The sequence below is a fragment of the Pristiophorus japonicus genome, unplaced genomic scaffold (assembly GCF_044704955.1).
Source record: "Pristiophorus japonicus isolate sPriJap1 unplaced genomic scaffold, sPriJap1.hap1 HAP1_SCAFFOLD_91, whole genome shotgun sequence".
NCBI lineage: Eukaryota > Metazoa > Chordata > Chondrichthyes > Pristiophoridae > Pristiophorus > Pristiophorus japonicus.
This window is the reverse complement of record NW_027254835.1, coordinates 38,060-110,148: the sequence shown is the minus strand read 5'-3', so window position 1 is coordinate 110,148 and position 72,089 is coordinate 38,060. Positions and strand designations below refer to the sequence as shown.

Below are 72,089 nucleotides of genomic sequence, written 5' to 3'. Positions count from 1 at the left end.
CCTGCCGTCTGCAGCTTTCTTCTTCATTATCAAACACACAGCCAATTTTAGTATCATCTGCAAACTTCTTAATCATATCTCCTATATTCAAGTCTAGATATTGATATATACCAGAAAAAGCAAGGGTCCTAGTACTGAGCCCTGTGGAACCCTACTGGAAACATCCATCGACCATTCCCGTTTGCTTCCTGCCTAATCTTGGATCCAATTTGCCACTTTGCCTCGGATACCATGGGCTTTTACTTTCGTGACCAGTCTGCCATGTGGGACCTTATCAATAGCTTTGCTAAAACCCATATACACTACATCATACGCACTGCCCTCATCGATCCTCCTGGTTACCTCCTCAAAAAATTCAATCAAGTTAGTCAGATATGATCTCCCTTAACAAATCCCTGCTGACTGTTCTCAATTGTCCTTGATTCATCATGTCCTTCAGGAATTTTTCCAATAATTTTCCCACCACTGAGGTTAGGCTGTCTGGCCTGTAATTACTCAGTAATTATTCGGTCTATCCCTTTCTCCCTTCTTAAACATATTAGCAGTCCTCCAAGGGCAACCTGAATGCTCAGCCTGCACATGGACAGAAAAACATGATTTTATCAAACTTGTATTAAAAGGATTTGAGCACACAATCTAGGTCGACATTCAATGCAGTACTGAAGGAGTCCATTCCTGACCGCACCGTGATTCAGTGTCGCAAATGGCTCAACGACATAATTAGCCTCATAAAAGTAAGTAAGGGTCTCAGCACATTGTTCGAACCACTGCATGCCTTACTGCATGAATGAGACAAATGGGTATGGGGCAAAAGCCAAGAAAATGCCTTTGGAAAAGCTAGAAAATTGTTATGCTCAAACAAATTGCTTGTGTTGTATGATCCATGTAGCGTTTGGGCAGAGCATGTGATGTGTCATCATATGGCGTCGGTTGTGTATTGCAACAAGCGAATGATTTTGGGAAATTGCAACCGGTTGCTTATGCATCCAGGAGTCTGTCTAAGGCTGAGGGAGCCTACAGCATGCTTGAAAAAGAATCGTTAGCATGTGTTTATGGGGTAAAGAAAATGCAATAATATCTGTTTGGGCTCAAATTTGAATTGGAAGCTGACAATAAGCCACTGATAACCTTTTTTTCTGAAAGTAAGGGGATAAATATGAACGCATTGGCCCGCATTCTGAGATGGGCGCTCACATTATCCGCATACAACTATGCCATCCGCCACAGGCTTGGCAGGGAAAACCGTGCCGAGCTCTCAGTAGGCTGCCATTGCCCACCACGGGGGTGGAAATGGTGCAGCCCGCAGATTTAGCCATGGTGATGGAAGCATTTGAGAGTGAGCAATCACCTGTCACAGCCCAACAGATTAGAACCAGGATGAGCCAGGACCCCTTACTGTCCTAGGAAAAAATTGTGTGCTTCACGGGTGCTGGTCTAGTGTCCCATTGTAAATGCAGGAAGAGATAAAGCCGTACCAGCCCCGCAAAGATGAAATGTCTCTACAGGCAGACTGCCTCCTTTTGGGTAATCAGGTAGTGGTCCTTCATCAATGATCTCAACAGTATTCACCCAGGCACTGTAATGATGAAAGCGATAGACTGATCCCACGTGTGGTGGCCCGGTATCGATGTGAACTTAGAGACCTGCGTGCACAAATGTAACACATGCTCACAGTTAAGCAATGCACCCAGGGAGGAGCCACTAAGATTATGATCTTGGCTCTCCAAGCTGTATTCCAGGGTCCATGTCGACTATGCAGGCCCGTTGTTGATAAAATGTTCCTAGTGGTTGTAGATGCATACTCCAAATGGATTGAATGTGAGATAATGTCGGCAAGCATGTCCGCTGCCACCACTGAAAGCCTGTCGGCCATGTTTGCCACGCACGGCCTGCCTGATGTCCTTGTGAGTGACAATTGGCCGTGTTCACCCGTGCCGAGTTCAAAGAGTTCATGATCCATAATGGGATAAAAACATGTAACATCTGCCCCGTTCAAAACAGCAGAGAGAGCAGTGCAAACTATCAAGCAGGGCTTGAAGAGGGTAACTGAAGGCTCACTGCAGACTCGCCTATCCCATATCATGATTAGCTACCACACGAGACCCCATTCGCTCACTGGGATTCCACCCGCTGAAAGGCTCATGAAAAGTGCACTTAACACAAGTCTCTTGTTAGTCTACCCTGGCCTACGTCAATAGGTAGAGAGCAGGCGGCTTCAACAAAGTACATATGATGATAGCGCAAATGTGTCACGCGAAATTGAAATGAATGATCCAGTATTTGTGTTGATCTATGGACAAGGTCCCAAGTGGCTTCCCGGTATTGTCGTGGCCAAAGAGGGGAGCAGGGTGTCTCGCGTCAAACTTTCAAATGGACTCATTCACCGGAAACACTTGGACCAAATGAAACTCAGATTCACGGACAATCCTCAACAACCCATATTGGACCCTACCTTCTGTGACCCCACAACATACACACCAGTGGGAAATGACACCGCGGTTGGCCACGAAGCAGAACCCATCACCCGCAGCAGCCCAGCAGGACTCACCACACCAGGCAACCCAGCAAGGCCAGCTGCACAGTAGCCCAGCGAGGGCCCAACAAATGACGCAACAAAACCAGCATTTACACCGAGTCGATCAACCAGAGAAAGAAAGGCCGCAGATCGAATCAACTTCTAAATAGTTACACTATTAATTTTGGGGGGAGTTTTATTATATCTGCAAATCTTTAAATACCTTGTATAGCCACCAGAGGGCACATCCCATGGAGTCCCAAGGTTCCACAATCCCTTGGGAGCACCTGTACTTAAGGAGGCCTCACAGGCTGGAGAGGCACTCTGGTGACCTGTAATAAAAGACTACGGTCACACTTTACTTTGAGCTCACAGTATCTAGTCAGACCCTGCATTGATGCATAATACCAAGGGCCAAGAGACCGGTTGCCGATGGCCAGGTGACCAGTTGGCAATGGCCAACTCACTGGTTGCTGAGGGCCAAGGGACCGGTTGCTAAGGGCGAAGAGAATGGTTGCTTAGGAACAAAGGAACGGAGGTTGAGCGCCATTGGACCGGTTGCTTCGGGCCAAGGTGCCCGTTGTTAAGGCCAAGTTGATGAGCGGCAAGGTTCCAGTTGCTAACGGTCAATTGTTTATTGCTAACAGCCAACGTACTGGTTGCTAAGGGTTTTGTAACCCATTGCTGATGGCCAAGGTACCAGTTGCTAAGAGCCAACGGTCCCGTTGCTATGGGCCAAGTGTCGATTGCTGTGGGCCAAGCCACCATTTGCGAAGGGCCAAGGTACTGGTTACTTCGCGGAAAGGGCCATTTTTTAAGGGCCAAGACACCGGTTGCTATGGGCCAAGTGTCCGGCTGTTAAGCACCAAGTGACTGGTGGCTGACAGCGAAGGGGCCAGTGGTCGAAGGCGAAGGGGCTGGTGGCGGAGGGCCAAGGGGCTGGTGGCCGGGGCCGAGAGACAGGTTTTCAAGGGCCTTGAGAACAGTAGCTGAGGGCCTTGGAAACAGTTCCCTAGGGACTTGGCAACGGATGTCAAGGGCCACGGGACTGGTGGCTGAGGGCCAAGTTTCTGAGGGCCAAAGGACCTGTGGCTAATGGGCCTGTTGCTGACGGCCAAGGGTCGGGTGCTGGGCTGCAAGGATCCGGTTGCTGAGCGTCAAGGGACCGGTGGCTAAGGATCAAGGGGCCGGTGGCTGAGGGCCAAGGACCCAGTGGCTGAGGGCCAAGGGACTGGTGGCTAAAGGCCAAGGACCCAGTGGCTGAGGGTAAAGGAACTGGTAGCTGAGGATCAAGGGGCCGGTGGCTGAGGGCCATGGACCCTTTGGCTGAGGGTCAAGGGACCGGTGGCTGAGGGCCAAGGGATCGGTGGCTGAGGGCCAAGGACCCAGTGGCTGAGGGCCAAGGGACTGGTGGCTGAAGGCCAAGGGCCCGTTCCTCAGGTCCAAGTGACTGGTTGCTAATGGCCAAATGACCGGTTGCCAATGACCAACTGACTGGTTAATCAGGGCAAAAGGCCGGAGGCTGAGGGCCAAGGGATTGGTGGTTAATGGCCATGTGACCAGTGGCTGAGGGTCAAGGGACTGGTGGCTGAGCTTCAAGGAAGCGGTGGCTGAGTGTCAAGGGACTGGTGGCTGAGGGCCAAGGGAGCGGTGGCTGAGGGCCAAGCGACTGGTTGCTGAGGGCCAAGGGACCGGTGGCTGAGGGCCAAGGGACCGGTGGCTGAGGGTCAAGGGACCGGTGGCTGAGGGCCAAGCGACTGGTTGCTGAGGGCCAAGGGACCGGTGACTAATGGCCAAGGGACCGGTGGCTGAGGGCCAAGCGACTGGTTGCTGAGGGCCAAGGGACCGGTGGCTGATGGCCAAGGGACCGGTGGCTGAGGGCCAAGGGACCGGTGGCTGAGGGCCAAGGGACCGGTGGCTGAGGGCCAAGCGACTGGCTGCTGAGGGCCAAGGGACCGGTGGCTGAGGGCCAAGGGACCGGTGGCTGAGGGCCAAGGGACCGGTGGCTGAGGGCCAAGGGACCGGTGGCTGAGGGCCAAGGGACCGGTGGCTGAGGGCCAAGGGACCGGTGGCTGAGTGTCAAGAGACCGGTGGCTGAGTGTCACGAGACTGGTGGCTGAGTGTCAAGAGACCGGTGGCTGAGGGCCAAGCGACTGGTGGCTGAGGGCCAAGCGACTGGTAGCTGAGAGCCAAGCGACTGGTGGCTGAGGGCCAAGCGACTGGTGGCTGAGGGCCAAGCGACTGGTGGCTGAGGGCCAAGCGACTGGTGGCTGAGGGCCAAGCGACTGGTGGCTGAGAGCCAAGCGACTGGTGGCTGAGGGCCAAGGGACCGGTGGCTGAGGGCCAAGGGACCGGTGGCTGATGGCCAAGGGACCGGTGGCTGATGGCCAAGGGACCGATGGCTGAGGGCCAAGGGACCGGTGGCTGAGGGCCAAGGGACTGGTGGCTGAGTGTCACGAGACTGGTGGCTGAGAGCCAAGCGACTGGTGGCTGAGGGCCAAGGGACTGGTGGCTGAGGGCCAAGCGACTGGTGGCTGAGAGCCAAGGGACCGGTGGCTGAGTGTCAAGAGACCGGTGGCTGAGGGCCAAGGGACCGGTGGCTGAGGGCCAAGGGACCGGTGGCTGAGGGCCAAGGGACCGGTGGCTGAGGGCCAAGCGACTGGTGGCTGAGAGCCAAGGGTCTAGTCACTGATGACCAAGGGACCGGTGGCTGAGGGCCAAGGGACCGGTGGCTGAGGGCCAAGGGACCGGTGGCTGAGTGTCAAGAGACCGGTGGCTGAGTGTCACGAGACTGGTGGCTGAGTATCAAGAGACCGGTGGCTGAGGGCCAAGCGACTGGTGGCTGAGGGCCAAGCGACTGGTGGCTGAGGGCCAAGGGACCGGTGGCTGAGGGCCAAGCGACTGGTGGCTGAGGGCCAAGGGACCGGTGGCTGAGGGCCAAGCGACTGGTGGCTGAGGGCCAAGGGACCGGTGGCTGAGGGCCAAGCGACTGGTGGCTGAGGGCCAAGGGTCTAGTCACTGATGACCAAGGGACCGGTGGCTGAGTGTCACGAGACTGGTGGCTGAGTGTCAAGACACCGGTGGCTGAGGGCCAAGGGACCGGTGACTAATGGCCAAGGGACCAGTGGCTGAGGGCCAAGGGACCGGTGGCTGAGGGCCAAGGGTCTAGTCACTGAGGACCAAGGGACCGGTGGCTGAGGCTGTGCCCCCTAGTTCTAGTCTCTCCGACCAGTGGAAACAACCTCTCTGCCTCTATCTTGTCTATCCCTTTCATTATTTTAAATGTTTCTATAAGATTATCCCTCATCCTTCTGAATTCCAACGAGTAAAGACCCAGTCTACTCAATCAATCATCATAAGGTAACCCCTCATCTCCGGAATCAGCCTAGTGAATCGTCTCTGTACCCCCTCCAAAGCTCGTATATCCTTCCTTCAGTAAGGTGACCAAAACTGCACGCAGTACTCCAGGTGCGGCCTCACCAATACCCTGCACAGTTGCAGGAGGACCTCCCTGCTTTTTTACTCCATCCCTCTCGCAATGAAGGCCAACATTCCATTTGCCTTCCTGATTACCTGCTGCACCTGCAAACTAACCTTTTGGGATTCATAGAAACATAGAAAATAGGTGCAGGAGTAGGCCATTCGGCCCTTCTAGCCTGCACCGCCATTCAATGAGTTCATGGCTGAACATGAAACTTCAGTACCCCATTCCTGCTTTCTCGCCATACCCCTTGATCCCCCTAGCAGTAAGGACCTCATCTAACTCCTTTTTGAATATATTTAGTGAATTGGCCTCAACAACTTTCTGTGGTAGAGAATTCCACAGGTTCACCACTCTCTGGGTGAAGAAGTTCCTCCGCATCTCGGTCCTAAATGGCTTACCCCTTATCCTTAGACTGTGACCCCTGGTTCTGGACTTCCCCAACATTGGGAACATTCTTCCTGCATCTAACCTGTCTAACCCCGTCAGAATTTTATATGTTTCTATGAGGTCCCCTCTCATTCTTCTGAACTCCAGTGAATACAAGCCCAGTTGATCCAGTCTTTCTTGATAGGTCAGTCCCGCCATCCCGGGAATCAGTCTGGTGAACCTTCGCTGCACTCCCTCAATAGCAAGAATGTCCTTCCTCAGGTTAGGAGACCAAAACTGTACACAATACTCCAGGTGTGGCCTCACCAATGCCCTGTACAACTGTAGCAACACCTCCCTGCCCCTGTACTCAAATCCCCTTGCTATGAAGGCCAACATGCCATTTGCTTTCTTAACCGCCTGCTGCACCTGCATGCCAACCTTCAATGACTGATGTACCATGACACCCAGGTCTCATTGCACCTCCCCTTTTCCTAATCTGTCACCATTCAGATAATAGTCTGTCTCTCTGTTTTTACCACCAAAGTGGATAACCTCACATTTATCCACATTATACTTCATCTGCCATGCATTTGCCCACTCACCTAACCTATCCAAGTCGCTCTGCAGCCTCACAGCATCCTCCTCGCAGCTCACACTGCCACCCAACTTAGTGTCATCCGCAAATTTGGAGATACTACATTTAATCCCCTCATCTAAATCATTAATGTACAGTGTAAACAGCTGGGGCCCCAGCACAGAACCTTGCGGTACCCCACTAGTCACTGCCTGCCATTCTGAAAAGTACCCATTTACTCCTACTCTTTTCTTCCTGTCTGACAACCAGTTGTCAATCCATGTCAGTACACTACCCCCAATCCCATGTGCTCTAACTTTGCACATCAATCTCTTGTGTGGGACCTTGTCGAACGCCTTCTGAAAGTCCAAATATACCACATCAACTGGTTCTCCCTTATCCACTCTACTGGAAACATCCTCAAAAAATTCCAGAAGATTTGTCAAGCATGATTTCCCTTTCACAAATCCATGCTGACTTGGACCTATCATGTCACCTCTTTCCAAATGCACTGCTATGACATCCTTAATAATTGATTCCATCATTTTACCCACTACCGATGTCAGGCTGACCGGTCTATAATTCCCTGTTTTCTCTCTCCCTCCTTTTTTAAAAAGTGGGGTTACATTGGCTACCCTTCACTCCATAGGAACTGATCCAGAGTCAATGGAATGTTGGAAAATGACTGTCAACGCATCCACTATTTCCAAGGCCACCTCCTTAAGTACTCTGGGATGCAGTCCATCAGGCCCTGGCGATTTATCGGCCTTCAATCCCATCAATTTCCCCAACACAATTTCCCGGCTAATAAGGATTTCCCTCAGTTCCTCCTCCTTACTAGACCCCCCGACCCCTTTTATAACCGGAAGGTTGTTCGTGTCCTCCTTCGTGAATACCGAACCAAAGTACTTGTTCAATTGGTCCGCCATTTCTTTGTTCCCCGTTATGACTTCCCCTGATTCTGACTGTAGGGGACCTACATTTGTCTTTACTAACCTTTTTCTCTTTACATATCTATAGAAACTTTTGCAATCCGTCTTAATGTTCCCTGCAAGCTTCTTCTCATACTCCATTTTCCCTGCCCTAATCAAACCCTTTGTCCTCCTCTGCTGAGTTCTAAATTTCTCCCAGTCCCAAGGTTCGCTGCTATTTCTGGCCAATTTGTATGCCACTTCCTTGGCTTTAATACTATCCCTGATTTCCCTTGATAGCCACGGTTGAGCCACCTTCCCTTTTTTATTTCTATGCCAGACAGGAATGTACAATTGTTGTAGTTCATCCATGCGGTCTCTAAATGTCTGCCATTGCCCATCCACAGTCAACCCCTTAAGTATCATTCGCCAATCCATCTCAGCCAATTCACGCCTCATACCTTCAAAGTTAGCCTTCTTTAAGTTCTGGACCATGGTCTCTGAATTAACTGTTTCATTCTCCATCCTAATGCAGAATTCCACCATATTATGGTCACTCTTCCCCAAGGGGCCTCGCACAACGAGATTGCTAATTAATCCTTTCTCATTACATAACACCCAGTCTAAGATGGCCTCCCCCCTAGTTGGTTCCTCGACATATTGGTCTAAAAAACCATCCCTTATGCACTCCAGAAAATCCTCCTCCACCGTATTGCTTCCAGTTTGGTTAGCCCAATCTATGTGCATATTAAAGTCACCCATTATAACTGCTGCACCTTTATTGCACGCACCCCTAATTTCCTGTTTGATGCCCTCCCCAACATCACTACTACTGTTTGGAGGTCTGTACACAACTCCCACTAACGTTTTTTGCCCTTTGGTGTTCTGCAGCTCTACCCATATAGATTCCACATCATCCAAGCTAATGTCCTTCCTAACTATTGCCTTAATCTCCTCCTTAACCAGCAATGCTACCCCACCTCCTTTTCCTTTTATTCTATCCTTCCTGAATGTTGAATACCCCTGGATGTTGAGTTCCCAGCCCTGCTCATCCTGGAGCCACGTCTCCGTAATCCCAATGACATCATATTTGTTAACATCTATTTGCACAGTTAATTCATCCACCTTATTGCGGATACTCCTTGCATTCAGACACAAAGCCTTTAGGCTTGTTTTTTTAACACCCTCTGTCCTTTTAGAATTTTGCTGTACAATGGCCCTTTTTGTTCTTTGCCTTGGGTTTCTCTGCCCTCCACTTTTCCTCATCTCCTTTCTGTCTTTTGTTTTTGCCTCCTTTTTGTTTCCCTCTATCTCCCTGCATTGGTTCCCATCCCCCTGCCATATTAGTTTAACTCCTCCCCAACAGCACTAGCAAACACTCCCCCGAGGACATTGGTTCCGATTCTGCCCAGGTGCAGACCATCCGGATTGTACTGGTCCCACCTCCCCCAGAACCGGTTCCAATGCCCCAGGAATTTGAATCCCTCCCTGCTGCACCATTGCTCAAGCCACGTATTCATCTGAGCTATCCTGCGATTCCTACTCTGACTAGCACGTGGCACTGGTAGCAATCCCGAGATTACTACTTAAAGACCCCCAGGTCCCTCTGCACCGCAGCATGTTGTAATTTCTCCCCATTCAAATAATATTCCCTTTTCTGTTTTTTTCCCCAAGGTGGATGACCTCACACTTTTCGACATTGTATTCCATCTGCCAAACCTTAGCCCATTCGCTTAACCTATCTAAATCTCTTTGCAGCCTCTCTGTGTCCTCTACACAACCCGCTTTCCCACTAATCTTTGTGTCATCTGCAAATTTTGTTACACTACACTCTGTCCCTTCTTCCAGGTCATCTATGTATATTGTAAACAGTTGTGGTCCCAGCACCGATCCCTGTGGCACACCACTAACCACCGATTTCCAACCCGAAAAGGACCCATTTATTCCGACACTCTGCTTTCTGTTAGCCAGCCAATTCTCGATCCATGCTAATACATTTCCTCTGATTCCGTGTACCTTTCGCTTCTGCAGTAACCTTTTGTGTGGCACCTTATCGAATGCCTTTTGGAAATCTAAATACACCACATCCATCGGTACACCTCTATCCAACATGCTCATTACATCCTCAAAGAATTCCAGTAAATTAGTTAAACATGATTTCCCCTTCATGAATCCATGCTGAGTCTGCGTGATTGCACTATTCCTATCTAGATGTCCCACTATTTCTTCCTTAATGATAGCTTCAAGCATTTTCCCCACTACAGATGTCACACTAACCAGCTTATAGTTGTCTGACCCCTTTTTTAAACAGAGGCGTTACATTAGCTGCTTTCCAATCCGCTGGTACCTCCCCAAAATCCAGAGAATTTCGGTAGATTATAACGAATGCTTCTGCTATATCTTCCGCCATCTCTTTTAATACCCTGGGATGCATTTCATCAGGACCAGGGGACTTGTCTACCTTGAGTCCCATTCGTCTGTCCAGCACTAGTGATTTTCTCAAGGTCCTCCCGTCCCACATTCCCGTGACCCGCAATTTTTGGCATGGGTTTTGTGTCATCCGCTGTGAAGACCGAAGCAAAATAATTGTTTAAGGTCAGGGCAAAGGGACCAGTGGCTGAGGGCGAAGAGACCGGTTGGTAAGTAGCAAGTGTTGGCTGTTAACGGCAAATGGGCCAGTTGCTAAAGGCCAAGGGACTGGTTGCTATGCACCAATGGACTGATTGCTAAGGGCCAAGGGACCGCCTACTAAGGGCCAAGGGACTGGTTGCTAAGGGCCAAGGGACTGGTTGCTAAGGGCCAAGGGACTGGTTGATAAGGGCAAAACAACCGGTGACTGAGGGCTAAGGATTAGGCGGCTGAGTGTCTCGGGACTTGTCACTGAGGGCCAAAGCACAGGATGGTAAAGACCTAATGTTGGTTGCTGTGGGCCAAGGAACCAGTTGCTAAGGCCGAAAAGACTGGTGGTTCAGGTCGAAGGGACCGGTGGCTGAGGGCCTTGGCACTGGTGACAGAGAGCCAAACAACCGGTTGCCAAGGGCCTACAGACTGGTTGCTAAGGGCCAACAGAACAGTTGCTAAGTGCCAAAAGCCAGGTTGCTAAGGGCCAAGGGACCGGTTGGTAAAGGCCAATGGACCTTTTGTTAAGGGGCAAGTACCTTGCTGCTTAGAGTGAAATGACTGGTGGCTGAGGGCTAAGGATCAGGTGGCTGAGCGTGAAGTGACTGGTGGCTGAGGGCCAAGTGCCTTGCTGCTAAGAACAAAACAACCGGTGGCTGAGAGCTGAGGTCCGGTTGCTCAGGGTGAAGAAACCAGTGGCTTAGGGCGAAGAGACTGGTTGCTAAGTGGCAAATGTTGGCTGCTAATGGCCAACGGACCGGTTGCTTAGCGGCAAGAGACCGGTTGCTAATGGCCAAAGGACCAGTTGGTAATGGCCAAGGGATCGGTTGCTAATGGCCAAAGGACAGGTTGCTTAGAGGCAAGAGACCGGTTGCTAATAGAGAAAGGATCGGTTGCTAATGGCCAAAGGACCAGTTGGTAATGGCCAAGGGATCGGTTGCTAATGGCCAAAGGACCAGTTGGTAATGGCCAAGGGAACGGTTGCTAATGGCCAAAGGACCAGTTGGTAATGGCCAAGGGATCGGTTGCTAATGGCCAAGGGATCGGTTGCTAATGGCCAAGGGATCGGTTGCTTAGCGGCAAGAGACCGGTTGCTAATGGCGAAAGGATCGGTTGCTAATGGCCAAAGGACCAGTTGGTAATGGCCAAGGGAACGGTTGCTAATGGCCAAAGGACAGGTTGCTTAGAGGCAAGGGATCGGTTGCTACTGGCCAAGGGATCGGTTGCTAATGGCCAAGGGATCGGTTGCTTAGCGGCAAGAGACCGGTTGCTAATGGCGAAAGGACCGGTTGCTAATGGCCAAGGGACCGGTTGCTTAGCGGCAAGAGACCGGTTGCTCATGGCCAAAGGACCGGTTGCTTAGTGGCAAGAGACCAGTTGCTCATGGCCAAAGGACCGGTTGCTCATGGCCAAAGGACCGGTTGCTTAGCGGCAAGAGACTGGTTGCTAATGGCCAAAGGACCGGTGCTAATTGCCAAGGGACCGGTTGCTTAGCTGCAAGAGACCGGTTGCTCATGGCCAAAGGACCGGTTGCTTAGTGGCAAGAGACCAGTTGCTCATGGCCAAAGGACTGGTTGCTTAGTGGCAAGAGACCAGTTGCTAATGGCCAAGGGACCGGTTGCTTAGCAGCAAGAGACCGGTTGCTAATGGCGAAAGGACCGGTTGCTAATGGCCAAAGGACCGGTTGCTTAGTGGCAAGAGACCAGTTGCTAATGGCCAAGGGACCGGTTGCTTAGCAGCAAGAGACCGGTTGCTAATGGCGAAAGGACCGGTTGCTAATGGCCAAGGGACCGGTTGCTTAGCGGCAAGAGACTGGTTGCTAATGGCGAAAGGACCGGTGCTAATTGCCAAGGGACCGGTTGCTTAGCGGCAAGAGACTGGTTGCTAATGGCCAAAGGACCGGTGCTAATTGCCAAGGGACCGGTTGCTTAGCGGCAAGAGACTGGTTGCTAATGGCCAAGAGACCGGTTGCTTAGCTGCAAGAGACCGGTTGCTAATGGCCAAGAGACCAGTTGCTAATGGCCAAAGGACCGGTTGCTTAGCTGCAAGAGACCGGTTGCTAATGGCCAAGAGACCGGTTGCTAATGGCCAAGAGACCAGTTGCTAATGGCCAAATGACCGGTTGCTTAGCTGCAAGAGACCGGTTGCTAATGGCCAAGAGACCGGTTGCTAATGGCCAAAGGACCGGTTGCTTAGTGGCAAGAGACCAGTTGCTCATGGCCAAAGGACCGGTTGCTTAGTGGCAAGAGACCAGTTGCTCATGGCCAAAGGACCGGTTGCTTAGTGGCAAGAGACCAGTTGCTAATGGCCAAGAGACCGGTTGCTAATGGCCAAAGGACCGGTTGCTTAGCTGCAAGAGACCGGTTGCTAATGGCCAAGAGACCGGTTGCTAATGGCCAAGAGACCGGTTGCTAATGGCCAAAGGACCGGTTGCTTAGTGGCAAGAGACCAGTTGCTCATGGCCAAAGGACCGGTTGCTTAGTGGCAAGAGACCAGTTGCTCATGGCCAAAGGACCGGTTGCTTAGTGGCAAGAGACCAGTTGCTAATGGCCAAGAGACCGGTTGCTAATGGCCAAAGGACCGGTTGCTTAGCTGCAAGAGACCGGTTGCTAATGGCCAAGAGACCGGTTGCTTAGCTGCAAGAGACCGGTTGCTCATGGCCAAAGGACCGGTTGCTAATGGCCAAGGGACCGGTTGCTCAGCGGCAAGAGACCAGTTGCTAATGGCCAAAGGACCGGTTGCTTAGCAGCAAGAGACCGGTTGCTAATGGCGAAAGGACCGGTTGCTAATGGCCAAGGGACCGGTTGCTAATGGCCATGGGACCGGTTGCTAAGTGCCAATGGACTAGTTACTAAGTGCCAATGGACTAGTTACTAAGTGCCAAGAGACCGGATGCTAAGGGCCAAGGGACTTGTTGCTAAGGGCTAAGGGACTGGTTGCAAAGGGCCAAGGGACTAGTGGCTAAGTGCTAAGGAACTGGTTACTAAGGGCTAAGGGACTCATTGCTCAGGGCGAAGGGACTGGTTGCTAAGGGCCAAAGGACTGGTTGCTAAGGGCCAAAGGACTGGTTGTAAGGGCTAAGGGACTGGTGGCTGAGGGCCAAAGCACCGGTTGCTCAAAGACAAGTGACCGGTTGCTAAGTGCGAAGGGACTGGTTGCTAAGGGCCAAGCAATTGGTTCCCTAGGGCCAAGCTACTTGTTGCTTGGGCAAGGCATCGGTTCATTAGGGCAAGGGACCATTTGATTTGGGCAAGGGACTGGTTCCTTCGGGCCAAAGGACCGGTTCCTTAGGACCAAGGACTGGTTCCTTAGGTCCAAGGTTCCGGTGGCTGAGGGCCAAGCGACTGGTTGCTCAGTACAAAGAGATTTGTTGCTCAGGGCCAAGGGACTCGTTCCTTCGGGCAAAGGGACTGGTTGCTCAGCACCAAGGGACCAGTTGCTAAGGGCAAACGGAAACGTTGCTCAGGGTGAAGTGACCCGTTGCTCAGGGCCAAGGGACTGGTTGCTAAGGGCCAAATGACCAGTTGCTTGTGGCCAAGGGACGAGTGGCTGAGGGCCAAAGGGACCAATGGCTGAGGGTCAAAGGGGCCGGTGGTTGAGAGCCAAAGGACCGGTGGTTGACGGCCAAGTGACTGTTGGCTGAGGGCCAAGGGACCAGTGGCTGAGGGCCAAAGGGACCGGTGGCTGAGGGCCAAAGGGACCAGTGGCTGAGGGCCAAAGGGACCAGTGGCTGAGGGCCAAAGGGACCGGTGGTTGAGAGCCAAAGGGACCGGTGGCTGAGGGCCAAAGGGACCAGTGGCTGAGGGCCAAAGGGACCAATGGCTGAGGGCCAAAGAAGCCGGTGGTTGAGAGCCAAGTGACCGGTGGTTGAGGGCCAAGGGACCGGTGGCTGAGGGCCAAAGTGACCAGTGGCTTAGGGCCAAAGGGACCAGTGGCTGAGGGCCAAAGGGACCAGTGGCTGATTGCCAAAGTCACCAGTGGCTGAGGGCCAAAGCGACCGGTGGTTGAGAGCCAAGGTACTGGTGGCTGAGGGCCAAGGGACTGGTGGCTGAGGGCAAAACTGCTGGTTGCTGAGGGCAAAGCCATGGTGGGTCAGGGGCAAGGGACCGGTTGCTTAGTGCGAATCGTTGGGTGCTATTGGTCAAGTGAATGGTTGCCGAGGGCCTTGGCACTGGTGGCAGAGGGCCAAGAGACCAGTTGCTAAGGGCTGAGAGACAAGTTGCTAAGGGTCAAGGGAGAAGTTGCTAAGGGCCAACGGCCTGGTTGTTAAGGGCCAAGTGACCAGTTGCTAAGTGCAAAGGAGCTATTGGTAAGGGCCAATGGTCCAGTTGGTCAGGGCCAAGGGACCGGTTGGTCCGGGCCAAGCGACTGGTTTGTCAGGGCCAAGATTCTTGCTGCCAAGAGCGAAACGACTGGAGGTTGTGGGCTTAGGATCGTGTGACTGAGCATGAAGGGACTGGTGGCTGATGGCCAACGCACTGCTTGCTACGGGCCAATGTTGGTTGCTGTGGGGCAAGGGACCGGTTGCTATGGGTCAAAGGACTGGTTGCTAAGGGCCAAGTGCTGTGCCATTAAGAGCGAAACGACCAGTGGCTGAGGGCTGAGGAAACGCTGCTCAGGGCGAAGGGACCAGTGGCTGAGGGCGAAGAGATGGGTTGCCAAATGGCAAGTGTTGGCTGCTAATGGCAAATGGGCCAGTTGCTAATGTCCAAGGGACTGGTTGCTTTGCACTAAGAGACTGGTTGTTAAGGGCGAAGGGACCGCCTGCGAAAGGCTGAGGGGCTGGTTGCTAAGGGCCAAGGGACCGGCTGCTGAGTGAAAAACAGCTGGTTGTTGAGGGCAAAGCAATGGTGGTTCAGGGCCAATGGACTGGTTGCTTATAAAAGGGTTGGGTGCTAAGGGCCAAGCGAAGGGTTGCCGAGGGCCTTGGCACTGGTGACAGAGAGCCAAGGGTGTACAAACTGGTTGCTAAGGTCCATCAGAACAGTTGCTAAGGACCATGAGACGAGTTGGTAAGGTACAAGGGACTTTTTGTTAAGGGGCAAGTGCTTTTCTGCTCGGAACGAAATGACCGGTGGCTGAGGGCTAAGGATCGGGTGGCTGAACGTGAAGGGACCAGTGGCTGAGGGCCAAAGGGACCAGTGGCTGAGGGCCAAAGTCACCAGTGGCTGAGGGCCAAAGCGACCGGTGGTTGAGAGCCAAGGTACTGGTGGCTGAGGGCCAAGGGACTGGTGGCTGAGGGCCAAGTGCCTTGCTGCTAAGAGCGAAACAACCGGTGGCTGAGAGCTGAGCTCCGGTTGCTCAGGGCGAAGAGACAGTGGCTTAGGGCGAAGAGACTGGTTGCTAAGTGGCAAGTGTTGCTCATGTCATGCCTCAAATTAATAATATATTCGTCATAAGGATAACATTTGTAGGACTATGGCGAGGGGGACTAATTAGATAGGTCTCTGAGGGACAGCACAAGCACCATGGGTCCAATATCATTTCTCACTACCGCCAGAATCTGAGAGCTGCGCTTTTCACTGCCGGTGGCTCGTTGGTCTAGGGTTATGATTCTCGCTTCGAAATGATCACATTTGAAATGCGAGAGGTCTTGGGCCAAATCCCGTACGAGCCCCAGCCATTTTTTACTCAAAGTTCCGCTTCTCACTGCCGCTCGACATGTGAGAAAACAGACATATTTTACATTAAAACGTCCAAATCCCAGAGCAAAGTGAACCCCGCCAAACTGAGTAAAGTTAAAGTATCTGAGAGGTACTCGGCTCTGTGACTCGTTGGATAACCTAAACCCTTGTTTGGTTCCGGCCAATACTTGATCAGTATATCTTCCTGTCTGTAAGCATAAGTTCACCTCAATTGGGATAAGCATACATTCAGCGGCAATCTCCACCTCTGACCTGAATATGAGTGTGTCCTGTTTCTCTAGATCTGAAAAGATGAGAGAAGCTGCCTTTTGAATTAGTCCCTTGGCTGCCGAATTCAAAGCGGACAGGAAATCAATCCGGGCTGGCCAAGCTGGCTGGTCTGATTAAAAGGCGGTGATACCCTATATTGTAAGCATGTTCTCGTCTTCTGGCCTCAAAATTAGGTTCAACGTATCGGATGATAAGCACCGCTCCCATTGTCTGGTAATGGTTCTGCTATTCCCACTAACACCTCCTCTGGACCATCCTTTGTTACGTTATTGCCCGATTACCACCCACTTTGCCTTTCTCCATTGTGCCATGTATTATTTAATCACTCCTGCGTTCCGCTGTCTCACAGACGTTCCCATTTGACCTTTCTTGCTGCGTATTTTTTTCAGGCGCTATTTTTGTTGAAAAACTCTGTAATCTTTAATATTTCCTAAAATATCAGAATGATCATCCGACAGAACGTGAAACCGGATTCTTTCTCCACAGAATCTGCACGACCTGACAAGTTTTACAGATTTATCTGTTTTTATTCATTCTATTTCCGTGTCCCTTTTAAGGGGATGTGCTGTCTGTCCGAGATCATTCTGTCTATTTAAAATAGTGTGCTATCAGACCCGCATCATTCTGTGTCTGTTTAAAAGGGATGTGTTGTCTGTCCCGGATTTCCAATTTCCAATTTCAAAAACTGCGTTTGGAGGGTGCAGGAATTTTAGATTGTTTGTGTGTTTGTGTAATCCAGAGTGTGTGCAAACGTGCTCTGCGATCTTACTGTCAGGTGAGAAAAATGCATTACATGCAACTTGAAACCATGCTGATTTGATTGAACACTCCTTCGTGGACTCTCTGACGGTAGAAGACTCTTCTGTGGGATTTTGCTATTCCACATCTGCAAGAAGGGAAAATACACAAGTTAGAAATGTAGCGATTCTAGCGAGGTCTGTGTGACATGATGACATCCTCCATCCTCATTTTCTAATTCAAATCAAATCAAATCTAGACAAGACAAGACATGACTGACTGACTGACTTTGTTTATACATGTATATATATGTGTATATTTATATATAATCTCAAATTTTTAAACTTCCAAAATAAATATGCGTTTTCTGTTCTGCCTGTACCGGGCTCTATTACATTTGACCTCTTTCACAGCACAAGCAGCTGCTTTCAGATCCAGCATAAAGACATACGCGACTTTAAAAGATCGCCTTTGCAGCCCACATCTTCCCTCGTGGCTTGTCTTCCACCATGGGCTTACTGTGTTTGGGTATTTATTGACTGCACCCATTTCCAATGAAATTCTTCCAGTCACACAGCCTTCGTTCAATCAAAAAATATATAGAGTATGAATCAATTATTCATTTGTTTAAAACAAATCAAATTAAATTTTTTGAAAATAAAATGTAAATGCATTTATTTTCTTAAAATGTTAAATATATATATATATTTCAGTCTGGGCTAGTTTTACGTCCCTCCCTCCTTCCTGCTTGTCTATCACCTGTGGCTTCAATAACCGTCTCTGCCCCGCGTGGTCCTGAGCCCCACTGCACAATTGCCTTCAGGGATGATAGAAATCTCACTTTATTCTTTTAAAACGGAACTGCTGTCAGTCAAGGGTCATTCTGCATCTGGGTAAAAGGGATGTTATTGTAGTACCGGATCATTCTGTGTCTGTTTAAACGGGCTGGTTGTCAGTTCCGGTTCATAATCTTTCCCTTTAAAATGGATTGTCTCATAAACCCGGGTCATCCTGTATTGTTTGAGAAGGAGTATGATTTCAGCTGCAATGACCGAATTGTTAAACGGTTGTGTTCCAATTTACTTTGGGGTTGCCTGCGCCGGTGCGCACCCAGATCGCAGTGCATCTGTTCATTCACTCGAAATATGCTCATCTTTTCCGAAATCCACTCCTTGATATTGCAGTTGCCGCGAATTTGCGCCCAATATACACAACAACACAATGGCTAATGATGGCGGAGGTCGCGTGGCCTAATGGATAATGCGTCTGACTTCAATCATAACCGCGAAGTTATCAGATAATTCCAGGCTCGAGTCGTGCCGCAGACGACTTCGCTCAATGCGTGAAATTTTATATCCTTTGTTGCGATTTTGCCGAGAAAGCAACCATCTCTTCCAGTCACTCACCTGAAGAAAAGGAAGGCTGTTTGCTGATGGAATCTAATGGAACGTTTTCATCATTGTCCATTTGCATGCACGGACAGAGCAAGCTGTGAAGTGGACTTTCTTGCACGTTATTTATATTTGGAAATAAAAAGCAGGAGATTGAATGGCTGACGATGGGTCACCGAAGAGACGAAGTGGCCGAGAAGTTAAGGCGATGGACGACTAATCCATTGTGCGCTCCACGCATGGGTTCGAATCACATCTTTATTGTCGTTGTCTTCCAGCTTTGACCTCCTTGGTCATTCACATTTAACCTCATCGCCAATTTCCCCTTTTACTTAGAAGGATGTTGTACTTTGCTCATGTCATGTCTTAAATTAATTATATATGCGTCAAAAGGATAACGTTTGCAGGACTATGGCGAGGCGGACTAATTAGATAGGTATCTGAGGGACAGCACAAGCACGATGGGCCTAATATCTTTTCTCACTACCGTCAGAATCTGAGAGCTGCGCTTTTCACTGTCGGCGGCTCGTTGGTCCACGGTTATGATTCTCGCTTAGGAATGATCACATTTGAAATGCGAGAGGTCTCGGGCCAAAACCCCTACGAGCTCCGTCATTTTTTAGTCGAAGATCAGCTTCTCACAGCCGCTCGACATGTGAGAAAACAGACATGTTTCACGTTAAAACGTGTGATTTTACGCCGGTGTCCCCACAGCGTCCAAATCCCAGAGCAAAGTGAAACCCGCCAAACTGAGTAAAGTTAAAGTATCTGAGAGGTACTCGGCTCTGTGACTCGTTGGATAACTTAAACGCGTGTTTAGTTCCGGTCTTTACTTGATCAGTATATCTTCCTGTCTGTACGCATTAGCTCACGTCAATTGGGAAAAGCATACATTCAGTGTCAATCTCCACCTCTGCACTGAATATCAGTGCGTCCTGTTTCTCTAGAGCTGAAAAGATAAGAGAAGATGACTTTTGAATTCGTCCCTTGGCTGCCGAATTCAAAGCATACAGGAAATCAATCCGGGCTGGCCAAGCTGCCTGGTCTGATTAAAAGGCGGTGATTGCCCGATTACCACCCACTTTGCCTTTATCCATTGTGCCATTTATTATTTAATCACTCCTGTCTCACAGACGTTCCCATTTGACCTTTCTCGCTGCGTATTTTACCAGGTGCTATTTTTGTTGAAAACATCTGTAATCTTTAACTTTTTCCTAAAATATCGGAATGATTATCCGACAGAACGTGAAACCGGATTCTTCCTCCACAGAATCTGCACGACCTGCCAAGTTTTAGATATTTATCTGTTTTTATTCATTCTATTTCCGTGTCCCTTTTAAGGGGATGTGCTGTCTGTCCGAGATCATTCTCTGTCTATTTAAAATGGTGTGCTATCAGACCCGCATCATTCTGTGTCTGTTTGAAAGTGATGTGCTGTCTGTCCCGGATTTCCAATTTCAAATTTTAAAAACTGCCTTTGGAGGGTGCAGGAATTTTATTTTGTTTGTGTGTTTGTGTAAGTCAGAGTTTGTGCAAACGTGCTGTGCGATCTTACTGTCATGTGAGAAAAATGCATGTCATGCAACTTGAAACCGTACTGATTTGATTGAACACTCTTCGTGGACTCTCTGACAGTAGAAGATTCTGCTGTGGGATTTTGCTATTCCACATCTGAAAGAAGGGAAAATACACAAGTTAGAAATATAGCTATTTTAGCCAGGGCTGTGTGACATGATGACATCATCCATCCTCATTTTCTAATTCAAATTCAAATCAAATCAAACCAACACAAGAAAAGACATGACTGACTGATGGACTTTGTTTATACATGTATATATATGTGTATATTTATATATAATCTCACATTTTTAACATCCAAAATAAATATGCGTTTTCTGTTCTGCCTGCACCGGGCTCTATTACATTTGACCTCTTTCACAGCACAAGCAGCTGCTGTCAGATCCAACAGAAAGACACACACGACTTTAAAAAATCGCCTTTGTAGCCCACACCTTCCCTCCTGGCTTGTCTTCCACCATGGGCTTACTGTGTTTGGGTATTTATTGACTGCATTCAATGAAATTCTTCTAGTCACAAAGTCTTCGTTCAATCAAAAAATACATAGATTATGAATCAATTATTTATTTATTTAAAACAAATCAAATTCAATTTTTTAAAAACAAAATTTAAACCTATTTGTTTTCTTAAAATGTTAAAAATATATATATATTTCAGTCTGGGCTGGTTTTAGGTCGCTCCCTGCTTCCTGCCTGTCTATCACCTGTGGCTTCAATAACCGTCTGAGCCCCGCGTGGTCCTGAAGATAGAAATCTCACTTAATTCTTTTAAAAGGCAACTGCCGTCAGTCAAGGGTAATTCTGCATCTGGGTAAAAGGGATGTCCCTTGTAGTCGCGGATCATTCTGTGTCTGTTTAAACGGGCCGGTTGTCAGTTCCGGTTCATAATCTTTCCCTTTAAAACAGATTTTCTCCTTGGGGTTGCCTGCGCCGGTGCGCACCCAGATCGCAGTGCGCCTGTTCATTCATTCGAAATATGCTCATCTTTTCCGAAATCCACTCCTTGATATTGCAGTTGCCCCGAATTTGCTCCCAATATACACAACAGCACAACATACGCTAATGTCAGAGGCAGCGTGGCCTAATGGGTAAGGCGTCTGACTTCGATCGCAAACCACGAAATTATCAGAATAGTGCAGGTTCGAGTCCTGCTGCTGTCGTATTCGCTCACTGCCTGAAATTTTATATTCTTTGTTGCGATTCTACTGAGAAACCAACCATCTCTTCCAGTCACTCACCTGAAGTGAAGGAAGTCTGTTTGCTGATGGAATCGAATGGCACATTTTCATCATTGTCGATCTGCATGCACGACAGGGCAAGCTGTGAAGCGGACTTTCTTGCACATTATTATTGTTTGGATACAAAAAGCAGGAGATTGAATCGCTGAAAATGAGCTATGGAGTGGACGAGGTGGCCGAGAGGTTTAGGCGATGGCCTGCTTATTCATTGAGCTCTGCACGCATGGGTTCGAATCCCATCCTCGTCGTCGTTGTCCTACAGCTTTGACCTGCCTGGTCGTTTTGTCATTCACATTTAACCTCATCGGCAAATTCCTCTTTTTCTTAAAAGGATGCTGTACTTTGCTCATGTCATGTCTCAAATTAATAATATATTCGTCAAAAGGATGACATTTGCAGGACAATGGCGAGGGGGACTAATTAGATAGGTCTCTGAGGGACAACACAAGCACGATGGGTCCAATATCTTTTCTCACTACCATCAGAATCTGAGAGCTGCGCTTTTCACTGTCGGCGGCTCGTTGTTCTCGGGCTATGATTCTCGCTTACGAATGATCACATTTGAAACGCGAGAGGTCCCGGGCCAAATCCCGGACGAGCCCCGCCATTTTTTACTCAAAGTTCCGCTTCTCACAACCGCTCGACATGTGAGAAAACAGCCATATTTCATATTAAAACGTGTGATTTTGCGCCGATGTTCCCACAGCATCCAAATCCCAGAATAACGATTTAATCCCCTTCCCACTGAATACTGCGGACAGACATGGTCACCTTGGTATAGGAATGGTCATTCTGACATCATTTTCTAAACAATAGCACACAAGACAATGGGTCATCAATAAATGGGAAATGAATTAAACACTCTGCAATTACATTGTAAATGATCGGTAATAAAATGCTGGATAATAACTGGTGCAGATAATAGCTTATCTCTAGCAAAGATTAAGAATAATGTGTTTTGCTTACACACACACGCACATAGCAAGGACTCAGTGTGCATTTTTTTCAGTTGTTCTTCTTAACCTGATGCAATTGTATTTCTTAGGTCTTTAGGAACCTGCGGGAACCCATCCCGCGGTGTTTGCTGTGTCAGTATCTCAAGAGATAGCGCGCCGTTGCTGCTCCCATCGCCCTGGGGAATGGGGTAGCTATTTAAAGGGACAGGGACTCTCTTTTCTCTGCCTATTTATATCTAAAGGTACAGTCCAGTTTATCTCAGAGTGTCGGCGGACTTCACGTACCGAGCTCCCATTCACATTCACTTCCTTCTGTATTGTGCTGTGATTGTGAAGCTGTCTATTCCAGTGACTTGAACCTTTCTAAAATGGCACATTGTTTTTATAATCCATTTGACTTGCTTGTTTAATTTGGAAAAAATTCAGAATTGTGCAATGTGACGAAGGTTTTGTTTAAAGTAGAAGTAAAATTTGTTTCAATATATTATTTCCAACCCTCCCTCAACCCCCCAAATTTTGGAACACTCTGCAATACTGACTGGGATGTTCCCAAGTTCGATCCTTGATCTGGGCTGTTAGTTGATCTCAGCCAAGGCAGCAGTTCAGGGGTTATAATTGTCCTCAGTACCACTGCGCTAAATATGAGTAAAAATTAGCCACTGACCTTGCTCTTGATACTGATCCAGTGACATCAATTGGGAGGTCTGTGGATGTCATTTGGGTGTAGGATTGGATTCGGCTCTGATGCCTACCACAGTGGAAATCCTGCTGACACTCACTGAGTCGACTGATGGTGAAGCACCAGAGGTTAACACATTTCTGTGGAATTGCACCCAGCCAGATTCAGCACTTCCTGGAGAAAGTAATTCGCAGTTGATTTTGGACAATAAGGATGGAGGGAGAGTGACTAGAATAAGGCTTTTACAGCTTTGGAGGGACAGGAGGGGGACAGAATGTCCGATAGAAACTAGACTTGTCTGTTCTGAATTTCTATCCTGCACTTAAAGTAACAAATTTTGTAATCTACATTTGCAGGATATTAGAAGGGGAGAATCTGCAGCTTGGTAACTCAAACATAACATCACATCAAGATTTCAGAGATTCTCTGGATTCATCAGGATCACGTTATCATCAGCCTTTGGAAAAACACCAATCACAGCGGTGAGAAACAGTACACATGTTCTGTGTGTGGATAGAACTTCAACCATTCATCAACCAGTGAGACTCGTGTGCCCAGCTGACTAAACACTGTAAATGTGGGGACAGTGGGAATGGATGCAGATGGGCGTCGGGTGGAAAAACATCAGGGAGAGGCCATTTACCAGCTGAGTGTGGAAAGAGATTCAGTCTCTCATCTCACCAACTGACAATTGAGGACTTAGATAACAGACTTTCTCCTGTGAATATCGAGCTGTGCTATTGGGCCGCGATGTTTTTACTTGTCCATCTAGTTGACTGTAAAGCTTTGCCAATTAGTTGAAGTGATCGGTTTACTTGTAGATATTTTAAAAAATATATTTACTGAGTGGATTCAAATTTAAATTGAAACCAGCTTTCCAGGGGTGATACTCTATTCACACATTGAAGGTGAGAGAGATGCTGTGGACACACGAAAATTCCAGTATCTGTAAGTGATTTACAGACTGGGTTTTGTGTTTAATGATCCTGGGCGTGTTAGCTACCCCTACCCTGGACATCAAGACACTCTGGACGGTATGGGGAACTGTGACTTGTCCTGAGAGAAACCAAAGGTCTGAGAACTGATACAATCTAGAGTTAGAAAGGAGTAAAGGCACAAAATGAAGCTTTCGATAACAAGACATCAATTTGTCAACTCTTATCATGGAGACATCAAGTATCGACACACTGTGTTATTTGAAATATCAAAATATTGAACTCCAGCCCAGTTTTATGGGTGATTAACATCAGCAGAAACAATTCCCAACTCACAGAATGAACACGATTCAGTCAGGATGTGATTAACAGCAGTAATAACAGTAGAACCCAACCCCTGCAGTCACTTGCGAACTCGCAATTCAAATGACTGAGTAACTCCCTTCCCACACTTCCCCAGTGTGAACTCGCAGGAGTTTCAGCAGATCAGATGACTGAGTGAAACCTTGGCCACACACAGAGCAGGTGAATGGTCTCTCCCCAGTGTGACTGTGATGATGAATTTCTAGATCAGACGGGGAACTGAATCCCTTCCCACAGTCCCCACATTTCCATGATTTCTCCATGGAGCAGGTGTCATTGTGTCTCTCCAGGTTGGATGAGTGTCTGCTGTTTGCGGTGCCTCAGGCCCGTCCGGACTGCTTACAGTGACTGGGCTCTCCTCCACTTGATTCCGAAGTTCGGTTACCTATGGAGGAGTGAACTCTATATCGTGTTCTTCCTCTGCTTCTTCTATGGGGTTGCTGAACCCCCTTTTTGTTTAATCCACGTGTTTGCGGCAGATTTGTCCATTGGTAAGTTTAACTATCAGAATCCTATTCCCCTCTTTGGGCAATTACAGTGCCTGCAAGTTATTTAAGCCCTGCAGCGTAGTTGAGGACAAAGGCAGAGTCATTGACATCAATACATCGCGCCCTCGCATTCCCGTCATGGTAGTCACATTGTGACTGGCGCCTGCTCTCAACAATTTCTTTCATGGTGTGGCGTATAATGGATCACCTGGTTTTGAGTGTCCTTTTCATTAGCAGCTCTGCGGGTGGAACCCCTGTGAGCGAGTGTGGTCGGGATCTATTGGACAACAGGAGGCATGATAAGCGGCTTTGTAGGGAACCCCTTTGGATTCTGAGCATCCACTGTTTGATTATCTGCACTGCTCGTTCCAGCTGACCATTTGAGGCCGGCTTGAACGGTGCCATTCTGACATGGTTGATACCATTTCCTGCCATGAAGTCCTGGAATTCAATGTTTGTAAAGCACGGGCCATTGTCGCTGACCAAGGCGTCCGGTCGACCATGGGCAGCGAACATTGCACGTTGACTTTCTACCTTGGCGGAGGATGAGCTTGAATTGAGAATGTCACATCGTTCCATTTGAAGTAGGCGTCTACTGCAACCAAAAACATTTTTTCTCATGAAAGGACTTGCGTAGTCCACATGGATACATGACCATGGTTGGCGGACCAGGACCAGGGGCTAAGGGGAAACTTCCCTGGGCGCATTGCCCAGCTGGGAATACGTGTTGCATCTGTGAACACAACATTCCAGGTCGGCATCTATCCCTGGCCAGCAAACGTGTGACCTGGCAATTGCCTTCATCATGACAATGCCCGGGTGCTCATTGTGGAGTTCTCTGTTGAATATCTCTCTGCCCATCTGGGGCATGACTAAACGGTTTCCCCATAGTAGGCAATCGGCCTGAATCGAGGGTTCCTCCTTGCATCTGTGAAATGGTTTGAATTCCTCAGGGAATGTCCCGTACTTGGCTGCCCAGTCCCCATTTAGGACACATTTCTTGACTAAAGACAGTAGTGGGTCTCTATATTTCCAGATTTTGATCTGACGGGCTGTCACAGGTGAGCCTTCGCTTTCGAAAACTTCAACAGCCATGACCATCTCAGCAGCATGCTCGGTTGGCCCCTCGATGGTGGCTAGTGGGAGCCTGCTGAGTGCATCGGTGCAGTTTTCAGTGCCCGGTCTGTGATGAATTGTGTAGTCATAGGTGGCTAACGTGAGTGGCCCGTCTGTATGGGGATCAATGCATTTGCATTTATGGCCTTGTTGTCGGCCAAAAGGGAAGTTCGGGGTTTGTGATCTGTCTCCAGCTCACACTTCCTGCGAAACAGGTACTGGTGCATTTTTTTTACAGCATATATCCATGCAAGCGCTTACTTCTCTTCCATCCCGTAGCCCCATTCTGCCTGGGACAGACATCTGGAGGCATAAGCTACCGGGTGAAACTGACCATTGGCATTCACATGCTGCAACACACACCTGGCCACATAGGACGATGCATCGCATGTTAAAACAAGTTTCTTACATGGGTCACATTGCGTTAACAGATTGTTGGAGCAGAACAAATGTTGTGCTCAATCAGAAGCCCTTTCCTGGCTGTCCCCCCCAGAACCATTCACGACCTTTGTGCAGGAACACATGTCGCGGCTCTAACAGCGTGCTCAATTTGGGAAGAAAGTGAGCAAAATAATTCAGGAGCCCCAGGAATGAATGCAACTCCGTCGTGTTACGCGGTCTGGGTGCTCTCTGGATCGCTTCCGTTTTGGACACAGTCTGTTGATCCCGTCTGCTGCTACCCTCATCCGCAGGAATTCTACCTCTGGAGCTATGAAGATGCACTTCACCTTTTTCAGTCGCAGACCAACCCGGCCATCGCAATCGGGGTAAGTTTACCGCCTCGCAGGCCAGAAATGATTTATGGTACCTTACAGCAGGATTTTATAACAGCAAACCTGTTGCACTCTCTGTCAGCAGTGACCAGTTTATAACCGACAATGTCTGAGGGTCATTTCTGATCAGGAAACTAACCGCTTAATTGCAGAGATTCAAAGTTAATTTAGATCTGGGACAATTGTGATCCAGAGAGCATTAACCTGCCCTTACATTGATACTGTGGGTGGCTCGGAAAAGAGCCTTTGGTTTATTAGATTAAATCCTGTCCGCTTTACTTGCTCTTGGACACACTGATGGTTTTCTTGGGCAGCAGCACAGCCTGGATATTAGGCAGCACCCCGCCCTGAGCGATGGTCACCTTTCCCAGCAGCTTGTTGAGCTCCTGGTCTTTGCGGATGGCCAACTGCAGGTGTCTGGGGATGGTGCGGGTCTTCTTGTTGTCGCGGGCAGCGTTGCCGGCCAGCTCCAGGATTTCAGCCGGTCAGATACTCGAGCACAGCAGCCATGTAGACCGGGGCTCCGGCACCCACACGCTCAGCGTAGTTCCCCTTCCGCAGGAGCCTGTGAACACGGCCCAAAGGGAACTGCAGTCCGGCCCGGGAGGAGCGAGACTTGGCCTTGGCCCGATCTTTACCGCCGGTTTTTCATCTTCGAGACAGTTCCACAATCTATCATCTATCATGGAAAGAATCAGAAACTCCTCCCACATCTGCCTTTTACCTTCTGGAGGAATGCAGGGAGCTAACTTGTGATTGGTCGCTCTGTGGTGAATTTCATTGGTCCTTTCGGTTGACCAATCGCAGCCTGCTTAGCCCACCAAAGAAACCTGGGCGGAAATGACTGTTCTGAACAGTCAGTCTTCGAAGGATTTAGAAATTCAAAAATCCCGCCAATAATTGTTAAAATTGCGGATTATATTAGTAAATTCCCCATTTGCCACATATTTCCAAACACTTTTTTGTTTCACTTTGTCTTAATCCACATTTCACTTGTAAATTCCAGGCTGTTACAATCTGGATTAAATTTGGGTTCAGTTTCAAACTATATGTAATGGGAGGGAATCACTCCCCATTTATTCTGTAACGGGACACAATCCACTCAATCTTTGTAAAAGTTGGATTTCATAGATTATCGATCGATCCGCCGCACAGGCAGCAGTGAGACCAGAACTGGGAATCCTTCTGTGAAAAGGGAAGAGGGTCAGAGTGTTCAAACTGCCCCGGTTCTGGTCTCTGTCAGAACTCCCATTCTGGGTTGTTACATTCGGACTCGAAGGTTAATAAACTGATTGACTCCTAAGTAGAATGTTCTTTTGAATTGAAGAAGGCGTGAGAGAGAACGAGGTGGCTAAAGTCTGAGTATCACCCTAAAACAAGTTTCGAATTCTTTGGCAGGCGCTGCAAATGAACGGGTCTGAGAGCAAAGGAAAAGGGCGACCAGGGACCGTGTTTGTAGTTTAAGGCGGGAAAAGGAAGAACCGGACAGTAAAATCAGTTATCTGAGAAATTAAAACTAAATCTACAGCTGGAAGTGCAAAGGTCCCCACCCACTTGTTCAGGAAATAATTACAGTCAATTGAGTCCAAAGGGAGATGGGTTTGTGCAGCTGTTTCAGAGAGGTTGTGGGTGGCGCTTAAAAGAGCCGTTGTGTTTGGGTTTGATCTCTCAGGACAGCGTGTAGTTTGACTTGGAGCTGGTGTACTTGGTCACCACCTTTGTCCCTTCCGACACGGCGTGCTTGGCCAGCTCCCCGGGCAGCAGCAGGCGCACGGCGGTCTGGATCTCCCGGGAGCTGATGGTGCGGCGCTTGTTGTAATGGACCAGGCGGGAAGCCTCACCCGCGCTGTGCTCCAAAATATCGTTCACAACCGAGTTCATGATGTCCATGGCCTTGGAGGAGATGCCGGTGTCAGGGTGAACTTTGTAGATGTAGATGGAGTAACTCTCCTTCCTCCACCTTCTGCGCTCCTTGCCGCCCTTCGGTGATGATTTCTTGATTACTTTCTTGGTGGTAACTTTTTCCCGGGCAGGGAGCGGGCTCAGCGGCCGCCATCTTGGTCAGGGCGGGTCTCACGGCGCATGTGCGGTCCTTTGTGCAGGGACAACGTGTGGGCGGGGCTTCAGGGTGTATGTCAGTTTGATTGATCACATGTTTGTGCCCAGGTCAATGGCCCCAGAAGGAGAGCCGAGCTGTCTGATTGTTGTCTGGTGACCCTGGGCCTGGGCTCATCCTATTGGTCCAACCCTGGCTCACCCTATTGGGCCAGCACAGGCTCATCCTATTGGGTCATCCAAAGCTCACCCTATTCATCATCATCATAGGCAGTCGCTCGAAATCGAGGATGTCTTGATCCAACTCGAAAAGTGAGCTCTCAGGTGACTGAACAGTCCAATACGGGAATTAAAGTCTCTGTCCCAGTTGGGATGGACGGTGGTTGAAGGAAAAGGTCTGTAGACTGGTTTGCTGCACGTTCCTTCCGTTGCCTGTGCTAGATTTCGGTATGCTCTCGGCGATGAGACTCGAGGTGCTCAATGCCCTCCCGGATGCATTTCCTCCACTGAGGGTGGTCTTTGGCCAGGAACTCCCAGGTGCCGGTGGGGATGTTGCACTTTATCAGACAGGCTTTGAGGGTCCTTGAAACGCATCCTCTGCCCACCTTTAGGATCGCATGCCATGTCGGAGTTCCGACTAGAGCATTTGCTTTGGGAGTTTTGTGTCAGGCTTGTGAACAATGCGGCCCGACCTGCGGACATGGTCGAATGTGGTCAGTGCTTCAATACTGGGGATGTTGGCCTGGTCAAGGACGCTAACGTTGGTGCATCTGTCCTCCCAGGAGATTTGCAGGATCTTGTGAAGACATCGTTGATGGTATTTCTCCAGCAATTTAAGTTCAAAGCTTTCAGCAAGCACATGGTCTGCAGGGCTGTGTAATACACCCCCTCTGTATGGCTCAGAGATGTGCACGCTCTGCAGGAGACATCGCACCTAATTGGGCCAACACTGATGCACCCTATTGGGGCAACCCGGCCTCACCCTCTCAGGCAAGCCCAGGCTCACCCCATTGAGCCAGCACAGGCTCACCCTATTGGGCTAGCCCGGCCTCACCCTATCGAGCCAATCCAGGCTCGCACTATCGGGCCAGCACAGATTCATACTATCGGGCCAGCACAGTCTCGCAATATTGGGCCAGCACATGCTCATCCTGTCGGGCCATCACAGGCTCATCCGGTCGGGCCATCACAGGCTCATCCTGTCGGGCCAGCACAGGTTCACACTTTCGGGCCATCACAGTCTCACCCTATCGGGCGAGGACAGGTTCACACTATCGGCCAGCAGAGGCTCACACTGTTGGGCCAGCTCAGACTAACCCTATTGGGCCAGCACAGGCTCACACTATCGGGCCAGCACAGTCTCACACTATCGGGCCAGCACAGTCTCACTCTATCGGGCAAGCACAGTCTCACCCTATTGGCACAGCCCCCAGGCTCACCCTACCGGGCCAGCACAATCTCACCCTATTGGCCCAGCACAGGCTCACCCGATCGGCCCAGCAGAGCTTTACACAATTGGGCCAGCACAGTCTCACCCTCGCGGGCAATACAGGCTCACACTATTGGGCCAGCACAGTCTCACCATATTGGGCCAGCACAGTCTCACCCTATCGGGCAGCACAGGCTCATCCTATTGGGCCAGCACTGTCTCACCCTATCGGGCAGCACAGGCTCATCCTATTGGGCCAGCCCAGGCTCAGCCTATCGGGCAACACAGTCTCACCCTATTGAGCCAGCACAAAAGACCCAGTGGCCAGCAGAGAAAATCAGCATCTCATTGATTTTATTCTCACTTTGCACACAGCTGCTGCAGGTCTGAACCCAACCATGTAAGGTGGAAATGGTCAACATCCTCGGCCTTTGAATGTGGAAGCAGGAATGTTTGTCTCTTCTCTCTGTGGGAAAATATTTCAAACATCTGGGAAAGCACCACGACACACAAACATCTGAGTGAGATTGTTCCAGTGCACTTGAAAGAGCTTCAACCAGTTACACAGCCTGAAAGAACTTCGCACCATTCACAGCAGAGAGAAGCTACTCGTGTTGTGTGTGTGGACAAATCTTCAACTGATCGTCCAAACTGGAGAGACACAAGGACACCCACACCATGGAGAAACCGTGGGAATGTGGAGACTGTGGGGAGAGATTCAGCTCCCCGTCTGATGCAGAAATTCATTGGCACAGTCACACCGGGAAGAGGCCGTTCACCTGCTCCGTGTGTGGGTAGGGTTTCACTCCATCATCTGCTGAAACTCCAGCGAGTTCACACTGGGGAAGTGTGGGAAGAGATTCATTCAGTTATCTGAATTGCGAGTTCACAAGTGACTGCAAGGGTTGGGTTCTACTGTTATTACTGCTGTTAATCACATTCTGACTGAATCGTGTTCGTTCTGTCAGTTGGGATTTGTTTCTGCTGATGTTAATCATTCTGAAAACTGGGCTGGAGTTTAATATTTTGATATTTCAAATTACACAATGTGTCAATATTTGATATCTCTATGATAAGAGGCGACTATTGATGTCCTGTTTCTGACTGCTTCATTTGGGGCCTTTTCTCCTTTATAACTCTCGATTGTTTCAGTTCTCAAGCCTTTGATTACTCTCAGAGACAAGTTCCAGTTCCCCACACCTTCCAGAATGCCTCTCTTTGCCTTGGTGTCCAGGTTAGGGATAGCGAACACGCCCGAGATCACTGAACACAAAATCCAGTCTGTTAATCACTTTCAGTGACAGGACTTAGCATGTGCCTACAGCAGGTGTTGAGATAAGCGACTGCATCTCTTTGCACACTCAGCTGGTAAACGGCCTCTCCCTTATGTGTTTTCACCCGACGCGCATCTGCATCCATTCCCACTGTCCCCACATTCACAGTGTTGAGTCAGCTGGGCACACGACTCTCACAGGCTCGACGACTGGTTGAAGGTACATCCATACACAGAACATATGTCCTGTTTCTCCTCGCTGTGATTGGTGTTTTTCCAAAGACTGATGATAAGGTGATCCTGATGAAACTGATGATTCCCTCAAATACTGACGTGATGATTGGTTTAAGTTTCCAAGCTGCAGATCCTCCCCTTCTAATACCCTGCAAATGGAGGTTACAAAAGTTGTTACTTTAAGAACAAGATATAAATTTCCACTGTGATAGGCATCAGAGCCGAGTTCAATCCTGCCCTCAAGTGACATCCACACACTTCGCAGTTGATGTCACTGGATCTGTATCAAGAGCAAGGGCACTGGATAATTTTTACTTATATTTAACCCAGTGGTAGTGAGGACAATTAGAACCCCTGAATTGCTGCCTTGACTGAGAACAACTAACAGCCCAGATCAAGGACCGAACTTGGGAGCTTCCCAGTCAGTATTGCAGAGTGTTCTAAAATTTGTGGGGTTGGGGGAGGGTTAGAAAGAATATTTTCAAGCAAATTTAAATCCACTTTTAAACAAATCCTTCGTCACAATGCACAATTCTGAAATCCTTTCAAGTTAGAAAAGCAATTCAAATGGATCATCAAAAACAATTGAGACATTATAGAAACGCTCAAGTCACTGAAAATAAACGGCTTTACAATCACGGCCCAATACAGAAGGGAGCAACTGTTAATGGGAGCTCGGCTTGTGAAGTCCTCCGACACTGCGAGATAAACTGGACTGTTCTTTTAAGTATAACTAGGCAGAGAAAAGGGAGTCCATGTCCCTTTAAATATCTGCTCCATTCCCCCAGGCAGCAGGAGGAGCAATAGCGTGCGGTATCTTTATATCCTGACGCAGCAAGACCTAATAAAACATATTGCATCAGCTTAAGCACAACAAGTGAAAAGTGTGCACACAAAGTCTTTGCTATATATATATGTGTATGTGTGTGTGTAAACTAAACACATCATTCTTATTGTTAGCTCGTGAATTTCACAGAGATAAGCTATTATCTTCGCCAGTTATTTTTCAGCGTTTATTTCCTATTATTTACAATGTAATTGCAGAGTGTTTAATCCCTTTACCATTTATTGATGACCCATTGTCCTGTGTGCCCTTGTTTAGAAAGTGATGTCACAATGACCATTCCGTTACCGAGGTGACCATCTGTGCGCAGTATTCAGTGGTAAGGGGATTAAATTACACCGAGGGTAATGAGCAGCCTCCCATCAGTCTCTGCACTTTATTGTCCAGTGATCACCTCACCATCACACAGACGCTGCTCAGATTTACCTCCAGTGTGGATGACTTGTGTAAGTGATGTTGAAAATGAAATTGTCGGGGTGAAAGAGGAGTTGGGGGAGGGATTTGGAGAGAAGGGTGAAAGACGAGTTGGGGTGAGGGTTTGAAAGAAATGTGGTGATAGAGGAGTTGGGTGAGGGGTTTGGAGAGTAGGGGCGAAAGAGTAGTTGGCGAGGCGGAGTTGGAGAGTAGAGGTGAATGAGTTGCATGAGTGAGGGGTATTTACTGCCCAATAATCGCCTTTCTTGAACTATGATGGGTTTCCTTTTTCTTTAAAATGTTTGGTATTGTGTATTCCACCGAAGCTAAATGCGGGGCTGCAGTTCTTTGCAGGCACGGGGCTGTTTCTGGTGAATTAATATGGGTAGTGTTAATTGGGAATAGATTTTAGTGGGATCATTCTGTGCTGAATGCGTTGCTGGTCTGCGGGGTTGTCCACAGTTGCTGTTGACAACAAATCCAGGCTTCCCTTACATAGTGACACCAAATCCAGGGACCAGTTACATTGTGACACCAAATCTGATATGTCCTTACGATACTGTATAAATACACACGAGGCCCATACTTGAGAGAAGGTCACTCTGTGACCAGTTACCTTTTTTACCAATACCTCAAGTGATGAAGGTGGGTGGAGCTCCTCCTTTTATACTTGAAAGTCAAGGTTAGGAGTGTCTCCCACAAGTTCACCCCATTGTGGTCAATGTTCTCAAGGTGTACAACTTCGGTCAGCTTATACATGGGTGACAATGATAGTTGAATACATGACATCACCTCCCCCCAAAGTCTTATTGAGATCACAGGTTAAGTCTCTCTGGTGGTTTACACTCCCTTGTAGAGCGCCTGAGTTGGGGTTCCGGTTGTTGGGCGTTGGCCTGAGTGTCTGCTGTTTGCGATGCCTCAGGCCTGTCCGGACTGCCCAAAGTGACTGGGCTCTCCTCCACTTGGTTCCGATGTTTGGTCACCTGTGGTGGAGTAAACTCTACATCGTGTTCTTCCTCTGCTTCTTCTATGGGGTTGCTGAACCCCCTTTTAGTTTCATCCACGTGTTTGCGGCAGATTTGTCCATTGGTAAGTTTAACTATCAGAATCCTATTTCCCTCTTTGGGCAATCACAGTGCCTGCAAGTTATTTAAGCCCTGCAGCGTAGTTGAGGACAAAGGCAGAGTCATTGACATTAATACATCGCGCCCTCGTATTCCCATCACGGTAGTCACATTGTGACTGGCGCCTGCTCTCAACAATTTCTTTCATGGTGTGGCGTATAATGGATCACCTGGTTTTGAGTGTCCTTTTCATTAGCAGCTCTGCGGGTGGAACCCCTGTGGCGAGTGTGCTCGGGATCTATTGGACAACAGGAGGCATGATAAGCGGCTTTGTAGGGAACCCCTTTGGATTCTGAGCATCCGCTGTTTGATTATCTGCACTGCTCCTTCCACCTGACCATTTGAGGCCGGCTTGAACGGTGCCGTTCTGACATGGTTGATACCATTTCCTGCCATGAAGTCCTGGAAGTCAATGTTTGTAAAGCACGGGCCATTGTCGCTGACCAATGCGTCCGGTCGACCATGGGCAGCGAACATTGCACGTTGACTTTCTACCTTGCCGGAGGATGTGCTTGAATTGAGAATGTCACATCGATCCATTTGAAGTAGGCGTCTACTGCAACCAAAAACATTTTTTCTCATGAAAGGACTTGCGTAGTCCACATGGATACATGACCATGGTTGGCGGACCAGGATAAGGGGCTAAGGGGGGACTTCCCTGGGCTCAATGCCCAGCTGGGAATATGTGTTGCGTCTGTGAACACAAAATTCCAGGTCGGCATCTATCCCTGGCCAGCAAACGTGTGACCTGGCAATTGCCTTCATCATGACAATGCCCGGGTGCTCATTGTGGAGTTCTCTGTTGAACATCTCTCTGCCCATCTGGGGCATGACTACACGGTTTCCCCATAGTAGGCAATCGGCCTGAATCGAGGGTTCATCTTTGCGTCTGTGAAATGGTTTGAATTCCTCAGGGAATGCCCCGTACTTGGCTGCCCAGTCCCCATTTAGGACACATTTCTTGACTAAAGACAGTAGTGGGTCTCGATTTTCCCAGATTTTGATCTGACGGGCTGTCACAGGTGAGCCTTCGCTTTCGAAAACTTCAACAGCCATGACCATCTCAGCAGCATGCTCGGTTGGCCCCTCGGTGGTGGCTAGTGGGAGCCTGCTGAGTGCATCGGTGCAGTTTTCAGTGCCCGGTCTGTGATGAATTGTGTAGTCATAGGCGGCTAACGTGAGTGGCCCGTCTGTATGGGGGTCAATGCATTTGCATTTATGGCCTTGTTGTCGGCCAAAAAGGACGTTCGGGGTTTGTGATCTGTCTCCAGCTCACACTTCCTGCGGAACAGGTACTGGTGCATTTTTTTTACAGCATATATCCATGCAAGCGCTTATTTCTCTACCATCCCGTAGCCCCGTTCTGCCTGCGACAGACATCTGGAGGCATAAGCTACTGGCTGAAACTGACCATTGGCATTCACATGCTGCAACACACACCTGGCCACATAGGACGATGCGTCGTATGTTAAAACAAGTTTCTTACATGGGTCATATAGCGTTAACAGATTGTTGGAGCATAACAAATTTTGTGCTCTATCAGAAGCCCTTTCCCGGCTGTCTCCCCAGAACCATTCACGACCTTTGTGAAGGAGCACGTGTCGCGGCTCTAACAGCGTGTCAACTTGGGAAGAAAGTGAGCAAAATAATTCAGGAGCCCCAGTAATGAATGCAACTCCGTCGTGTTACGCGGTCTGGCTGCTCTCTGGATCGCTTCCGTTTTGGACACAGTCGGTTGATCCCGTCTGCTGCTACCCTCATCCGCAGGAATTCTACCTCTGGAGCTATGAAGATGCACTTCACCTTTTTCAGTCGAAGACCAACCCGGCCATCGCAATCGGGGTAAGTTTACCGCCTCGCAGGCCAGAAATGATTTATGGTACCTTACAGCAGGATTTTACAACAGCAAACCTGTTGCACTGTCTGTCAGCAGTGACCAGTTTATAACCGACAATGTCTGAGGGTCATTTCTGATCAGGAAACTAACCGCTTAATTGCAGAGATTCAAAGTTAATTTAGATCTGGGACAATTGTGATCCAGAGAGCATTAACCTGCCCTTACATTGATACTGTGGGTGGCTCGGAAAAGAGCCTTTGGTTTATTAGATTAAATCCTGTCCGCTTTACTTGCTCTTGGACACACTGGTGGTTTTCTTGGGCAGCAGCACAGCCTGGATATTAGGCAGCACCCCGGCCTAAGCGATGGTCACCTTTCCCTGCAGCTTGTTGAGCTCCTGGTCGTTGCGGATGGCCAGCTGCAGGTGTCTGGGGATGGTGCGGGTCTGCTTGTTGTCGCGGGCCGGTTTGCCGGCCAGCTCCAGGATTTCAGCCGGTCAGATACTCGAGCACAGCAGCCATGTAGACCGGGGCTCCGGCACCCACACGCTCAGCGTAGTTCCACTTCCGCAGGAGCCTGTGAACACGGCCCACAGGGAAATGCAGTCCGGCCTGGGAGGAGCGACACTTGGCCTTGGCCCGATCTTTACCGCCGGTTTTTCATCCTCGAGACAGTTCCACAATCTACACTATCATGGAAAGAATGAGAAACTCCTCCCACATCTGCCTTTTACCTTCTGGAGGAATGCAGGGAGAGAACTTGTGATTGGTCGCTCTGTGGTGAATTTCATTAGTCCTTTCCGATGACCAATCGCAGCCTGCTTAGCCCACCAAAGAAACCTGGGCGGAAATGACTGTTCTGAACAGTCAGTCTTCGAAGGATTTAGAAATTCAAAAATCCCGCCAATAATTGTTAAAATTTCGGATTATATTAGTAACTTCCCCATTAGCCACATATTTCCAAACACTTTTTTGTTTCCCTTTGTCTTAATCCACATTTCACTTGTAAATTCCAGGCTGTTACAATCAGGATTAAATTTGGGTTCAGTTTCAAACTATATGTAATGGGAGGGAATCACTCCCCACTTATTCTGTAACGGGACACAATCCACTCAATCTTTGTAAAAGTTGGATTTCATAGATTATCGATCGATCCCCCGCACAGGCAGCAGTGAGACCAGAACTGGGAGTCCTTCCGTGAAAAGGGAAGAGGGACAGAGTGTTCAAACGGCCCCGGTTCTGGTCTCTGTCAGAACTCCCATTCTGGGTTGTTACATTCGGACTCGAAGGTTAATAAACTGATTGACTCCTAAGTAGAATGTTCTTTTGAATTGAAGAAGGCGTGAGAGAGAACGAGGTGGCTAAAGTCTGAGTATCACCCGAAAACAAGTTTCTAATTCTTTGGCAGGCGCTGCAAATGAACGGGTCTGAGAGCAAAGGAAAAGGGCGACCAGGGACCGTGTTTGTAGTTTAGGGCGGGAAAAGGAAGAACCGGACAGTAAAATCAGTTATCTGAGAAATTAAAACTAAATCTACAGCTGGAACTGCAAAGGTCCCCACCCACTTGTTCAGGAAATAATTACAGTAAATTGAGTCTAAAGGGAGATGGGTTTGTGCAGCTCTTTCAGAGAGGTTGTGGGTGGCGCTTAAAAGAGCCGTTGTGTTTGGGTTTGATCTCTCAGGACAGCGTGCAGTTTTACTTGGAGCTGGTGTACTTGGTCACCACCTTTGTCCCTTCCGACACGGCGTGCTTGGCCAGCTCCCCGGACAGCAGCAGGCGCACGGCGGTCTGGATCTCCCGGGAGCTGATGGTGCGGCGCTTGTTGTAATGGATCAGGCGGGAAGCCTCACTCGCGTTGTGCTCCAAAATATCATTCACAACCGAGTTCATGATGCCCATGGCCTTGGAGGAGATGCCGGTGTCAGGGTGAACTTTGTAGATGTAGATGGAGTAACTCTCCTTCCTCCACCTTCTGCGCTTCTTGCCGCCCTTCGGTGATGATTTCTTGATTACTTTCTTGGTGGTAACTTTTTCCCGGGCAGGGAGCGGGCTCAGCGGCCGCCATCTTGGTCAGGGCGGGTCTCACGGCGCATGTGCGGTCCTTTGTGCAGGGACAACGTGTGGGCGGGGCTTCAGGGTGTATGTCAGTTTGATTGATCACATGTTTGTGCCCAGGTCAATGGCCCCAGAAAGATTGCCTTGCTGTCTGATTGTTGTCTGGTGACCCTGGGCCTGGGCTCATCCTATTGGTCCAACCCTGCCTCACCCTATTGGGCATCCCATGCTCACCCTTTTGGGCCATCCCATGCTCACCCTATTCATCATCATCATAGGCAGTAGCTCGAAATCGAGGATGTCTTGATCCAACCATAAAAGTGAGTTCTCAGGTGACTGACCAGTCCAATACGGGAATTACAGTCCCTGTCCCAGTTGGGATGGACGGTGGTTGAAGGAAAAGTTCTGTAGACTGGTTTGCTGCACGCTCCTTCCATTGCCTGTGCTAGATTTCGGTATGCTTTATGCGATGAGACTCGAGATGCTCAATGCCCTCCCGGATGCACTTCCTCCACTTAGGTTGGTCTTTGGCCAGGAACTCCCAGGTGCCGGTGGGGATGTTGCACTTTATCAGACAGGCTTTGAGGGTCCTTGAAACGCATCCTCTGCCCACCTTTAGGATCGCATGCCATGTCGGAGTTCCGACTAGAGCATTTGCTTTGGGAGTTTTGTGTCAGGCTTGTGAACATTGCGGCCCGCCCTGCGGACCTGGTCGAGTGTGGTCAGTGCTTCAATACTGGGGATGTTGGCCTGGTCAAGGACGCTAACGTTGGTGCATCTGTCCTCCCAGGGGATTTGCAGGATCTTTTGAAGACATCGTTGATGGTATTTCTCCAGCAATTTAAGTTCAAAGCTTTCAGCAAGCACTTGGTCTGCAGGGCTGTGTAATACACCACCTCTGTATGGCTCAGAGATGTGCACGCTATACAGCAGACATCGCACCCTATTGGGCCAGCACTGATGCACCCTATTGGGGCAACCCGGCCTCACCCTCTCGGGCAAGCCCAGGCTCACCCCATTGAGCCAGCACAGGCTCACCCTATTGGGCTAGCCCGGCCTCACCCTATCGAGCCAATCCAGGCTCGCACTATCGGGCCAGCACAGATTCACACTATCGGGCCAGCACAGTCTCGCAATATTGGGCCAGCACAGGCTCATCCTGTCGGGCCATCACAGTCTCACCCTATCGGGCGAGCACAGGTTCACACTATCGGCCAGCAGAGGCTCACACTGTTGGGCCAGCTCAGACTAACCCTATTGGGCCAGCACAGTCTCACACTATCGGGCCAGCACAGTCTCACTCTATCGGGCAATCACAGTCTCACCCTATTGGCCCAGCCCAGGCTCACCCTATTGGCCCAGCCCCCAGGCTCACCCTACCGGGCCAGCACAATCTCACCCTATTGGCCCAGCACAGGCTCACCCGATCGGCCCAGCAGAGCTTTACACTATTGGGCCAGCACAGTCTCACCATATTGGGCCAGCACAGTCTCACCCTATCTGGCAGCACAGGCTCATCCTATTGGGCCAGCCCAGGATCAGCCTATCGGGCAACACAGTCTCACCCTATTGGGCCAGCACAAAAGACCCAGTGGCCAGCAGAGAAAATCAGCCTCTCATTGATTTTATTCTCACTTTGCACACAGCTGCTGCAGGTCTGAACCCAACCATGTAAGGTGGAAATGGTCAACATCCTCGGCCTTTGAATGTGGAAGCAGGAATGTTTGTCTCTTCTCTCTGTGGGAAAATATTTCAAACATCTGGGAAAGCACCACGACACACAAACATCTGAATGAGATTTTTCCAGTGCACTTGAAAGAGCTTCAACCAGTTACACAGCCTGAAAGAACTTCGCACCATTCACAGCAGAGAGAAGCTACTCGTGTTGTGTGTGTGGACAAATCTTCAACTGATCGTCCAAACTGGAGAGACACAAGGCCACCCACACCATGGAGAATCCGTGGGAATGTGGAGACTGTGGGGAGAGATTCAGCTCCCCGTCTGATGTAGAAATTCATTGGCACAGTCACACCGGGAAGAGGCCATTCACCTGCTCCGTGTGTGGGTAGGGTTTCACTCCATCATCTGCTGAATCTCCAGAGAGTTCACACTGGGGAAGTGTGGGAAGAGATTCATTCAATTATCTGAATTGCGAGTTCACAAGTGACTGCAAGGGTTGGGTTCTACTGTTATTACTGCTGTTAATCACATTCTGACTGAATCGTGTTCGTTCTGTCAGTTGGGATTTGTTTCTGCTGATGTTAATCATTCTGAAAACTGGGCTGGAGTTTAATATTTTGATATTTCAAATTACACACTGTGTCAATATTTGATGTCTCTATGATAAGAGGCGACTATTGATGTCCTGTTTCTGACTGCTCCATTTGGGGCCTTTTCTCCTTCTAACTCTCGATTGTTTCAGTTCCCATGCCTTTGATTACTCTCAGAGACAAGTTCCAGTTCCCCACACCTTCCAGAATGCCTCTCTTTGCCTTGGTGTCCAGGTTAGGGATAGCGAACACGCCCGAGATCACTGAACACAAAATCCAGTCTGTTAATCACTTTCAGTGACAGGACTTAGCATGTGCCTACAGCAGATGTTGAGATAAGCGACTGCATCTCTTTCCACACTCAGCTGGTAAACGGCCTCTCCCTGATGTGTTTTCACCCGACGCGCATCTGCATCCATTCCCACTGTCCCCACATTCACAGTGTTGAGTCAGCTGGGCACACGATTCTCACAGGCTAGACGACAGGTTGAAGATACATCCATACACAGAACATATGTCCTGTTTCTCCTCGCTGTGATTGGTGTTTTTCCAAAGACTGATGATAAGGTGATCCTGATGAAACTGATGATTCCCTCAAATACTGACGTGATGATTGGTTTGAGTTTCCAAGCTGCAGATCCTCCCCTTCTAATACCCTGCAAATGGAGGTTACAAAAGTTGTTACTTTAAGAACAAGATATAAATTTCCACTGTGATAGGCATCAGACCCGAGTTCAATCCTGCCCTCAAGTGACATCCACACACTTCGCAGTTGATATCACTGGATCGGTATCAAGAGCAAGGGCACTGGAAAATTTTTACTTATATTTAACCCAGTGGTAGTGAGGACAATTAGAACCCCTGAATTGCTGCCTTGACTGAGAACAACTAATAGCTCAGATCAAGGACCGAACTTGGGAGCTTCCCAGTCAGTATTGCAGAGTGTTCTAAAATTTGTGGGGTTGGGGGAGGGTTAGAAAGAATATTTTCAAACAAATTTAAATCCACCTTTAAACAAATCCTTCGTCACAATGCATAATTCTTAAATCCTTTCAAGTTAGAAAAGCAATTCAAATGGATCATCAAATACAATTGAGACATTATAGAAAGGCTCAAGTCACTGAAAATATACAGCTTTACAATCACTGCACAATACAGAAGGGAGCAACTGTTAATGGGAGCTCGGCTTGTGAAGTCCTCCGACACTGCGAGATAAACTAGACTGTTCTTTGAAGTATAACTAGGCAGAGAAAAGGGAGTCCATGTCCCTTTAAATATCTGCTCCATTCCCCCAGGCAGCAGGAGGAGCAATAGCGTGCGGTATCTTTATATCCTGACGCAGCAAGACCTAATAAAACATATTGCATCAGCTTAAGTACAACAACTGAAAAGTGTGTACACAAAGTCTTTGCTATATATATATGTGTAAGTGTGTGTGTGTGTGTGTAAACTAAACACATCATTCGTATTGTTAGCTCGTGAATTTCACAGAGATAAGCTATTATCTTCGCCAGTTATTTTTCAGCATTTATTTCCTATTATTTACAATGTAATTGCAGAGTGTTTAATCCCTTTACCATTTATTGATGACCCATTGTCCTGTGTGCCCTTGTTTAGAAAGTGATGTCACAATGACCATTCCGTTACCAAGGTGACCATCTGTGTGCAGTATTCAGTGGTAAGGGGATTAAATCTCACCGAGGGTAATGAGCAGCACCCATCAGTCTCTGCACTTTATTGTCCAGTGATCACCTCACCATCACACAGAAGCTCCTCAGATTTACCTCCAGTGTGGATGACTTGTGTAAGTGATGTTGAAAATGAAATTGTCGGGGTGAAAGAGGAGTTGGGGGAGGGATTTGGAGAGAAGGGTGAAAGAGGAGTTGGGGTGAGGGTTTGAAAGAAATGTGGTGATAGAGGAGTTGGGTGAGGGGTTTGGAGAGTAGGGGCGAAAGAGTAGTTGGCGAGGGGGAGTTGGAGAGTAGAGGTGAATGAGTTGTATGAGTGAGGGGTATTTACTGCCCAATAATCGCCTTTCTTGAACTATGATGGGTTTCCTTTTTCTTTAAAATGTTTGGTATTGTGTATTCCACCGAAGCTAAATGCGGGGCTGCAGTTCTTTGCAGGCACGGGGCTGTTTCTGGTGAATTAATATGGGTAGTGTTAATTGGGAATAGATTTTAGTGGGATCATTCTGTGCTGAATGCGTTGCTGGTCTGCGGGGTTGTCCACAGGTGCTGTTGACAACACTCCAGGCTTCCCTTACATAGTGACACCAAATCCAGGGACCACTTACATTGTGACACCAAATCTGATATGTCCTTACGATACTGTATAAATGCACACGAGGCCCATACTTGAGAGAAGGTCACTCTGTGACCAGTTACCTTTTTTACCAATACCTCAAGTGATGAAGGTGGGTGGAGCTCCTCCTTTTATACTTGAAAGTCAAGGTTAGGAGTGTCTCCCACAAGTTCACCCCATTGTGGTCAATGTTCTCAAGGTGTACAACTTCGGTCAGCTTATACATGGGTGACAATGATAGTTGAATACATGACATCACCTCCCCCCAAATTCTTATTGAGATCACAGGTTAAGTCTCTCTGGTGGTTTACACTCCCTTGTAGAGCGCCTGAGTTGGGGTTCCGGTTGTTGGGCGCTGGCCTGAGTGTCTGCTGTTTGCGATGCCTCAGGCCTGTCCGGACTGCCCACAGTTACTGGGCTCTCCTCCACTTGGTTCCGATGTTTGGTCACCTGTGGTGGAGTAAACTCTACGTCGTGTTCTTCCTCTGCTTCTTCTATGCGGTTGCTGATCCTCCTTTTAGTTTGATCCACTAGTTTACGGCAGATTTGTCCATTGGTAAGTTATCTACCAAAACCCCAATTCCCCTCTTTGGCAATCACAGTGCCTGCAAGCCATTTGGGCCCTGCAGCGTAAATAAGGAAAAAACAGTGTATTGACATCAATACATGGCGCCCTCGCATTCCTGTCATAATAGTCACATTGTGACTGACGCCTGCTCTCAACAATTTCTTTCATAGTGGGGTGTATTACGGATAACCGCGTTTTGAGCTTCCTTTTCGTTAGCAGCTCTGCGGGTGGAACCCCTGTGAGTGAGTGTGGCCGGGATCTATTGGCCTACAGGAGGCGTGATAAGCGGCTTTGTAGGGAACCCCCTTGGATTCTGAGCATCCCCTGTTTGATTATCTGCACTGCTCGTTCCGCCTGGCCGTTTGAGGCCGGCTTGAACGGTGCCGTTCTGACATGGTTGATTCCATTGCCTGCCATGAAGTCCTGGAATTCAGTGCTTGTGAAGCACGGGCCATTGTAGCTTACCAAGACATCCGGTACATCATGGGCAGCGAACATTGCCCGTATACTTTCTACGGTTGCAGAGGATGTGCTTGAATTTAAAATGGCACAATCAATCCATTTAGAGTAGGCGTCTACTACATCCAAAAAATGTTTTCCCATGAAAGGACCTGCGTAGTTCACATGGATGCGTGACCATGGCTTGGTGGGCCAGGACCAGGGGCTAATGGCGGCTTCCCTGGGTGCGTTGACCAGCTGAGCACACGTGTTGCACCTGCGAACACAAAGTTCCAGATCTGCATCTATCCCTGTCCACCAAATGTGTGACCTGGCAATTGCCTTCATCATGACAGTGCCCGGATGCCCATTGTGAAGTTCACTGATAAACACCTCTCTGCCCCTCTGGGACATGACTGCTCGCTTTTCCCATAGTCGGCAATCGGCCTGAATCCAGAGTTCATCCTTGTGCCGATGAAACGGTTTAAATTCCTCAGGGCATGCCCTGTACGTGGCTGCCCAGTCCCCATTCACGACACATTTCTTAACTAAAGACAGTAGGGGGTCTTTATTTGTCCAGACTTTAACCTGACGGGCTGTCACAGGTGAACATTCGCTTTCGAAAGCTTCAATAGCCATGACCATCTCAGCATGATGCTCAGTTGCCCCCTCGGTGGTGGCTAGTGGGAGCCTGCTGAGTGCATCGGCGCAGTTTTCAGTGCCCGGTCTGTGCTGAATTGTATATACATAGGCGGCTAACGTAAGTGCCCACCTCTGTATGCGGGCCAACGCATTCGCATTTATGGCCTTTTTGTCGGCCAAAAGGGACGTTAGGCATTTGTGATCTGTCTCCAGCTCAAATTTCCAGCCAAACAGGTACTGGTGCATTTTTGTTTACTGCATATACACATGCTAGCACTTCCTTTTCTACCATCCCGCAGCCCCTTTCTGCCTGGGACAGACTTCTGGAGGCATAAGCTACCGGCTGTAACTGACCATTGGCATTCACATGTTGCAAAACACACCCGACCCCATCGGACGACGCATCGCACGTTAGAACAAGTTTCTTACATGGGTCATGTAATATTAACAGTTTGTTGGAGCATAACAAGTTGCGTGCTCTATCAAAAGCCCTTTCCTGGCTGTTCCCCCAGACCCAATCGCGACCTTTGAATGGGAGCATGTGCAGGCGCTCTAACAGTATGCTCAATTTGGGAAGAAAGTTACCAAAATATTTCAGGAGCCCCAGGAATGAATGCAGCTCCATCGTGTTACGGGGTCTGGGTGCTCTCCGGATCGCTTCCGTTTTGGACACAGCAGGTCTGATCCCGTCAGCTTCTACCCTCATCCCCAGGAATTCTACCTCTTGAGCTCAGAAGATGCACTTTGCCTTTTTCAGTCGCAGACCTACCCGGTCCAGTCTGCGTAGCACCTCATCCAGTTCATGGAGGTGTTCTTCAGCATCGTGATCCATGATGAGGATGTCGTCCTGAAAAACCACCGTCCTTGGAATCGACTTGAGGAGGCTTTCCATATTTTGCTGAAAGATCACGGCGGCTGAACGAATCCCGAACGGACATCTGTTATACTCAAACAACCCCTTGTGTGTCGTGATGGTGGTCAGGCTTTTCGACTCACTCGCCAGTTCCCGGGTCATGGGAGCTGAGGTCAGGTCCAATTTTGAAAAAAGTTTGCCAGCGGATAGTGTCACAAAGAGGTCCTCCACTCTCGGTAGTGGGTACTGGTGTTGGAGTGACACCCGATTGATGGTGGCCTTGTAAGCGCCACATATCCTGACTGACCAATCCGCCTTGTGCACCGGCACGATCGGGCTCGCCCAGTCACTGAATTCAACTGGCAAGATGATGCCTTCCCTCAGCAGGCGGTCCAATTCGCATTCTATTTTTTCCTGCATCACGTACGGCACCGCTCTGGTCTTGTGGTGTACTGGCCTGGCGTCTGGGTTTATGTGAATCACTACCTTGGCCCCCATGAAAGTGCTGTTGCCGGATTGAAATAATGAGTCAAATTTGTCCAGGACCTGTGAGCATGTTACTTGCTCTAAAGAAGAAATGCATTGACATCGCCCCATTTCCAGTTCATGACAGCAAGCCAACTCCTCCCCAGTAGTGTGGGACCGTCCCCCAGGACAATCCAGTGCGGCAACCTGTTCTCCGAATCTAGCACCGGAATTATCTCCTTTGTATATGTCCGTAGCTGTGCATCAATCGGCAATAATTTTGGCCTCCTGGCCTTGGACACCCACAACCTTTCAAACTAGTTGATATTCATCAAGGACTGGCTGGCCCTCGTGTCTAGCTCCATTAATAATGGGATGCCATTGAGGAGCACTTTCATCATTATTGGTAGCGTCCTGGTATATGAACTGTATATGTGCTCCACATGAACTCGCTGAACTTCAGCTTCCAGTGATTTTCCCCAGTATTCATTTGGCCTTGTAGGGCTAACAGCAGGCCCGCCGTCCTCGTACATTAACCTGGCTGCAGGCTTCCTGCACATACGCGCGAAATGACTACTGACGTTGCAATTTCTGCAGGTATATTGCTGATACCTGCAGGCTCTGGCTGGGTGTTTGGCTCCACACCTCTAGCATGAGCTGGAGGACCCGTTGTTGGAAACAAAATGTCCATTACCAGTCGATCGTCTCTGAATGTCTCTGTAACTGTCCTTAAGTGCACCATTAACAGGTGTTGATTGCCCTATTACTGGCCGCATTGTCCATTGCAATGGCATGATTAACCATTCAGCTAGCCATTGTCTCTGTTGAATTCCCCTTTTGGTTTCTACTGCATGCTGGGACATGTCCGATTGCCCTTGTCTGTCGAGAGAACTGTGTGTGCGTTAACAATGTAGACTCCCTGGTCATTTGCCGCATACCGGAGATGAGGGGGTTGGTTACCTTATGATGATAGATTGAGTAGACTGGGTCTTTACTCGTTGGAGTTCAGAAGGATGAGGGGTGATCTTATAGAAACATTTAAAATAATGAAAGGGATAGACAAGATAGATGCAGAGAGGTTGTTTCCATTGGTCGGGGAGACTAGAACTAGGGGGCACAGCCTCAAAATACGGGGGAGCCAATTTAAAACCGAGTTGAGAAGGAATTTCTTCTCCCAGAGGGTTGTGAATCTGTGGAATTATCTGCACAAGGAAGCAGTTGAGGCTAGCTCATTGAATGTATTCAAATCACAGATAGATAGATTTTTAACTAATAAGGGAATTAAGGGTTATGGGGAGCAGGCGGGTAAGTGGAGCTGAGTCCACGGCCAGATCAGCCATGATCGTGTTGAATGGCGGAGCAGGCTCGAGGGGCTAGATGGCCTACTCCTGTTCCTAGTTCTTATGTTCTTATGTACTGCAGTTCTACAGGGCCTTGGTGAGGCTTCACCTGGAATATTGTGTACAGTTTTGGTCTCCTAATCTCAGGAAGGACGTTCTTGCTATTGAGGGAGTGCAGCGAAGGTTCACCAGACTAGTTCCAGGGATGGCTGGACTGTCATATGGGGAGAGATTGGATCAACTGGGCCTTTGTTCACTGGCGATTAGAAGGATCAGAGGGGGTCTCATAGAAACGTATAAGATTCTGACGGGACTGGACAGGTTAGATGCGGGAAGAATGTTCCCCATGTTGAGGAAGTCCAGAAGTCCCGATGTTGGGGAAGTCCAGAACCAGGGGACATAGTCTTAGGATAAGGGGTAGGCCATTTAGGACTGAGACGAGGAGAGTTGTTAACCTGTAGAATTCCCTGTCACAGAGAGTTGTTGATGCCAGTTCATTGGATATATTCAAGAGGGAGATAGATATCGCCCTTACAGCTAAAGAGATCAAGGAGGTATGGAGAGAAAGCAGGAAAGGGGTACTGAGGTGAATGATCAGCCATGATCTTATTGAATGGCGGTGGAGGCTCGACGGGCCGAATGGCCTACTCCTGCACCTATTTTCTACGTTTCTATGTTTCTATGTTTCTATTTGAGCCAAGATTTTTGTCAAACATCATTCTGGTCTCTTCCTCCCCTGAGTTAAAGTCTGGGCTAATCAGAGCCGCCGCTTCCAAGATCAAGTCTTTGGTCTCAATCAGTTTCCTGAAAAACCCAGCACGCCCGATGCCCTCAATAAAAAAGTCTCGCATCATCTCCGCTCTGCCTGCATCTGTGCACTTACATAGGCTCGCTAGTCGTTGGAGATCTGGCATGAAGTCAGGAACGCTTTGCCCTTCTCACCGCCAGTTCATGTAAAACTGGTGTCTCGCTTTGTGCATGCTGCTCGCAGGTTTAAGGTGTTCCCCGATCAACTTACTCAGCTCTTCGAATGTCTTGTCTCCGGCTTCTCTGGTGCTAGAAGGGCCTTCATCAGGGAGTACGTTCTGGATCCACAAACCATCAGGAGATGAGCCCTGCGTTTGTCGGCCGAATCCTGTCCCAACCATTCCTTAGTGACAAAACTTTGCTGTAGTCTCTCAATAAAGTCGTCCCAATCATCACCAACACAGTACCTCTCTTCTCTGCTACTAGTGGCTATGCTCACGTGGTTTAAATCCCAGTTTCTCGTCGCCAATGATATGTACTTACTATACAGTATAAATGGACACGAGGCCCATACTTGAGAGAAGGTCACTCTGTGACCAGTTACCTTTATTACCAAGACCTCAAGCGATGAAGTTGGGTGGAGCTTTCCCTTTTATACCTGTAAGTCCAGGTTAGGAGTGTCTGCCACAAGTTCACCGCCTTGTGCTCAATGTTCTCAAGGTGTACAACTTAGGTCAGCTTATACATGGGTTACAATGATAGTTGAATACGTGACAAAATCCAGGGACCACTTACATTAAGACACCAAATCCAGGAACCTCATGCATTGTGACTCCAAATCCAGGGACCACTTGCACTGAGGCATCAAATCGAGGGACCACTTGCACTGAGGCATGAAATCCATGGACCCCTTACACTGAGGCTCCAAATCCAGGGACCAGTTACAATGAATCATCAAATCCAGGGACCACTTACAATGAGACTACAAAATTATAGAATTACACAGAAATGAGCCATTCGGACGAAACAGTCTGTGCCAGTGATTATGCTCTGCTTGGTAATGAGATAGCCTCAGTATGGAGAATGGTCATGCTGGTGAAAGCAGCTCTATTTAGGGGGAATGGTGGGTAATGAATGAAGAGACGATGGAATAATCAGACGGTGACTGGTGAGGCCTGGTGACAGATTATTGTTAGAAGTATATTTCAGGCAGGTTGATGATTCGATGTAACCAGTGCAACAACTGTATCCATCTGTTATTGTTCCAAAATACCAAAATCTAATGTCACTAATTTATTTTTCCATGAGAAATGTAGAGATTACGATGTGTTGTTGACAGAAAGAAACGAGGCTTGTGCAGGAACGATGGTTCCTTGAATGAACACATTGTGAGGCTGTTTTGTGACTCGGCTCTGTGAGGTTAAAAACATGAAATGGAAAAGAGCATGTCCAATAACACCTATATTGCCAATAGTGCTTTCTAAGTTAATCATTAAATCCTAAGCCGAATCTCCTATTGACGATCCCAATCACTAATCCCAATCTTAATAAATAACCACAAAACACAACCACTAAACTTACATCTAAACCCAGCCCCTAACCAACGCTAAGAATATAAGAAATAGGGGCAGCAGAATCCATCTGGCCCCTTCAGCCCACCCCGCCATTCAATAAGATCTTGGCTGATCTGATCTTGGCCTCAATTTCGCTTCCCTGCCATCTCCTCATAAACCTTGACATCACTCTCTTTCAAAAAGCATGCTATCTGCAACTTAAATATTTTCAATGACCCAGACTCCACTGTTCTTTGGGGTAGAGAATTTCAAAGATTCACGACCCTCTAAGAGAAAAAATTCCTCTTCATTTCCATTTTAAATGGGCGCCCCCTTATGCTCAGGCTTTGCCACCTAGTTGTAGATTCCCCCACAAGAAGAAACAGAGATCAGTGGGGAAGCTAAAGACCTGATAAAGGAAGTATTTAAACAATTATTTTGATGCAAGAAATACTGCAAGGTATGTTAGTAACAAGTAATTGTAATCAACTAACCCATCAAAATTAGCAAAGGCAATTTCAAAGGTCAGAACATTTCAAAGTTGATCACATGCAGTATGTGTGAAGATCTATTAACCGCATTCAACAATCGTTAAATACAGGAAATAACAAATTTACAGTCTTACGCAAGATAGTTCTTTCAAGGGTTGGTTGAAAGGAACGTTAAATGAGTGTAAAGTGAGACACGCCGGTTCAGTCTGAGACATCCACAAGCCGGATACACAAACGAAACAAGTTTGGGATTTGATGTGGGAAAAGATGAATTACGTGAGAAGTGAAATAATCTAGAGTAAGAAAAGGCCCAAAATGGAAGGGACGGGAACATTAATGAGTCTATTTTTATGGAGAAATCCAATATTGGACACAGGGTGTTTGAAACAATCCTGAGACAGAACATTACTGTCCAGCTCAGGGACAGGGTTATACAGAGCAGCAGGAACAATGACTGAGGGCCAGAATGAACATGTTCAGTGCCCAATGGGGGCCCAGGAAATCCTGTCCCAGTCACTGAGGTGGTCTTGGGTATTTACCCAGCATTCCTCGCGATGGAGAATGTGCCGAGCCCAGACTACAGGGGCCCAGAGCGCAGGCGCGGAACCTGGCGGTATTTGGAGCATGCGCGGTGCGTGTAATGGCGGAGCGGCTGTGGTGAAATGTGTTCCGCCAAACAGCTCCTACTCCGCGGGGCGGAGGGGAGTAAAGGACCAGCGGGGAGCCGGGGAGGCTTCATAAACAACCGGTGCCCGCCAGAAGCCCGGAATAACAACCGGAATATCGGCGGCTGCAGCCTCGAGGCTTTCTCCCGGTCACAGGCCCGGGGTAAAGGCGGCCATCTTTGTACAGGAAGGCAGGGTCAGTCCTCCGCCATCTTGGTTCAGTGAGCAGCAAAGCGCATGCGCGGCCATCTTGGTAAAGTAACAGCTGAGTTCCTTTGCTCAGATTCTGATAAAAGGAAATTGGATTTTACAGATTGAATTAATACAGAGAGCTGCGCATGCGCGGTTCAGCCCCGCCCCCTGTGTCATTCCCAGTGAGCAGAATAGCACATGCACCCTCCCCTGCCCCAGCCCTGCCTGGGATCACCATTCACTCAGTGAGCGGAAGAAGATGGTTTAAAACAGCCGGGATTGGAGACACCACGACCCCGGGGTAAGGCTCAGAGATCAGCATTGAGTCCGGGGGGAGTTCAGGGGGAGTCGGGGGCTGTGTGTAAGGGGCAGAGTGGACCAAGAACCAGTGTCAGTGCGTGGTGTGAGTGGGGGAAGGGAGAGGCCATTCTCGGGCTGTGTGTGCACAGTGTGTGTCCAGGGTAAGGGAGACAGAATGGGCAGAATCCGCTATTTACAATCTGCTGCTTTCTCTCTCCAAATCAGGAGTGAACGTTCCTGGTTTAGTTCCCTCGGGGGCTGTGTGTAAGAGGCAGAGTGGAGCAGGAACTAGTTCCGGGACATGGTGTGAGTGGGGGTGGCAAGAGGCCATTCTCGGGCTGTGTGTGGACAGTGTAAGGTAACAGAGAAAGTAAACCACTCGCTCTTTCAAATCATTGCTGCTTTCTTTCCCCACATCAGTAGTGAATGTTCCTGATTCAGTTCCAATCTCACCGTGTCTGTTGTTCTTGGGCAGTGAGCAGTGGAAACACAGTCTGACAGTGAGGATGTGAGGAATTTCACAAAGTGCATCTATTGCAGGTACCAGGAGAGAAGTGTGGGAGAAGATATTTTAAAGACGGGTTATATTGTTTCGGTGAGCTGAGTTCTCCAGAAACGCGTTGCTGATGATCGAGAGATACATTGTCACTCCCTCAGATACATCGTATTGTCCCCCGAATCCATATCTTAGAACTAATTTTGTTCTCGTATTATTATTCTCACAGCAAAATTCTTCAACCAGCCACAACAAATGAGATCTTTCCTCCACCCAGAACACAAGGAACAGTGCAGGCAGCTCCTTCTCACACACAGTAAGTAGATTATCACTCACAGAGCGCAGACACACAGAACTGGCCTCAATCCTATTGTCACAGGCAGCAGAAGCTGTCAGTCCCACAGTGATCCGAAGTGACAGAGTTACATTGTGAATCTTACAGCCACATGGAGCAGTATAATCACATGCTGTTTCATCATTGAAACAGATCACACTGACAGGTACATTAAACACCCACACTCACTTGCCAGAAACTGGCAGGTAGAGAATAAAAGACAATCATCTATCAGAAAAAATGTCAAACAGAAAGTATAAACCACACTCGCATATCAGAAGCTGATGGGTACAGAGCAAAAGCCATATTCATGTTTCAGAATCTGACGGATTCAGTATTTAACCCCCCGAACATACCAGAAGATGACAGGTGCAGAATAAAACCCACATTCCCGTACCACAGACTGACATACAGTATACAACACACACCCACATATATGAAAGTGACAGTAACAGAATAAAATCCCCACTTACATACCAGAGAGTGACAGGTGAAGTGTAAATCCCATGGGCACATATCGGAAAACTGAAAGGCAGTAAGTAAAATTGTTACTTACATCGCAGGAACTGATCGGGGCAGAGTAAAACCCACACCCGCACATCTGAACAATGACACGGAGAACGCTAAATCTTCACTCACATATCAGAGAAATACAGGTAAAAATTAAAATTGATTCTCACGTTCACATACCAGAGACTGGAAAATACAGATTAAACTCAGACCACCGCAGCAGAAACTGAGAGGCACAGATTAAACCTCAACACACACCAAAACCTGACAATTACAGAAAAATACACACACTTGCATATCAGAGACTGAGTGATACAGTATAAAACCCACACTCACATATGAGAGACTGAGAGATACAGTATAAAACCCATACTCACATATCAGAGACTGAGTGATACAGTATAAAACCCACACTCACATATCAGAGACTGAGTGATACAGTATAAAACCCATACTCACATATCAGAGACTGAGAGATATAGTATAAAACCCATACTCACATATCAGAGACTGAGTGATACAGTATAAAACCCATACTCACATATCAGAGACTGAGAGATACAGTATAAAACCCACACTCACATATGAGAGACTGAGAGATACAGTATAAAACTCACACTCACATATCAGAGACTGAGAGATATAGTATAAAACCCATACTCACATATCAGAGACTGAGTGATACAGTATAAAACCCATACTCACATATCAGAGACTGAGTGATACAGTATAAAACCCACACTCACATATGAGAGACTGAGAGATACAGTATAAAACCCATACTCACATATCAGAGACTGAGTGATACAGTATAAAACCCATACTCACATATGAGAGACTGAGAGATACAGTATAAAACCCATACTCACATATCAGAGACTGAGTGATACAGTATAAAACCCATACTCATATATCAGAGACTGAGTGATACAGTATAAAACCCACACTCACATATCAGAGGCTGACATCTTAAAATCCATATTCCCTGAACATAAATTGACATACAGTGACATGCCCAGACTCACGAACCAGTAATTGACAGGTACAGGGTAAAGATCTCTCTTTCATTCCAGAAACTAACAGGTACAAAGGAAAGTCCACTGACAATTAAACAGAAACTGGCAGGTATAGAGTAAGGCCCACAATCACAGATCAGAACTTGACAGGTACAGAATAAAACCCAGGCTCCCATAACAGAAATGGAGAGATACAGATAAAAGCCCACACTCACATACCAGAGACAGATAGATACAGAGTAAAACTCAGACTCATTTACCAGAGACCGACAGATTCAGCAGAAAACTCACCTCCATAACACAAATTGACAGTTCGAAAGTAAAACCAATACTCTATCAGGAATTGGTGGTACACAGTAAAACAATACTAACATACTGGAGAATGACGGGTATGGAGTAGAGCTCACATTCACATAACAGAAATGGACAGATACAGCGCAGAACACACTCACACACCAAGAATGGAAAGAAACATCGAAAATAGGTGCAGGAGTAGGCCATTCGGCCCTTCGAGCCTGCACCACCATTCAATCTGATCATGCAACTTCAGTACCTCACTCCCGCTTTCTCTCTATACCCCCTGATCCCCTTAGCCGTAAGGGCCACATCTAACTCCCTCTTGAATATATCCAACGAACTGGACTCCACAACTTTCTGTGGTAGAGAATTGCACAGGTTTACCACTCTCTGGGTGAAAAAGTTTCTCCTCATTTCAGTCCGATATGGCTTATCCCTTATCCTTAGACTGTGACCCTGATTCTGGACTTCCGCAACATCAGGAACATTCTTCCTGCCTCTAACCTGTCCAGTCCCGTCATTATTTTATATATTTCTATGAGATCCCCTCTCATTCTTCTAAATTCCAGTGAGTGTAAGCCTAGCTGATCCAGTCTTTCTTCATATGTCAGTCCTGCCATCCCGGGAATTAGTCTGGTGAACCTTCGCTGCACTCCCTCAATAGCAAGCAAGTCCTTGCTCAGAATAATAGATCAAGACTGCACACAATACTCAAGATGTGGCCTCACCAAGGCCCTGTACAACTGCAGTAACACCTCCCTGCACCTATACTCAAACCCCCTCGCTATGAAGACCAGCATGCCAGTTGCTTTCTTTACTGCCTGCTGGACCTGCATGCCTACCTTCAGTGACTTGATGTACCATGACACCCAGGTCTATTTGCACCTCCCATTTTACTAATCTCTCACCATTCAGATAATCTGCCTTCCTGTTTTTGCCACCAAAGTGGATAACCTCACAATAATCCACATTTCCTGCATCTGCCATGCCATTGCCCATTCACCTAACCTGTCCAAGTCACTCTGCAGCCTCTTAGCATCCTACTCAGAGCTCACACTGCCACCCAGCTTAGTGTCATCTGCAAACTTGGAGATATTACCTTCAATTCCATCGTCTAAATCATTAATATATATTGTAAATAGTTGGGATCAATGCACTGAACCTTGCAGCACCCCACTAGTCACTGCCTGCCATTCTGAAAAAGACCCGTTTATTCCTACTCTTTGCTTCCTGTCTGCCAACCGGTTCTCTATCCACGTCAATACATTACCCCCAATACCATGTGCTTTAATTTTGCACACTAATCTCTTGTGTGGGACCTTGTCAAAAGTCTTTTGAAATTCCAAATACACCACATCCACTGGTTCTCCCTTATCCACTCTACTAGTTACATCCTCAAAACACTCTCGAAGATTTGTGAAGCATGAATTCCCTTTCATAAATCCATGCTGACTTGGACTAATCCTGTCACTGCTTTCCAAATGATCTGCTATTACATCTTTAATAATTGATTCCAGCATTTTCCCACACCGATGTCAGGCAAACCGGTCTATAATTCAATGTTTTCTCTCCCCCTCCTTTTTTTAAAAAGAGGGGTTACATTTAGCTACCCTCCAATCCATAGGTACTGATCCATAGTCCATGAAATTCAGGAAAATGACCACCAATGCATCTTCTATTTCTAGGGCCATTTCTTTAACTACTCTGGTATGCAGACGATCAGGCCCTGGGGATTTATCGGCCTTCAGTTCCATCAGTTTCCCAACAACCATTTCCTGACTAATAAGGATTTCCCTCAGTTCCTCCTTCCTGTTAGACCCTCGGTCCCCTAGTAATTTTGGGAGATTATTCGTGTCTTCCTTCGTGAAGACAGAACCAAAGAATTTGTTCAATTGGTCTGTCATTTCCTTGTTACCTATTATGAATTCACCTGATTCTGACTGCAAGGGACCATGTTTGTCTTCATCAATCTTTTTCTCTTCACATATCTAGAGAAGCTTTTGCAGTCAGTTTTTATGTTCCCTGCAAGCTTATTCTCATACTCTATTTTCCCTCTCCTCATTTGATCCTTTGTCCTCCTCTGCTGAATTCTAAATTTCTCCCAGTCCTCAGGTTTACTGCTTTTTCTGGCCAATTTATATGCCTCTTCCTTGGATTTAACACTGTCCCTAATTTCTCTTGTGAGCCACGGTTGAGCCACCTTTTCGGTTTTATTTTTATGCCAGACAGGGATGTACAATAGTTGCAATTCATCCATGTGATCTTTAAATGTCTGCCATTGCCTATCCACCGTCAACCCTTTAAGTATCATTCGCCAGTTTATCCCAGCCAAATCACGTCTCATACCATTGAAGTTTCCTTTAAGTTCAGGACCCTAGTCTCTGAGTTAACTGTGTCACTCTCCAGCTTAATGAAGAATTATACCATATTATGGTCACTCTTCCCCAAGGGGCCACGCATGACCAGATTGCTAATTAATCCTCTCTCGTTACACAAGACCCAGTCTAGGATGGCCTGCTCTCCAGTTGGTTCCTCAACATATTGGTCTAGAAAATCATCCCTGAGGCACTCCAGAAAAACCTCCTCCACAGTATTGCGACAAGTTTGGTTAGCCCAATCAATATCGAGGTTAAGGTTACCCATGATAACTGCTGTACCCTTATTGCACGCATCCCTAATTTCCTGTTTGTTGCCATCCCCAACCTCCCTACTACTGTTTAGTGGTCAGTACATAACCCCAACTAACGTTTTCCGCATTTTAGTGTTTCGCAGCTCTACCCATATAGATTCCACATTATCCCAGCTAATGTCCTACCTTACTATTGCATTAACCTCCTCTTTAACCATTAACACTACCCCACCTCCTTTTCCTTTCTGGCTATCCTTCCTGAATATTGAATACCCCTGGATGTTATGTTCCCAGCCTTGGTTACCCTGAAGCCATGTCTCAGTAATCCCAATTACATCATATCCATTAACAGCTATCTGTGCAGTTAATTCGTCCACCTTATTACGAATGCTTCTCGCTTTGAGACTCAGAGCTTTCAGGCTTGTTGTTTTTAAACACTCTTATTGTTGTAATGTGGCCCTTTTTGTTACAGAATGAAACCCACAGACAATTACCAGAAATTGACAGGTACAGGATAAAATCCACCTCTCGTATCAGAAACTAACATACAGAGTAAAACCCTCATCCACATACCAGAGATGGACAGATACAGAATCAAATCCACACTCCCATACCAGACACCTACTATATAAGAAATTAATAACATAAGAAATAGGAGCAGGAGTAGGCCATACGGCCCCTCGAGCCTGCTCCACCATTTAATACGATCATGGCTGATCCGATCATGGACTCAGGACCACTTCCCTGCCCACTCCCCATAACCCCTTATTCCCTTATCAGTTAAAACAATTTCTATCTCTGTCTTAAATATATTCAATGTCCCAGCTTCCACAGGTCTCTGAGGCAGCGAATTCCACAGGTTTATAACCCTCTGAGAGAAGAAATTCCTCCTCATCTCAGTTTTAAATGGGGGCCCCTTATTCTAAGATTATGCCCCCTAGTTGTAGTCTCCCCGATCAGTGAAAACATCCTCTCTGCTACCACCTTATCAAGCCCCCTCATTATCTTATACGTTTTGATAAATCACCTCTCATTCGTTCTTCTGAATTCAATGAGTAGAGGCCCAACCTCCTCAATCTTTTCTCATAAGTCAACCCCCTCATCTCCGGAATCAACCGAGTGAACCTTCTCTCAACTTCCTCCAAAGCAAGTGTATCCTTTTATAAATATGGAAACCAAAACTGCACGCAGTATTCAAGGTGTGGTCTCACCAATAACTTGTATAACTGTAGCAAGACTTCCCTGTTTTTATACTCCAGCCCCTTTGCAATAAAGGCCAAGATTCAGTTGGCCTTCCTGATCACCTGCTGTACCTGCATACTAAACTTTTGTGTTTCATGCACAAGTAGCCCCAAGTCCCGCTGTACTGCAGCACTTTGCAATCTTTCTCAATTTAAATAATAACTTGCTCTTTGATTTTTTTTCTGCCATAATGCATGACCTCACACTTTCCAACATTATACTCCATCTGCCAAATTTTTGCCCACTCACTGAGCCTGTCTGTCTCCTTTTGCAGATTATTTGTGTCCTCCTCACACATTGCTTTTCCTCCCATCTTTATATCGCCAGCAAACTTGGCTACGTTACAGTCGGTCCCTTCTTCCAAGTCGTTAATATAGATTGTAAATAGTTGGGGTCCCGGCACTGATCCCTGCGGCACCCCACTAGTTACTGATTGCCAACCCAAGAATGAACTATTCACCCAACCTCTCTGCTGTCTGTTAGTTAGCCAAACCTCGATCCATGCTAATATATTACCCCCAGCCCGTGAACTTTTATCTTGTGCAGTAATCTTTTATGTGGCACCTTGTCAAATGCCTTTTGGGAGTCCAAATACACCACACCCACTTTATCCACCCTGTTCATTACATGCTCAAAGAATTCCAGCAAATTTGTCAAACTTAACTTCCCCTTCATAAATCCATGCTGACTCTGCCTGACCGAATTATGCTTTTCCAAATGTCGTGATAATGCTTCTTTAAGAATGAGCTCTTCAACATTTTCCCAACCACAGATGTTAGGCGAACTGGTCTATAGTTTCCTGATTTTTGTCTGCCTCCTTTTTAACCAAGTGCTGCTCTCAGTCCCCGGGCAACACCGAGTGTGGCTCTCAGTCCCCGGGCAACACCGAGTGTGGCTCTCAGTCCCCGGGCAACACCGAGTGTGGCTCTCAGTCCCCGGGCAACACCGAGTGTGGCTCTCAGTCCCCGGGCAACACCGAGTGTGGCTCTCAGTCCCCAGGCAACACCGAGTGTGGCTCTCAGGCCCTGGGCAACACCGAGTGTGGCTCTCAGTCCCCGGGCAAGACCGAGTGTGGCTCTCGGTCCCCGGGCAAGACCGAGTGTGGCTCTCAGTCCCCGGGCAACACCGAGTGTGGCTCTCAGGCCCTGGGCAACACCGAGTGTGGCTCTCAGTCCCCGGGCAAGACCGAGTGTGGCTCTCGGTCCCCGGGCAAGACCGAGTATGGCTCTCGGTCCCCGGGCAACACCGAGTTTGGCTCTCAGGCCCCGGGCAACACCGAGTGTGGCTCTCAGTCCCCGGGCAACACCGAGTGTGGCTCCCAGTCCCCGGGCAACACCGAGTGTGGCTCTCAGTCCCCGGGCAACACCGAGTGCGGCTCTCAGTCCCCGGGCAACACCAAGTGCGGCTCTCGGTCCCCGGGTTCTCCTCCCTGAAGGACAGTGCTGACCCAGATGTGTTTTTATGACAATCCGGCAGCTTTCATGGTCACTTTTGTCTAGTGCCGGCCCCACAAATGACCAGATTCATTAAGCTCCATTTCACAACCTGCCTTTGTGTTTTTGTGGGTTCTCTGTCACACTCACTTTTTCCTGTTTGAAATTCACTTTACATGGTGTTAAAAGGGGAGGATTTGTAGACTGGAAGCTCAAAGCAAACATCACCTCAAGATCTGACAGTCACTCGCTACATCGGGACTGGAATATCATCAGCTTTTGACCATGGAAGCAGAAGGCACCGTTCACAGTGGGGAGAAACGGTACACGTGCTCTGTGTGTGGACAAGGCTTCAGTCGATCGTCCAACCTGGAGAGACACAAGTGCAGTCACACTGGGGAGAAACTGTGTAAATGTGGGGATTGTGGGAAACGTTTCAACTGCCCATCCCAGCTGGAAACACATCGGCGAGTTCACACTGGGGAGAGGCCAATCACCTGCTCCAACTGTGGGAAGGGATTCACTGCATCATCCAGTCTGCTGAAACACCAGCGAGTTCACACTGGGGAGAAGCCATTCACCTGCTCCAACTGTGGGAAGGGATTCACTACATCATCCGACCTGCTGACACACCAGCGAGTTCACAAGTGAATGCAGGGGTTGGATTCTGCTGTTCATCGCATTCTGGACTGCATTGACTTCATTTTGATAGTTGGGGTTTATAACTCCTGTAACGCTGATGTTAATAAATCCTGTAACTGGAAAGGGGTTTAATATTTGGGATAGAGACATATAAATTAGTGTTGCTTTAAACACATTGCTGTGTTTTTTTGTCTTTCCCACCTGAGGGTTTAGCATCACCTGGCTGGTGTTGAGAAAGGACAATCTATGGTGAGGATCTTACAGGGGGGAACAGAACTTCAGCCTAGACACAGTCCTTCAGGGACACACTGAGATCACCTCATTCTTCTGAACTCCAATGTGTATAGGCCCAACCTACTCAACCTATCGTCATAAGTCAATCCCATCAACTCCGGAATCTCAGCAGACATGAGCAAGGACCTGAGGCTTATTAAAAGACACATATTTCATTTCAGACAAGGTTACCCTTGGAGAAATGTTCAATTAGAACATGAAAACATAAAAAATAGGAGCTGGAGTAGGCCATTTGGCCCCTCGGGCCTGCTCCGCCATTGAATAAGGTCATGGCTGATCTGATCATGGACTCAGTTCCACTTCCCTGCCCACTCCCCATAAGCCTTTACTCACTTATCGCTCAAACATCTCTCTATCTCCGCCTTAAATATATTCAAAGACCCAGCCTCCACAGCTCTCCTGGGCAGAGAATTCCATGGATTTACAACTCTCAGAGAAGAAATTCTTTATCTCAGTTTTAATTGGGTGGCCCCTTATCTTATGTTTCGATAAAATCACCTCTCATTCTTCTGAACTCCAATGTGCTTAGGCCCAACCTATTCAAGCTATCTTCATAAGTAAATCCCCTCATCTCCGGAATCAACCTTGTGAACCTTCTCTGAACTGCCTCCAATGCAGGTGTATCCTTCCTTGGAGACCAAGATACGGAGTCCATTACAGGCAAAATGCCAATCAAACCAGTAGCACACTGGCACCTTAACAGTGTCTCATTGGCCGACAGACTTTTCTTAAATAGATTTGCTGAGTGGATATAAACTTAAACCAGGTTTGCTGGCATGATGCTCTATTCACATATTGAAGGTCGAAGAGATGCTGTGGGGCACATGCTAAGTCCAGCAGCTGAAAGTGATTAACAGACTGGGTTTTGTGTTTAGTGATCCCGGGCGTGTTACCAATACCAGCAAAATCGAAGCCCATGGAATAACGGGGACAGTGGCAGCATGGATATGAAAGTGGCTAAGTAATACAAACAGAATAGTGGTGAACGGTTGTTTTTCAGACTGGAGCAAGTGGTGTTCCCCATGGGTCGGTATTATGGCCACTGCTTTTTTTTAAATCTATATTAATGACCTAGACTTGGGTGTACAGGGCACAATTTCCAAATATACAGCTCACACAAAACTTGGAAGTACAGTGAACAGTGAGGAGGATGGTGATAGACTTCAGAAAGACATAGAAAGGCTGGTGGAATGGGCAGATGTAGCAGATGAAATTTAACGCAGAAAAGTTCAAAAGTGATACATTTTGGGAGGAAGAAAGAGGAGAGTAAATATAAACTAAAGGGGTGCATGAACAGAGAGACCCAGGAGTATATGTGCACCAATCACTGAAGGTGGCAGCACTGGTTGAGAAAGTGGTTACAAAAACTTAAGGAACCCTCGGCTTCATGAATAGAGGTATAGAGTACAGAAGTGTGGGCATTATGTTCAACCTGCATAAAACTCTGGTTCGGCCTCAACTGGAGTATTGTGTGCAGTTCTGGGTCATCATCATCATAGGCAGTCCCTCGGATCGAGGAAGACATGTTTCCACTCTAAAAATGAGTCCTTTGGTGGCTGAACAGTCCAAAACGAGAGCCACAGTCCCTGTCACAGGTGGGACAGATAGTCGTTGAGGGAAGGGGTGGGTGGGACAGGTTTGCCGCACATTCTTTCTGATGCCTGCGGTTGATTTCTGCATGCTCTCGGCGATGAAACCCGAGGTGCTCAGCACCCTCCAGGATGATCTTCCTCCACTTAGGGCGGTCTTTAGCCAGGGACTCCCAGGTGTCGATGGGGATGTTGCATTTTATCAGGGAGACTTTGCGGGTGTCCTTGTAACGTTTCCTCTGCCTCACCTTTGGCTCATTTGCTGTGAAGGAGTTCCGAGTGGAGTGTTTGCTTTGGGAGTGTCATGTCTGGCATGCTGACAATGTGGCCTGCCCAGCAGAGCTGATCAAATGTGGTCAGTGCTTCAATGCTGGGGATGTTGGCCTGGTCGACGACGCTAACGTTGTTGTGTCTGTCCTCCCAGGGAATTTTCAGGATATTGCAGAGAAATCGTTGGTGGTATTTCTCCAGCGACTTGAGGTGTCTATTGTATGTAGTCCATGTCTCTGAGCCATACAGGAGGGTGGGTATTACTACAGCCCTGTAGACCATGAGCTGGGTGCTGGGGGTGAGATACCTGCTGTGCATAGTCCATGTATCTGAGCCATACTGGAGGTGGGTATTACTACAGCCCTGTAGACCATGAGCTGGGTGCTGGGGGTGAGGACCTACTGTACATAGTCCATGTCTCTGAGCCAAACAGGAGGGTGGGTATTACTACAGCCCTGGACACCATGAGCTCGGTGCTGGGGGTGAGTTACCTACTGCACATAGTCCATGTCTCTGAGCCATACAGGAGGGTGGGTATTACTACAGCCCTGTAGACCATGAGCTGGGTGCTGGGGGTGAGATACCTACTGTGCATAGTCCATGTATCTGAGCCATAGAGGAGGTGGGTATTATTACAGCCCTGTAGACCATGAACTGGGTGCTGGGGGTAAGGTACCTACTGTACATAGTCCATGTCTCTGAGCCATACAGGAGGGTGGGTATTACTACAGCCCTGTAGACCATGAGCTGGGTGCTGGGGGTGAGATACCTACTGTACATGGTCCATGTCTCTGAGCCATACAGGAGGGTGGGTATTACTACAGCCCTGTAGACCATGAGCTGGGTGCTGGGGGTGAGATACCTACTGTACATGCTCCATGTCTCTGAACCATACAGGAGGGTGGGTATTACTACAGCCCTGTCGACCATGAGCTGGGTGCTGGGGGTGAGATACCTACTGTACATGGTCCATGTCTCTGAGACAAACAGGAGGGTGGGTATTACTACAGCCCTGTAGACCATGAGCTGGGTGCTGGGGGTGATATACCTACTGTATATGGTCCATGTCTCTGAGCCTTACAGGAGGGTGGGTATTACTACAGCCCTGTAGACCATGAGCTGGGTGCTGGGGGTGATATACCTACTGTACATGGTCCATGTCTCTGAGCCATACAGGAGGGTGGGTATTACTGCAGCCCTGTCAACCATGAGCTTGGTGCTGGGGGTGAGATACCTACTGTACATAGTCCATGTCTCTGAGCCATACAGGAGGTGGGTATTACTACAGCCCTGTAGACTATGAGCTTAGTCGCAAATTTGAGGGCGTGCTCTTCAAACCCTCTTTTCCTCAGACGGCCGAAGGCTGCACTGGAGGCGGTGTTGACTCTCGTCATCAATGTGTGCTCTTGTTGATAGGAGGTTCCTGAGGTATGGGAAATGGTCCACGTTGTCCAGGGCCGCGCCGTGGATCTTGCTGACTGTCGAGAGGGGGGGGCCGGGAGTGCAGTGTGGCAGATTACAGGTTGGTGGAGGACCTTTGTCTTACGGACGTTTAGTGTAAGGCCCTAAACATCCGTAAATACGTTGACTATGACTTGGAGTTCAGCCTCTGTATGTGCGCAGACACATGTATTGTCAGCGTACGGTAGCTCAACAACAGAGATTGGGGTGGTATTGGATCTGGCCTGGAGACGATGAAGGTTGAACAGGATCCCACTGGTTCTGTAGTTTAGTTCCTCTCCAGAGGGGAGCTTGTTGACTGAGGTGGTGAAATTCTGTTTACGGCATTTTAGTAAGTATACGAAGGCCTTTTGAGAGCGTGTAGAAAAGATTTACGAGAATGATTCCAGGGATGAGGGACTTCAGTTACGTGGATAGTCTGGAGAAGTTTGGGTTGTTCTCAGAACAGAGAAGATTGAGAGGAGATTTGACAGAGGTGTTCAAAATCATGAGAGGTCTGGACAGAGTAGCTGGAGTGGGATTAGTAGAAGCTCTTGTAGATAGCCGGCATGGGCTCGAATGGCCAAATGGCCTCCTTCCATGTTGTAACCAGTCTCTGATTCTATGATGATGAAAAATGTGTTGCCCAGGATGCTCCATCTCCCGGGCACTGGGACCCAGTTGGGAACAGAGACCCTGAAGCCCCACCCACTCTCTGTTCCTGAACCAAGATGGCCGTTCATGCGCCCTGATCCCGCCATGTGCAAGATGGACGCCAGTGACCCCGCTCACCCGGGCCGGTCACCACGGGGCCTGTGGGCTCTAATTCGGGGCCTGAGATTTATTCTGTATCTAAGCCGTGCTGTACCTGCTGTACATGCCCTGGGATTGTTTGATGAGATAGTGTAGAGGTGCTTTACTTTGAATCTAATCAGTGCTATACCTGCCCTGGGATTGTTCGATGGGACAGTGCAGGGGAAACGTTTTAATACATACGATAAGTGATGCACAGGTAAAGACCATCTCGTCCATCAAGCCTGTCACAGTATATACACTCCACTCCACCCGAGTGCATGTGATCTCCTGGGAGACGCAAAAGTACTGATTAAAAACAAACTTCGGACAATTTGGGAAAATAAAATGTTGGAAATTCCTCTTCAAGTCATCAAAGTGATCGAAACTAGTCCAGAAGATCACTCTGGCCATTAAATTCCCTGAAGTACCTACCTTCTGTAAGTGTTTATCTCCGCTGTAGCCAGAAACAAATCCAGCTTTTACTTGAAGGAATTCAGTGAGTCTGCATCCACCACATGATAGGGCAGCTTGTTCCAGAGGTCTACTGTTCTCTGGGAAAAGAACCACCTCCTGATGTCTAACCTAGATCTAGCATTGTGCAACTGAAATTTGTGTCCCTGGTCCTGTCTAACCTACTTAATTGAAATAAACGGTCAGCTGGAACACTCTCTTTCATCTTCAATATCTTATAAACCGCAATGATATCGCCCGAAGTCTACGCTGCTCTCAGGTAAAGAGTCCCAACTCTTTTAACCTACCTTGATAACTAAGATGCTTTAGACTTGGAATTAGTCGAGTGGCCCTTTCCAGAACCTCAATATCACCCACCATGTGAGGAGACCAAAACTGGACACAACATTCCAAGTGTGGCCTGACTAAGGTCTTGTACTCGGACAAAACAGTGCGCCTCACCTTATAATCAATTGTCCTATGGATACACCCAAACATCCTATTTGCTTTAGCTGTCGCTACACTGCATTGCTCGTGTACCTTTAAAGAAGTATTCACTAGAATGCCCAAATCTCTTTCTATCTCCACCATCTTTAATGCCTTTCCCTGGAGTGTGTATGAATGTTGAGCATTTGCCCTGCCCACATGCATAACACTGAACTTATCTATGTTATACATAATTTTCCAGTCATGAGGCCTGTGTCCCAACACAATAAGATCTGCTTGAATCAGACGAGCCACTTCTACAGTTCGAGCACTCGCACAGATCTTGATATCATTTCAAAATTGTGCCCCCAACCCCAAAATCCAGATCATTAACAAAAATAGTAAAAAGCAACGGTCCCAACACTGATTCCTGCAGGACACCATTGGTGACTGTACTTTAAACAGATCCATATCCATCTATAACTGTTCTTTACCTACATCCTGCCAGCCAGTTCTGTATCCTGCTCAATATATTTCACGAATACCAGAGGCTCCAATCTTAACGAGAAGCATCTTGTGCGGTACCTTTTCAAAAGGGTTTTGGAAATCTAAGTCGAAAATGTGTACTGGGCTTCCCTCACCCACCAACTTTGTAACTTCTTCAAAAAATACAATTAGAGTTGTGAGATATGAACTTTTTTTTTAATGAAGCCATGTTGGGTGTCCCTAATATGTCCCCCCCCTATCCAATTAATGGATTGCATCTCTTATGATTCTTTCAAGCATCTTACCTATTACTGATATTAAACTGATGGACCTATAGTTACCCAGGTCTGCCTTGTCATATTGTTCTAAAAATGGGGATTACTTTAACCTCCTTCCGATCTGTAGGAACCATTCCAGAGTGCAGTGAGCTATTAAACATATCGGCCAGGGGCTCGCACAGCACATGTCCCATCTCCCGGAGGACCCTCACACAGCACATGTCCCATCTCCCGGAGGGGCTCACACAGCACATGTCCCATCTCCCGGAGGATCCTCACACAGCACATGTCCCATCTCCCGGAGGGGCTCACACAGCACATGTCCCATCTCCCGGAGGATCCTCACACAGCACATGTCCCATCTCCCGGAGGACTCTCGGGTGGCTGCTCTATATATGTTTAAGTTCTTAATTTTTTCAAAAACAATATGCTTATCTTTGTTAATGTTACTGAGAAAAACTAGCATTATTAAATTCTAATATTTGAGCATGATCTTCAAGGCTGAAGACTGATGCAAGGTATTCCCGCCATACTCAAAGAGTGCTTTGTAACCTGTCCTTGAACACCCTTCAGTGGCCCAATACAGTCTTTCATAGTTCTCAGGCTAACTACTAAACACCACATCCAAAATATGATTTTCCTCAGTTACTTCATTAACATGTTCAGTCAGGAAACAGTCCTGTATATTTTCAATAAATAAGAACAGACGAACATTAGAAATAGGAGCAGGAGTAGGCCATAAGGCCCCTTGAACCTGCTTCACCATTTAATATTATCGTGGCTGATCCAATCATGGACTCAGCTCCACTTCCCTGCACGGTCCCCATAACACCTTATCCCCTTATCGCTTAAATAAATTTAGACAGAAATAGTCATTTTCTTAATATCCCAGCTTCCACTGCTCTCTGAGGCAGCGAATTCCACAGATTCACAACCCTTTGAGAGAAGAAATTTCTCATCTCAGTTCTAAATGGGCGGCCCCTTATTCTAAGATCATGCTCTCTAGTTCTAGTCTCCCCCATCAGTAGAAACATCCTCTCTGCATGCACCTTGTCAAGCTCCCTCATAATCTTGTACGTTTCTATAAGATCACCTCTCATTCTTCTGAATTCCAATGAGTTGAGGCACAACCTACTCAACCTTTCCTCATAAGTCAATCCCCTCATCTCTGGATTCAACCGAGTGAACCTTCTCTGAACTACCTCCACAGCAAGTATATCCTTTCGTAAATATGGAAACCAAAACTTCACACAGTATTCCAGGTGTGGCCTCACCAATACCCTGTACAGTTTATAGTCCATCCACTTTGCAATAAAGGCCAAGTGTCCATTGGCCTGCCTGATAGCTTGCTGTACCTGCATACTATCTTTTGTGTTTCATGCACAAGTACCCCCAGGTCCCGTTGTACTGCAGCACTTTGCAATATTTCTCCATTTAAATAATAACTTGCTCTTTGATTTTTTTCTGCCATAGTGCATGACCTCACACTTTCCAACATTATACTCCATCTTCCAAATTCTTGCGCACTCACTTAGCCTCCTTATGTCCTCCTGCAGTCTCTTTATTTATTCCTCACACATTACCCTTCCTCCCATCTTTGTATCATCAGCAAACTTGGCTACGTTGCACCTAGTCCCAGTGAAATCAGACAGTGTGTAACCCGGGGGTGTGCCCAGTGAGATCAGACAGTGTGTAACCCGGGGGCGTGCCCAGTGACATCAGACAGTGTGTAACCCGCGGGTGGGCCCAGGGAGATCAGGCAGTGTGTAGCCCGGGGGTGGGCCCAGTGAGATTCTACAGTGTGTAACCCGGGGTAGGCCCAGTGAGATCAGACATTGTGTAACCCGGGGGTGGACTCAGTGAGATCAGACAGTGTGTCACCGATGAGCCCAGTGAGATCAGACAGTGTGTAACCCGGGGGCCCAGTGAGATCAGACAGTGTTTAACCCGCGGCTGGGCTTGTGAGATCAGACAGTGTATAAACCGTGGACCCAGTCAAATCAGACAGTGTGTAACCCGGGGGTGGGCCCAGTGAGATCAGACAGTGTGTAACCCGGGAGTGGGCCCAGTGAGATCAGACAGTGTGTAACCCGGGGGTGGGCCCAGTGAGATCAGACAGTGTGTAACCCGGGGGTGAGCCCAGTGAGATCAGACAGTGTGTAAGCCGGGGGTGGGCCCAGTGAGGTCAGACATTGTGTAACCCGGGGGCCCAGTCAGATCAGACAGTGTGTATCCCGGGGGTGGGCCCAGTGAGATCAGACAGTTTGTAACCCGGGGGTGGGCTCAATGAGATGTGACAGTGTGTTACCCGCGGCTGGGCTTGTGAGATCAGACAGTGTGTAACCCGGGGGTGGGCCTAGTGAGATCAGACAGTGTGTAACCCGGTGGTGGGCCCAGTGCGATCAGACAGTGTGTAATCCGGGGGTGGGCCCAGTGAGATTCTACAATGTGTAACCCGAGAGCCCAGTGAGATCAGACAGTGTGTAACCCGCGGGTGGGCCCAGTGAGATTCTACAATGTTTAACCCGAGAGCCCAGTGAGACTAGACAGTGTGTAACCCGGGGGTGGGCCCAGTGAGATCAGACAGTGTGTAACCCGGGGGTGGGCCCAGTGAGATCAGACAGTGCGTAACCCGGAGCCCATTGAGATCAGACAGTATGTCACCCGGGGCCCAGTGAGATCATGAGAACCTGTATCACTGTAGCTACCAACTTTATATGTATTATCCGTACTAATTTCAAATGTATTAACTCTTTCTAAAATGGCCGCTCATGTTATTTCTGATTCTTTAGATCTCAGTGTCGGGGAAAACAATGAGTGACTTGTCTTTGTTAAACAACCATGAGGAACCGTCTGATCATGGGAATGTAGGAACAGATGTAGGAGCTAAACTGTGGGAATACCCAGAGAAGCAGAACTGTGTCTTCCTTGACTGCAAAACAAAGATAAGCTGGAGATGACTTAATCTTCTCTCATGATTAGGGGCATTGCTTAATTAACTGTGTAAATAACTAATTTAGCTTGTCTCTATGCCACGGTAGCTGATGTGATAGGACAAATAAAAAGGGGTGGTACCATTCACGAACTTTATTAATGTATTGAATTTGTAATGATTTTTGCTTGCTCTGATGGATTCGACAGACTCATTAAGTCGGTGCCCCTTTATCAGAGCAAGACCCTTCATCGATGAAGTCTGAATAACGTCAGTATGAACGAAACTTTAAAGTGTTCGAATCCGTGCATTCGCTAAAACAGATTGAGGTAAAAGAATCCGTATCAACAATTGGTGTCAGAAGTGGGATCCCAACGGACGACTGCCGGAAGCTTGCGAATTAAGAACCGAACTAGCCTTGGATGAGACGGGAGGAAAATGGCCAGTGGAGTGAGTATTCATTAAATACCACTTCGGTTTTCTCACGTCCAAAAGTTTGAGGAACGTTTGGCCACTCGCTGGTTCTCACGTAGCGTCTGAATGAGATCCAGGTCAATCTGTCGAATACCTTTTAAACTTAGAAAATAAGTGTCCAAGTCAGGTACGACGTCGACCTTGTATATCATTGGCCCGCCTAGGCTCTGGATAAGGTATACTACCTTTTTACCAGGGGGCGACGCGAGTAATTGTGTAAAACCAAATCGCGGGGCGACGCGAGGAATTGTGTCAAACTATATTGTGGGGCGATGCGAGGATTTGTGTCAGGATAAAAGGAATTGTGTAAGGATAACATATTTCTTTACCGCAGGGCAACGCAGGAATGGGCAATCATGGACCCAAAAATAGAGCCGGCTAAAGAAAAAAATAAATTAATAAGCTTTGTTGAATGAAGAGAGACTTTTGTGAATGTTTGTCGTTGAGTGAGAGTCCTTGTGTGATTTTTTGACTGTGGAATGAAATTTTATCTTTTCATGTTTTTTAAAAGCCTGTTTGGTAAAGTGGTGCAGCTGCTAATTAATTTAGGATCTTCCCACTTCTCGAAACAGAGTGAAAGTTTTTTTTAACCCTTTGTAGTGTTGTCCTGTATGTGGGAAGTTTTGAGACATTTTAAGTTGGGAACACAGGTGTGGATATATTTGGATGATAAGTTACGGAGCTAGGAAATGCACAAAGAATAGGTTTGTTGAGTAAAAGTTAAAAAATACATGGTACTGGTGGTTGAAAAAAATAATTTATTTGACATGCTCACTGACTTGTTGAAAGAAAACATGCAATGATTGATTACATTGGGTTGAAAGACATAAATTTAGTCCAGGAATGAGATAAAGAATGACTTTAAAAAAAAAGCTTCCAGCTCAAAAATAAAGTTTCAAATAAATATTGAAATTACAAAATTTGAATTGGGATTTTGAGATATTAAGAGAAGGCACAACAAAATATTGAGGTGGAATGAAAAAAAAATGTTAAATTAAATCTCAGCTCTTAAAGAAAAAAGGAGATATAAAACTAATATGTTTGGAAACAATTTAGAAATACCTTCAGGGATCAGGTCAAACTCCTGGGCGAGTGGCGAGCTATCTGCGAAGGTCTAAAAAGGACTTTTGAAAAATGTTAAAAACAGCAAGCTTTAGCAGTTTAGAAGAGACATTTTAACGACTTTTAAACTGGAGATTTTGAGATCATGAAAAGCAGCCCTCAAAGCCTATGTAGCGATGGAAAGACATACGAGTTGATATCGGCTGTGAAAAAGATATTGGTTTAATTGGAAAAAAAAAATAATTTGAAGTAGTAAAAGACAAACTCCATTGATAATGATTTTAAATTACAAGAAAGCTTCCCTGCAGTTTGAAAGATTTCCAAAATGGACGTTGTTTATCAAGTAAAGTCCTGAACAGTCTAGACAAGCAGGAGGGTTTTGAAAATAACGAGAAGAAAAGATCTAAGCTATGCGAACACAGCACAGAAAAAAAACTGGGAATTAGAGAATCTTACTGAATTTCTAAATTCTTATAGAAAATGGAACTGGCATGGATGTTTAGTTTTTGTGCTGAGAGAGATAAAAACCCCCAAGATTTGCTCAGTGAACGGGACCGTAAAATAAAACGAAATGTTAGAATGTACACAGCGTGTGTGAAAATTGGATTTCAGTAAACACAATAGCTATTAAAAATGTGTGGTCTCGTTTTAAATCAATAAAAAAAAATCTTTGGCAATTAGAAGAAAACATTGGAGTTTACTCTAAAATGCCGCCTTTCCTGATGAGAAGACTTTTATTATGACGGCTTTACTAATGATTTCTGCTGTTTTAACCGATTCCGAATTTCTGAGCAAGTTTTCAAGGCACAAAGACTTTAAAAAAAAAAATTATTCCGGATGATTACGCGAAGTCACGTAATGACATCAGCTCTTCTTACAAACCTGCAAAGGAGTTAACCCTTTCCATTGACAGCTGTTTTATACTGGACATTATTAATTTGGATTTCTTGATAGAATAAAAAAGACTCACCTAACAGAGGAAATGGTAGGATAGTCAGAATAAAAACAAAAACAGAACTAGCCTATGTAATAATACTAGCCTATGTAATAAAATAAAAATGTTCAAACAAAACAAATTCAAGAATTAAAAGCTAAGATAAATAAGATGGAAGAGATTTTTTTTTTTTAAATGGGACCAGACGGATAGTGCAGTGCGCAGCCATAGCACCATCACCTCTGGCAATAGAGCCAATGTAACCCACGGTGGGTAAGTGTAGTCTACAAACCCAACCTAACCTTACCTCCGATTTCACAGAGTGACCGCAAAATGCATGGATAAAAGATGAGTCGACCAGAACCTAACACCTGGTGACGACCAGGCTATATGTTTAAAATTTGCAGATATAACACTCACCGAGATGAGACCGCAGCGGCTACTTCGACTCTGGAGACTCAGGATACTGGGAGCCTTAAGGCCCACGCAAGCACTGATAATACAGATGGACTACGAGAGATATAGCACACGCAGGAAAGACACAACTACATGAACTAGCTTTGTTTAATTTGACTGTCGAAATATGCATCCCAGCAGCCAAGGACTGGAGCAAGGACAGAACTTATATTAACGCATGGCTATGTATAGTGTATTAAGTAAGGTTCTAATGCAGAAGGCTGCCGATGCCATGGGCGCCAGTAGATTCCGAGGCCAGGAGCAAGTTCATAGGACCAAAAGGGGAAGGGCGCAGAAATCCAACTGGATGGAATTTTAGATCTAGAAGCTCATGCCTGGGCGGACCAAGCTGCAAACAAGCAGCCAAATCCAGCAGCAAGAAACAGAAGGGTGGGAAGAGAACGGAGCAAATGGAGGAGGGGTAGTAATAAAAGATTCTAAAGAAAGAATATAATTTGGGGTGCGTCAGCGAATACTTATCCTAAACCTAATGGATATCATTTTTCCTAGCTTCTGTGGGAATGAAACTATAAGTCTATACCAGAACCTGACACAACGGATCCTCGAAGGCCCGGAACCCACTACCCTGTGATTTAATGTCAGAAATGGAACAGGGCGATGTCAAAAAATAAAAGAGGAATACTGGAAACACTACGCATTGGTTATGCGGCAGGGGTTATGATGATGAATTCCATAGGCCTGTATGCAATATACGACCGGGTTAACAATTTAAAGGCGTAGTTTTGAGTGGTTTACAGGGGAGGGACTTGTAAACCAAGCCCTACATGTGCGGTGGGGAGATGGCGTGGAAGGGGAACTGTTACAAGTGGCCCAAACATTGCCAAAATGCCTAGACAATAAAATTGTGCC

General features: G+C 47.6%; 1 protein-coding gene, 2 non-coding genes and 1 pseudogene across 7 annotated transcripts; 3 read left to right on the top strand and 1 right to left on the bottom strand.

Moving 5' to 3' along the window:
- Positions 1-21,163: 21,163 nt before the first annotated feature.
- Positions 21,164-21,253, top strand: trnar-ucg (transfer RNA arginine (anticodon UCG)). The gene is given in 2 exon segments: positions 21,164-21,200; positions 21,218-21,253. It is a non-coding gene; the product is annotated as a tRNA-Arg (tRNA).
- Positions 21,254-21,497: 244 nt separating this feature from the next.
- trnas-gcu (transfer RNA serine (anticodon GCU)) lies at positions 21,498-21,579 on the top strand. Its single transcript has one exon. It is a non-coding gene; the product is annotated as a tRNA-Ser (tRNA).
- Positions 21,580-26,916: 5,337 nt separating this feature from the next.
- Positions 26,917-28,697, bottom strand: LOC139257759 (histone H2A-like; annotated as a pseudogene).
- A 21,515-nt stretch (positions 28,698-50,212) lies between these two features.
- On the top strand, positions 50,213-59,460 carry LOC139257761 (zinc finger protein 239-like). 5 transcript variants are annotated; one of them, XM_070874624.1, is made up of 4 exons: positions 50,213-50,438; positions 51,460-51,546; positions 56,489-56,523; positions 58,881-59,460. In XM_070874624.1, the coding sequence occupies exon 4, from the start codon at positions 58,977-58,979 to the stop codon at positions 59,340-59,342; it is 366 nt and encodes a 121-aa protein (XP_070730725.1). In that variant the 5' UTR covers positions 50,213-50,438; positions 51,460-51,546; positions 56,489-56,523; positions 58,881-58,976; the 3' UTR covers positions 59,343-59,460. The 5 variants fall into 5 exon arrangements, 4 of the variants coding, with proteins under 4 accessions (XP_070730725.1, XP_070730726.1, XP_070730723.1 ...); XR_011592323.1 differs by lacking the exons at positions 56,489-56,523; positions 58,881-59,460 and adding an exon at positions 52,128-52,176; XM_070874625.1 differs by lacking the exon at positions 56,489-56,523 and having other exon boundaries at positions 50,213-50,405.
- The last annotated feature ends 12,629 nt before the right edge of the window (positions 59,461-72,089 follow it).

Bases quoted from the DNA above. Each gene is read 5' to 3' on its own strand.
- LOC139257761 (XM_070874625.1), top strand. From the start codon at position 58,977: ATGGAAGCAGAAGGCACCGTTCACAGTGGGGAGAAACGGTACACGTGC.